Source organism: Juglans regia, chromosome 4 (genome assembly GCF_001411555.2).
Source record: "Juglans regia cultivar Chandler chromosome 4, Walnut 2.0, whole genome shotgun sequence".
NCBI classification, from domain to species: Eukaryota; Viridiplantae; Streptophyta; class Magnoliopsida; order Fagales; family Juglandaceae; genus Juglans; species Juglans regia.
The window spans coordinates 23,834,695-23,894,897 of NC_049904.1; the positions used below are offsets into that span (position 1 = coordinate 23,834,695).

The following is a 60,203-nucleotide window of genomic DNA, read 5'->3' on the forward strand; positions in this document are numbered from 1 at the left end:
CACAAGGACAGTAAGGAAAAATTAAAAAAACCGATCAAAGTGGTTCCCTTTAATACCGGTTCGGTCGTTTTTGGTTCTTGGGAGCTGAAATTCGAGAACCAAAATCGATTAAAAATTAGTTCGGTTTCGATTTTCATATTTTAAAAATCAAATTGGACGAAACCAAACTGAACTTACTTAAGGAAATTTTCCCTCTTGTAGGCCCAAGTAACAAGCCCACGAGGGGCCTTGGGAAAAAGGAAGGGGGAGCCCAACCCGGCCCAATGATCCTCATCTAAGAGAAGTCACTGAGTCTTTGTGGAGCACTTGACCTATAAGCAAAGCCAACCCGTGAAGTAACCCTCATGCGGGAAAGACGAACGATAGGAATAGATGGAACTCGCCGCCTTGACACACCCCAATAATGCCTAGCCCTCAAGAACCTGTACAAGCAGGTGGACGAGAGATGCGGAGAACCCTCGATCTCCTCACAACAAGTATGGAGAGACTCGACAATGATCACTCACAGACTAAAGTTTAGTCAGGGAGTCATGCCGCATTAATGATGTCACCCGAGGAGCCACGCTGCATTAAAGGATTCTGACCAAACAACAGTAGAAACGACATGAGCTCCATAAAGCAAGGTACGAGGTGTCCTAACCCAAAAACCTCGTATAAAAGTAGACCTCCAGGTACGGAGAACGCTCTCTCATCTCTCTAAACTCTTGCACAAACTACTAAAGAGATATATTGTTTTAAGCATCAGAGACTCCCCATCCTTTACCAAGGCCCCCCTTCTTTGTTTTCTTAAGTGTGCAGGACCCAAGACCTGAATTTTTAGAACTTAAACTAAAGGTGTACGAAACACGACGTTAACAGTGGCGCCGTCTATGAGATCTCTATAGACTTCACGTGCTTTTCGTATGCCTGCGACAATCCTTTCTCAGACAACTTGGAGACAAGAAGAAGCAATATCAACAAACATGGAAGCAAGGCTCGCTACGATGGAGCAACTGGTGGAAAAACTAACTACCGAAGTAGAGACCATTTGAAAAGAAAACGAGACACTCAAAGTAGCCACCAATAGGCCAGAAAATAATGCAGAACCAAGCAACAACTAACACTTGAAATCCAGAAATGCAGGAGGAGGAGGTGACGCCGAGGAAGAAAGGAGGAATATGTAGAGCAAGTTGTGTAATCTCAAAGGGAAGTACGAAGAGATGGCGAAGAGGAAGGGTACGTCATCGTCAATAGACCAGCTTCTCACCAACATTGGCCTGCCTTATAGCAAGGAAGTATTGGCCGTTCCCCTACCACCCAAGTTTCGAGTTCCTCTTATTGACATGTACGATGGGACCAGGGAACCCCTTGAACACCTGGAGACCTTTAAAGCCCATATGACTCTATATGGTTTTCCAGGGGAAGTAGCCTGTAGGGCCTTACCGCTAACTTTGAGAGGACCAACCAGAGAGGATGGTTTAGGTCTCTAAAGCCCAGATCCATAGACATCTTTGGGGAGCTTGCCCGCCTATTCCTCACACAATTGATGGCAAGTCGAAGGAGGAGACGCCCTGCGACGTATCTCCTCACCATCAAGCAGGGGGAAGATGAGGGCTTAAATGCGTATCTGTCTAGGCTCAACAAGGAGTGCATGACGACAGATGACCAAGATGAGAAAATAACTTTGGCGGCACTGCTAGGGGAGTATGGCCTTGGTCCCAGTTCATAGCAGAATTAGCAAGGAGAACTCCCGCCACTTTGCGAGAATTTATGGATCAAGCCGACAACTTTATCAATGCCGAGGATACACTCCGGGCCATGACTAAGCCTAGGAAGAAAGAACTAGAGAAGGCCGATAGAAAGGGAAAGGCATTGGGAAGGAGCAAGGTTGGCAAGAAGACGGAGAAGAAACATGACAATACGAGGGAAGAGGCCCCAACGAGAGGCCTGAGGTTTCGATTCTACCTGGCAACACTCGCAATCCAAAAAGAAGACCTGCTCGCCCCCTAAGAAGTACGATATAGGAGCAATAATCGCTGTTATTGCACCTACCATCAATTCATCACAAATAACACAAAAGATTGCATTTCCTTGAAAGAGGAAAGAGAACAAATTGAACGACCAAGACCATAGTATCCTTTTGACTGGAGACTAGAGCGGGAGAGGAGGAGGAGATCGTGAGAAAGGAGTGCAGAAATGGCCAACAGGCCAAGAAGGGAGGGAAGCTCAAGACAAAGGGTAGTCAAGTGGAGACCACCGCATGGTCACCCCCGCACGCTGCCTCAAAAAGGCCCCTCGTTGGGTGAAATCAGAACCATCGCGGGAGGTTTTGCCAGCGGGGGTGCAACTTCATCTGGCAGGAAGGCGCATGCCAGGCAAGCACGATATCAAGAGGTGAATTTAGCCAAGTATTGTCCTGCCAAACATAGAAAAGGAGAGCCGACCTCGTCATCTCCTTCGACGAGGACGACGAGAAGGGGGTCCTCTATCCTCATGATGACGCATTGGTGGTAACTATGCTAGTTGCCAATTTCACCACTAAGAGGATCCTCGTCGACAGTGGCAGCTCCACCGATATCCTCTTTTGGAAAGCCTTCACCCTGCTGGGGATTGATACAGTCCAACTTCTGCCAGCACCTATGCCATTGAAGGGCTTCTCAGGGACATGGTCCAGCTAGTAGGCACTATCACCCTTTTTGTCTTAGCAGCCAGAGCCCTTGTACAACCTCGACCATGGTTGACTTCTATTGGTCAAAGCCCCCTTATCATACAACGCCATACTTGGTAGACCTACCCTCAACAGCCTGACGGTGGTAACGTCGACCTATCACTTGAAGATGAAATTCTTGACCCCTTAAGGAGTAGGCAAAATTCGAGAAGAGCAAGTCCTGGCACGAGAGTGTTATGTGCAAGAATTGAAGCCAAGGGATGACAGGGTGCATGTAGTCCACCACCTGGACAATGACCACATCCTTTCGCCTCAAGCCGCGATAGACAGAGAAATCCGAGATGAACACCTCAGGAAGGTGGAACCGAATAAAACTTTGAAGTTAATCCCCCTAGACCCAAGCCGTCTAGAAGCTACAACCAGGATTGACAGTGGAATGATGCTCGAAATGATGCATGCCATGCAGCAGTTCCTCACAGAACACGAAGATGTGTTCACCTGGAATCATGGGGATATGCCTGGAATCGACTCAAAGATTATGAATCACCACCTCAACATGGACCCAGAAGCCAAAGGGGTCAGACAAAAATATTGAAACTTCAGTGTCGAGAAGAACACTGCCATTGCCACTGAAGTCAACCTTTTGTTCATGGCAAGCTTCATACGGGAAGCACATTACCTGGATTTTCTGTCCAACTTGGTGCTTATGAAAAAGCAAAACAAGAAATAGAGAATGTGTGTAATCTTCACCGACTTGAATAAAGCCTGCCCGAACGACAGCTTCCCACTACCTCTCATTGATATGATCTTCGACTCCATGACGGGCCATTGCATGATGAGCTTTATGGATGCCTACTCCAGGTACAACCAAATCCGCATGAACCCCGACGATGACGAGAAAACCTCATTCATCACTGATAGGGGATTGTACTACTACTCGGCCATGTCATTCGGGTTAAAAAATGCAGGGGCCACTTATTAGCGGCTAGTCAATATTAACGACTGATCAACCGCATGTTTAAGAATCAGATAGGAAGGAATATGAAGGTCTATGTGGATGATTTGGTAATCAAAAGTGGAGCTCCCGAACAACACCTCTTTGACCTACGTGAAGCCTTTGCAGTATTGCGGTAGTACTAGATGAAGCTCAACTCTACGAAGTTTTTGGGCTTCATGGTTTCAGAATGTGAATAGAAGCTAACTCGAAGAAAGTGGGGGCTATACTCCATATGGCCCCACCTCGAAATGTCAACGAAGTGCAAAACCTCATTGGTCGGGTGGCGGCCCTCACCAGATTCGTATCAAGGTCCACTGACAAGTGCCTACCATTTTTCAAAGTATTATGAAAGGCGTGAACATGGGATGATGAGTGAGACCAGGCATTCGAGGTTCTTAAAAAGTACCTCACTAGCCCTCCATTACTCAACCAACACATATGTGTAGAGACCTTAATCTTGTACTTGTCAATCTCCCTATAAGCAATTTCCTCGGCCCTGGTGCAAAATGAAGAAGGGATCCAAAAGCTCGTGTATTACACCAGATAGGCTTACAGTGGAGCAGGGGCCAGATATCCGCACATGGACCAACTCGCCTTCGCCTTGGTGTAACCACCCGACGATTTCGCCCTCATTTCCAAGCTCAAACAGTGAAGGTCCTCACTGAAACCCCCTTGAAGAAGATCCTACAAAGTTCAGATGCCATGGGTTGCCTGACGAACTGGGAAGTAGAGCTGAGCGAGTTCGATATCGAATACTCATCCCAAAATACTGTTAAAGGGCAGGTGTTAGCAGATTTTGTGGGAGAGTTCACTGGCTGCCCTAAAGAGGTCGAACATGCACCTTCCATGAAGCCTTGGCAGGTCTATGTTGACGGTTTGTCATGCCGGGCTGGAGGGGGAGTGGAGGTGCATATTGTTACAGATATGGATGAGGAGCATGATTGTGCTATTAAGTTAGCATTTAAAATCACTAACAATGAGGTAAAGTACGAGGCGTTGTTCTCTAGTTTAGTGATCGCCAGCTCTTTGGGCATCAAGGAGGTAGAGGTACATGCCAACTCTCAGGTAGTGGTCAACCAAATACGGGGAGAGTTCGCTATGAAGAGCGAAAAATTGAAGAAATATCTAGCACTGATAGAATATGTGCACACCCACTTTAAATACTTTCAAATCCAACAAGTGCCAATGGCTGAGAATCAGAAGGTGGACAAGTTGGCATGAGTGGAGTCCGGCCAAGAAGACTTTCCTATACCAAAACAAACAATGACCAGGATTGTTGAGGTACCTGTCATGGGAATTAAAGTTGTAGAAGTAAAGCTAGGAGCCCCGGAGTGGCCGTTGGATATTATCAAGTATATAGATGCCAGCAAGCTACTCGATGATAGATGGGAAGTTAGAAAGATTAGGAACAGAGCATCATGTTACACCCTATTTTAGAGAGTCCTATATAAGAGAGGTTACTCCATGCCTCTCCTATGGTGCGTCTCGTTTGAAGAAGCCCAACACGTGCTGGCAGAAGTACACGAGGGAATCTACAACAACTACTACAGGGGAAAGGCGTTGGCAGGCAAAGTGAACTACTAGCCTCACGCCCTCCAAGACATAGAAGAATACGTCTGAAAGTGTAGAAAATGTCAAGAGTACTCTAAAGTACCTCATTGCCCGTTAGAGGAATTGACATCAATCACCTCACCTTGGCCATTCACCCAGTGGGGAATTGACCTTCTCTCGGGCAATGGGGGAGTGAAGGTTGTAGTGGTGGAGGTAGACTACTTCACTAAGTGGGTGGAGGCGGAAGCATTGGTAACTATCACAGCAAGCAACATCACCCAGTTTTTGTGGAAAACTATCATCTGTAGATTCAGCGTCCCCCGCATTATCGTATCAGATAAAGGAAGACATTACCGAGACTGGTGCCTAGATTTGGGAATCAAATTTTGATACTTGTCTCCTAGACATCCGTAGTCCAACGGGTAAGTAGAAGCAACCAACAAGATATTGATGGGAATACTTAAAAAGAAACTCAGCGATAAAGAGGGCACTTGGGCAGAGAAACTCGTCGGCGTGTTATGGGCATACCGGATCATAGTGAGGACCCCACGGAAGAAACTCCCTTCCCTCTTGCTTACAGACACGAGGCGATATTGCAGGTCGAGGTTGAGATTCCTACTTACAGGGTACAACACTTGGAGCAAAGCTCCAACAATGAGCGATTAGAAGAGCATCTTGACTTGCTAGAGGAGGTCAAGCTTGAAGCAAAAGTGAGGACGACCATAAACAAGAGGAGAGCGGAACAATGTTTCAACAAACAAGTACGTCCAAGGGCGTTCAAGATAGGCAACCTAGTGGAGAAAGGGACCAGCCCTCCCAATGATCCAACCTCCGTCACAGTGGAGAAAGGGACCAGCCTATCGACTGCCCGATAACTTACTCCCACCCCATCACGGCGAAGAGTGGACCCATCTCCTTAGTTGTCCAATAACTCACCTCTCAGTGGGACCCAAAGGGATGAGTTACGCTCTAAAGTTGCCTTATCCCTCCCATGGTGGAGAGCGGGTCTAGTCTTTGGTTACTCGACACTTACCTTCCCCGTGAGTGTCACAAGTGGGAGCAAGTCCATTCTCAAACTGCCCAGAAACTTACCCCCTCGTAGGGCAGAAAGGGATGAGTTATGCCTTAAGGTTGCTCAATCCCTCCCATGATGGAGAACGGGTTCAGCCTCTCGGCTACTCAACAACATATCCTGACCTCCGCCACAGTGAAGAGTAGGATTAGCACCAGCCTACCCGACACTTACCTTTCCTGTGATGTTTTTTTTTTGGGAATATTGTTTTTTTTCGGGAGGTCTATCAGATTAGGTCCATTACATATAGGTTAGATGTTTTGTCACATAAATAACAAAGGGGGAGATTGTTAATGCAAAACTAGTGTGTTAGCATATACGTGTGAGAAACCTGGTTTCTGTGATTTGTTCTCTAGGGTTAAGGTCACATGATGGATTGTTGGAAGAAATCTAAAGAAAAGACAAGAAAGCGACATTCGCTCTTCAGTGAATTAAGTGAACACCAGACAAAACGTTCACTTGACACTCGCTCGACTAGTCATTCAAGCGAATCTCAGACAGAGACTTCACTCGACTAGTGGCTCGAGGGAACCTCAGATAGAGCTCGACACTTGCTAGAGCAAAAGTCAGATAGAGAGTTCGCTTGGTTAATAGTTCGAGTGAATTTCATATAGAGAGTTCACTCGATACTCACTTTATAGTTAGCTCAAGCAAATCATCAGACAAAGAGTTTGCTCGACACATCGTGAGATATTCGCTGGAGTGAAATACTCGAGAATTGACTTTGACTAGGGTTTGGACTCTTTGAATGATCTACACAACCCTTAAGTACATATAAAATAATGTGCAAGACTTCTTAGGTGTGGAGAGAGGCTAGAGCAAAAAATCATTTTCACTATGTTCTTAAGAGAAAAATCTAAGAAGATTCATTGCACATTCAAGATTGATTTTCTCTTGACAATTACATCTCATTGTACTTTGCTCATGGTTGAGTAGTACTGAGTCAATTGGTGTGGACGTGTTCTTTAGCCTAAAGGGTTTTAGTTACCTGGATGCAGAGATCGAGTTGGTGCTTGTGGTGAAACTATAGAAATGTCGTTGATCTAGAGCTGCTAGGGTGCAAAGATCGAGTGAGATACTTATTGTGTTGCAAGCCGGATTTAGTTACTTCAAGGATTTTGTAACTGTTTCTAAATTGGTTTTAATGAACTCAATTTCTGTATTAGATTTTAGGTGGTGAGTTACACCAGAGTAGTTTTAGATTTTGAAGACGTTTTTCAAATGAGTTTCCACTTCATTACCAAAATTGCTGAGTTGGGTTATTTCTTGTAGTTTGATTCATTGATTAGCTTATTGATTGATTATTAATTTAAATCGTTCAGTAAATTTGGAAAAACACCTATTTACCCTTTCTTGATGTATTTAAGATCTTAGCCATTTTTTAAAAGACTCAAGCTCTCTCAGAGGTCATATAATAGAAAGAACGATGAGATTCATCAATACTTAGAAATATTCTCCATATTATTTTATTATTCCGTTTCATATTTTTGTCTATTTCATATTATTTTATTGATCAGTTTCACTGTTTTGCTAGGTCTGCAAGTTTGTTTTTTTCACATAAATATTTTTCAAATCTTCCAATTGCATGATACATGACCCCTATTTTCCTTAAAAACATCTACTTTTGAATATGTGACTGATTGAAGAGCTCTCCTTACTAGTCTCTAGGGTTTGACAGAATTACTGCATCAATGGAGAAGATTACGCAACACCATGATCCTGGCTACATTAAAATGTAAGAGAATATATTTCATCATGAAAAGGATATCACGCATCAAGACTTGGGAAATTGATAAAATATTTACTGCATCATTATAGGAAAGTCTAGCTATAGTTTCCCATATTTAATATGTAAATACAACATTTTTTTATGAGCATCATCACAATCCTGTGTTCTTGAAGTGGTGCAGAATAGACAGGCTTGTCAAGGGATGGCTTACTGCCACTCTCTCCAAAGAGGCCCTTGGTATTGTCGCAGGCCTCAATACAGCAGCTAAAGTATGGAATGCTTTAGTCCATGCCTTTGCTCACACATCCTCTGGTAGGAGTTTAGCACTTAAACAACGGCTCACCTCCATAAATCGAGGAACTGACTCACTAAGTACGTACCTTCGCAAGTTCAAAACTATTTGTGGTGAACTTGTTGCAATCTATAAATCTGTACCTGACCATAAGAAACCATGGTGGCTTCTCAATGGTTTAGGCAAAGATTATGAGATCTTCACTACCACTATGCTTCGTCCTCCATTCCCCCCATATTCAGAGATTGTTACACTCCTCGAAAGCTATGCTAAGAGATACAAGATGGATACTGCACCATCTGCTATGGTCTTATATGGACAAAAACAAACCAAAAGCAAAAACAATCAATCATCATCTTTCAACTCCAAAGGATGTGGTTTTATTCAAAGTAACCAATCGGGCACTAAGCAAGAAAATATCTCCTCACGTACTCATTAGTCCAATAATGAATATCTTAGCACAAGAACAAGGATGAAGTTGTTTGTTAAATCTGTAACAAGCAAAACCATTCTACAATTAAGTGCTTTAATAGGTTGAATCACTCTTTTACCAAGGATAGTCTGCCCCAAGGCTTTGCTGCCATGAATGTTTCTAAAACTCCAGATCTTGCCTGGCATCTCGACACTGGTGCCATGGACCATATCACTTCAAGCCCATGTAATCTTGACAACTTGGTTTCTTATCATGGATTTGATAGTGTAATGGTAGGTAATGGTGATACTCTACCTATTATGCATATTGGTACAATAATCATTGAGACTAGTAATTCTCCACTTAAACTCAATGATGTTTTTGGTGGTTCCTGAGCTTAAAAAGGATCTTCTATTAGTTAGCAAACTGACCATAGATTATCCACTAATTTTTTAACTTGATGGTCCTGGTTTTGTTATAAAAGACATGATCACACTGCGGGAAATAGCATGGAGACGGAAGGAGAAGGGACTATATATTTTTTATGGCCTACCACCTAGAAGTGATCACCATAGAGAAGCATCCACTTTCATTTCAACTCGTTTTCGTAAAGTGAGGAAAGAGTGTTGGCATCAGCATTTAGGACACCCTCATACTCGCATTCTCGAGCATTTTCACTCTTCAAAGCTGATCAACATCACTCCTAATTCATCCTTTTCAAATATTTGTATAAGTTGCCAGATGGGAAAATCCTGTAGACTTCCTTTTTTGTAAACAAACAATAAAGCAACTTCTCATTTTCATAAGATTCATTATGATTTATGGGGACCAGCTCCTGTAATGTCTAGAGAGAAGTATCTCTACTATGCATTTTTTGTTGATGAATTAGGCCTCAACATTCTCTTTCATGCCAAACTCCCACCTCGATTCTGGTTGGATAGCTTATCTACTATTGTGTTCTTACTCAACATGCTACCTACCCCAACTCTTGCAATGGACTCTCGTTTTTTTCATCCCTATGGAAAGCAACCAGATTATGGTACTTTTCGAGTCTTTGGTGCAAGATGTTTTCCTTATCTTGGTGAGTATCGTCAGAACAAACTTGAACCCAAGTCTCTAGCTTGTGTTTTTCTTGGCTATAGTAGTAAACATAAGGGCTACAATTGTTATATCCACTTACAAATCATGTCTACCTATCACAACATGTAGTTTTTTATGAGTCCATCATGCCTTATATTGAACCTACTCGTCTTTATGAACCTCATCAATTTGAAGGGGAGATTTGCTCCTTCTCTAAATGGTAAGAAAATGATGAAGATGGAGCTATCCCACCCATTGCCAATACGCCTCCCTTTGCATTCGCTCCTCCAATTGCAAATCTCTCTAAGATCTAATATGAGAGCTCACACTTGGCTACACTCACAAGCTCTACTACCATCTGCACCTACACCTCTACTACCATCTGCTTCACAAGCTCCTCAACATCCCATTCTTACCAGGTTCAAAGCTGGAGTGTGAAAGCCCAACCCAAAATATGCACAGCTTCATGTTGCTAACCATATTCTATAAGTAGAGCCTAGATCATCACTGTAGCCAAACACCATCTGGATGGTCCACTGCTATGGTTGAGAATTGGTTGCCCTTGATGCCAACAAGACGTAGACCTTTGTCCCACGAAAACCCGATATGGACGTTGTTGGTTGTCAATGGTTTTACAAAGCCAAGCTGTAACCTAATGGCTCCCTTGAACGTCTCAAGGCAAGCCTCGTAGCCAAAGTATTTAATCAGGTAGATGGAGAAGACTTCACAGAGACATTCTCCCTTGTTATTCGAACTGTAACCAATCGAGTTATTTATCCATTGCCATTATTAAACACTGGGAGTTTAGATAATTGGTTGTAAAAATTGCTTTCTTGCATGGCTTCCTAAGTACTCATCTGTACACAGGCCAACCACCTAAGTACTCCTCTTTACGGTCTTAAACAAGCTCCTCGCGCTTGGTTTGATCGCCTAAGTGACTTTCTGCTTCAACTTGGTTTTTTTTGTAGCATCACTAATCCTAGCCTTTCATTCACAACTCTTCACATTGAATCCTTGTGCTCCTGCTTTATGTTGATGACATGATAGTCACTGGAAATAATCTTGGGCATATCAATTGGCTTATCTCACAGCTTGGCAGGCAATTTTCTATCAAAGATCTTGGTTTTTTTACATCATTTTCTTGGAATAGAAGTCCACAAGATCGGCCAAGACTTGTTCTTATCTCAACTTGGCTATGCTCTCGATCTTTTGACTCAGTTTGACATGTATGCATGTAAGCCTATCTCTACACCAATTCCCTCAAAAGGACGAGCTCTTCTTGCATTCAATGATCTCTTTCTTGGCCCTACGAAGTATCAAAGCATTGTAGGGGCCTTACAAACCCCAACTATTGCACACTTCCAGCTTGATAAAAGAATTTTGCGATATGGCACTGCCAAGCTCGGTTTGCAAATCCTCAGTAACAATACTCTTGACCTATATGGTTTCTCAAATGCTTGGGCCGGATGTCCAACCACACAAAGGTCTATGTGTGTGAGGCCCAGACCCAAACAAAGCCCAACCCCAAAAAAAACAAAAAAACAAACGACACCGTTTCGTAAGTTTTTTTTTTTATCCCTTTCATTAATTCTTGTTCCCCGATTCTTCCTCCCGCAGTTATCTCTCCCACACGATTCCACGAAGTCCCATTTTCCCAACTTCCCTTTTTCCGTTGCTTAATCACATTCACTTTCCCTCACACACAGCAAAAATTCTCTCTCTCTCCCTCATTTGTGCGCCGGTCAGAGAATATGGTGCTGCACGCCGCCGCTCTTTGCTTTTTGAGTCTTGGCCGCTGACGGTTCCCACCGCCTAAACAAAGCTGGTAAGGGCTTTGCCATTTCCACTCCCCGCTGTTTGTTTTCACTCACGTACACACACCCCAATCCACTCACTGTCTGTTTTTCACTCACGCACACACACTCCTATTCACTCACTCTCTGTTCTCACACACGCTGATCCTCACGCCCAAATCCTTCTTCACAGAGAGCTTCTCCCCGTTGTGTAGCACCACCTACGGTCAGTGTCATCGCCGACTCTCCCCTTCGTGCACATGGCCACAATGGTAACTGCCGCTCTCTCTGCCTAGCTCTTTTTCTCTTTATTTTATTTTTCCCTCTATTTTATGTTCCTCTTTATTTCCTCTCAGTCATGGACTCCCTCTCTTTCTCTAGGATTTAGACAAAAACAGAATTGGGCCGTGAAAAAATTAAACCACCGGAGATAACCCTTGCAAGGTGATTATTTAAACTTTTGTTTTGAGCTCTCTGATCCTCGGTTGTTTTTGGTTTCTCATTCATTCCCACATGTTTTAAATTCTAGATTCATCGCCTCGATTACTATCGTCATCGTATCCAATGGAAGGTGGCATTGCACAACCCTGTTCGAAGTGCTGCAAGGTAATGTTCTGCCTAATATCAGCCATGGCGATACTTTAACCTGTGATTTAATTAAATTTAACATCACTACCTTATATCACAGGACGTTTCCAACACCCTAGACAGTGTTGTTGCGCTCTCTAAATTCCATGGGGTCATCGCACGTGATTAGGTACAATATTCGGAATATTAGGTGCATTTTGTTTTCGACTTTAATTTTGTGACATGAATAACTGGAAATTGTTAGAATTTTAAGTGAGTTAGTTTCGGAAGGGCAAAATCTATAAATGGTATTATAGCTTGTTGGGTTCTGCTTAATATTTCAGAAGTTTTGAATTTGTGAGTTGTGAACGGAGGAGACTTGATATGTATTGTTGTTTTGGTGAGTTGTTGGTTGTCGGAGTTTTAGTGAAGGACTGTTTTGGGTCGATATGGGATTGGTTGGTTTGATGTTTTGGTGTCTAAGGTGGGCATGTGGCTGTCTAGATTGTTGTGCTTAGTTGATGGAGCTGTTATTCGTGCTGTATAGATTGGTATGAGTGGCTAGTTGGGTTGTGTTAGTTGCTGGAAAATGGGTTGTGTTGCTTGCTGCGAGGGTGATGCATTAATTACAAATTATGGGCTTGCTTTAATCTATCATTATAGTCAAGTAGTTATTGTATCGAGTAGTTTTTGGGTGTTTGTGTAGGTTTTTAATATGTCAGTGCTTATTCTTTGTTATAGGTGTTGAAATTGCTAGAGTTCAGACTCAAGTTTTAGACAATTCACTATGACAATTCACTATACTAGACTTTGCATGAAATGTATAGACTGACGTTGACTTATGAAAAATTATGCATGTTTTGTTATGAAATGAGAACTTGGAAAAAATAACCTTGGTCATTTATCTGCATTACTCATGAGGTTCATACAAGGAGAGAAAAACATTTTGTCATGACTAGTGTAGACATGAGTAAGTTTTTGGCATTTAGTTCTTGAATTTTGTAAAGGGAGCAATTATGAAAACCTGAAAATTTGTGCATAGTTTTATGAAGATGCTCTGACTATGTTTGTTTTTAAGTATGTGAGAATGATTTGAATATATTTTGTACTCGGTTTTGTTTTAATATGGCATCTGAAAACCTTTGGCATAACATTATGATTTTGTATCTGATTCTGAATCTGCTTTGCTCTGCTCTGTTTGGGTTGGTACCAACTTCTCTGTTTCTGAGTGCAACCACTTTGGAAACAAAGTGGTTTTTGTGTGATCTTTCCCGTGTGCGCACTCGAGGCTCCGAAAATAATAAGGGGAAGATTCACTTTTGTCTCTGTCCAGTTTGGCCATCGATGATAGCACAACCCTACGACGGGGGTTAAACATAGCCGCTGTTCTTATGTGATGCTTTGATATGATATGATGAAGGTCCTCAGTTTATGCTATGCCAAAGTACTTTGGATTATAAATATTTGAAAGTATTGCTCTATTAATTTTGAAAACATGTTTTGTTCTGCATGCTAACACTGAAAATATTTTATTCTGCATCTTGTACTTTGTAAATGTTTATGTTTATATATTGGTATATGTCATTTGCTTACTAAGTTGTTGATAACTCGTCCCCTTATCTTCATAATATTTTAGATGATTTTGATGACACTGCTAAGAACATGGGCGGGGTTAGCCGTGGATTAATTATTGAGTGCCTAAGAGTACTGTGGTTATGAGGAAATTTTCTTAGTATTGATAATGTTGTTATTATGTTGATCTGATTTGCTGGGAGATTTGTTATTATTATGGAGAATTTGAGGAGTTTTTAATTTATCTTGTTGGGTCATTTCATTGAAAATTTTGTGAGGATGGTAGTTATGTTTGATTGGAATAGGTGAATTCATGTTTATGAAATATTTGGAAATGTTATTTATTTTGTGAGGAGATGATTTTAGGTGTCAGATAGTAACCCTCCAACCATTTTCGGGTACGGGACGTTACAGTCTACTTCTGGTTTTTGTACATTCCTTGGAAGTAACCTCATCTCATGGAGTGCCAAGAAACAAGCAACCATGGCCTGCTCCAGTGCTGAACAGAGTACAGATTGATGGTTGCCACTGCCACTGAGCTCACCTGGGTATCTTTTCTTTTACGTGATCTTAGCATCCCCTTGCACCGTGCTCCTGTACTACATTGTGGCAACATGAGTAACTCTCTATATGAAGATTAATCCCATTCTTCATGCTTAGACAATACATATTGAGCTTGATTATCATTACATTTGTGAAGGTGCTCTTGGCTACTTGGAGAATCGTTTTGTCACCTCTGCAAATCAGCTAGCTGATATCTACACGAAGCCATTGCCCAAGGCTCTCTTTCATGTCTTCTGTAGAAAACTTGACCTTTGTCTTGATCCTCAGCCATGTTTGAAGGGCAGTGAAAGCACCACTACATCAGTGGAGAAGATTACACAGCACCGTGATCCTGACTACATTAAAATGCAAGAGAATATCTCTCATCATGAAGAGGATATCACGCATCAAGACTTGGAAAATTGATAGAATATTTTCTGCATCATTATTGGAAAGTCTAGCTGTAATTTCCCTTATTTAATACGTAAATACAACACTCTTGTATGTAATTACTCTGTAAATACAGTATATAATGAAATGCAAGTCTTCTCTCTATCGCATCCCGTGAGATAGAATTTCTCAAACTTTAAAATTCTTTAAGAATTATTTGATGTCCTTCAGTTCATAGCCATAATAAGTAAAAGAATCAAACAAGCAAAAACTCGGAAGACGAATTATTTGATGATAATTGTAATCAGTGCTAAACTAGTATTTCGATCTCGCTGATGTTTCTCAAGCTTCCCACTGATATTTCGATCCCACTCAGCTCTTTTGGTTTTCTACTGCTGTAAAGCCCCAAATCATAGTACAGAACATGAAGTTATCATAGAATGGAGCTTCCATAACAACAATAAAAGTAATGATTTGTAATATCTTGACTATTTGTGTGTAATCCATAGCCATTTTATCAATAGAAGTTCTTTTTTACCAACTTGATTCCTGCACATGCCAATAAAGGTGCAGTGAACAAACCAATTAAGCAACAACCATAAGCTTTAATTTTCCTTGCGGTTCATTTGGTCACTGGGAATCCAAAAGAAAATAAACTTGGAGAGAAAACTTAGCACCATACCCATTTCAAACCCAGTCTTTATTTGAGAGAAAATTCTATGTTCTTTTACAAGGAGTTCATAGTATCAAACGGATGCATAGGAAAGTCTCAAATAAACAGTACAAGAATCTCTAAAATGAGTAAACATTGAAATTTCTTCCAACATAAACTCACACCTCATTCACATGAGACCTTATTTTAGATGTTTTTTTTTTTTTTTTTTTTTTTTTTTTTTTTTTTTTTTTTTTTTTTCTGGATATGGCTGTTTTATCTTTATAGAATGGCTAGCATAAAAACCCAGAATGGTAAAGAGTTCAGTTCTTGTTCTTCTGACCATCAGCCTTGTCTTCTTCGAGGTCAAAAGCTGAAGCTGGATACGTCCGAGTCAAGCCACTGGGGATCCCAAACACAAGCTTGTCTGAAGAAGGATTTTCAAGATAGATATCGGAAAGTGCAACCCAAATCAGAATCTCCTTGCTCTTCACACCAGTAAGTTTCCTCAGCCTGCCTTTCTCTGCAAAGACGGTGACCTCTGCATCATAAGAGACGACCTTGTTGATTCGCTTGAACTTATGCTCTTTCTTGCTCTTCTGCTTCATCCAAACAAAGCCAGATGAAGGGTCATGCCCCATCTCTTCGATGTCCAGTGGAAGGAGGCCTTTAGGGAGAGAGATCCCCTCTAACAGTTCACGAGTTTTCTGCTTGCAGAGAGCTACCCCATGGTATATCTCTGCCCTGTCTCTGTAAGACTGAATCCCTTGAGATTCTGTAACTTGAGTTGCCATTGCTTTGAGTTTTCTAGTGAGACTGCTGATGAGCGATAAAAGGAATCGATGAGCTTTATATACATGCGTGCATGTTGTAGGTGGCTGTTAGGCATTTATATTAGTTAACTCACTCATCTGCTTTGATACGAAAAGTTATTAGATATATTTTAGAAAAGAGTTGCGGCCAGATATGAAATATTACATCTATCTAGAGAAGTATTATAGTCGTAAAGAGGTCTCATAAAAATAAACTCACAAATTGATATAGTTTCATAAGATATATTAGATTTATATTATAATAAAAATAATTTTAGAACCTAGCGTATCACATGAAGTCACATTTAATTTATTTTTATAAAATTTTGTTGTGGCTAAAACATTTCTCATTTTAGAATAAAATTAGAGCACTACAATCTGATGTTCATTTGTAAGTTCTCTTTTGTAACTCTATGTTGATCAAGCATTTATTGGGTTATAAATAAACAAGAATAAAAAGGGTTAAGAATCAGCTCAATTCAATTATTAAATATGTTATTTGTAAACAGAAAATTATGAACAATTTTCTCAAAAAAAAAAAAAAAAAAATTATGAACGATTATCAAACAATAAAACTCACATAAAATTTATTTCATATAATTTCAATTTTTTATTTATTTAAAATGAGAATATCTCAAGGGAAATGCTATATCTCCCGTTGGGGGCTCTCGTCGGAGATTAGTAGTGTATTTTTTATGTATTTTTTTAAGATTTTTTTATATAGATTTTTTTAATAATTTTAAATATTTTTAAAAAATAAAAAAAATCAGAATATTATTAAAAAATATTTTTTTAATCACAAAGTAAAATAAAAAATCATAAATATGATTTTTTATTTTACTTTGTGATTAAGAAATTATTTTTTAATGATTTTTATTTTTATTTTCTAATTAAGGAAGTGTTTTTAATGATGTTCTAAATTTATTTTATTTTTTTAAAAATATTTTAAAATAATAAAAGATCTATATAAAAAATTACTTAAACAAAACACATAAAATAACACTACACCCCCAACAGAAGCTCCCAACGAGAGTCCAACGGGAGCTGTAGCATTACCCATATCTCAAATATTTAAAAGATGAAAAGAGATACTCGAGTTCTACACATATTTTTCAAATCTTTATAAAATATAACCAAGGTGGACTAGCTTTATTAGTTAGGAAGACTTCTTAATTAGCTAGGCAGCTCTACAACTCATTACTGCTACTAATTCTGAGTAATTTCATTACTTTCAGCATAGGCGAGTGACATGAAAAGTGGCGAATGTTGATTAAAATCTGAAAGGGATCCATCGCGTAGCTACTGTTTGTTTGCTTGTTTTTGGTTTATTAATTAGAATTCTTAGTAGGATCACCCTAGCTAGCTTTGAGGCTAATTAATTGCGATGAGAACCCAAAATTAAATGTTTAACGTCCTTTCTACGGTAGTGTAGGGTTGGTTGAATTGGTTGCGAAACCAATTGTCTTTTAAAATGCTGCAAACCTCTAATTATTTTTTATTAAAATTAATATTTGTAGTCATACAATACTCGAGCGTCATGTATTATTTTTGAAAAAAATAAATAAATATGATATTCACGTAAAAAAAAATTATTTTTTTAATAATAAATTATGCACTCTTTTCAAAAAAAAGTATGTGATACTTACACAATATATAATTATACGTAGCATTACACTTTTTACATACCTCTCCTCATGAATAATGAATCTTCTTGCAATTACAACACAAGGCATGCGTAGCTGCAATTCCATCCATGCAATCGCTTCATTTGATGATCTGGTTTTACATGGTATGAGATTTGAAAAAACTCCAAAACCCACTTAAGATAGTCCACAACATAACTTCATCAGCCACATGTGCTGCTCCATCGAGACGAAAACAATTCGAGCCCGGAGACTTGGTATTTTTTTATTAACTACATAGTAAAATATATATATCTCTAGATTTGATCTTATCAACTTGTTCCTTGAGGTTGTGTAACTTTTTCTTTCAATTAAAATCCTTTATAAGATGCATATTGTTAGGTTGATATATAACTTATAAATGGTGCAATTTGAAAGAAGGGGTAATAGTTTGGTGGGTAGAATGAAAATTTCCTTAATCAAATTGGATGAATTTAGACTCTTAATAGCTTGAGTTTTCGAGGAGTTTTAGGAGAGGTTTGGATAGTAACTGTATCCAAACCTAGCCGTATAAAGGAAAAAATCCAACCCAAAATAGGAGCCATAGCTTGGCAAGAAGAAGTGTAGGATGGGGTAATTTTAGCTTCTTTGTAGGATGGGTTATGTAAAAAGAATGCCGTTTGCATGAACTAAAAGAGCTTTTAAACTAGGGGTGGGCTCCGACACCTATGGAGTTGGAATGCCCACCTCCGACTAGGGTCGGAGGTCAAAATCTGCTCCGACTCCAAGTCGGAGTTCAGAGCTCAGAGCTCCGATCGGAGTTGAAGTGGGCTTGCCCAATTGCCGTACTCATATTGGGCTTGGGCCCATGGCCCAATATCCAAGGCCCAATTTAAAACTCATATTGGCCCACCCCTGTTAAAAAATAAAAAAATAATTAAAAAAATCTAAAATATTGTAAAAAAATAAGTTAAAAAGCTAAAATTTAAATACAATGACTAAATCATGTACAATATAAAAATAGGTGATTTAATGTGTGCAAACGATAAATTTAAATTTACAATACCAAAATATTAATAATGTCATAGATTTAATTCAAATATGAAATAGCCACAATCCTCCGCATCAATCTTGACAGTCCATGCATTTGAGTCGATGACTTAATAGTAATTTCCAATTTTTCTGCATGAAGTTTTATTGATCAGATACACTATCTTTTCATTAGTCATTTAACTATAAACTTCTAAACCATCAAGTTAATATCTGGAATGTATCACTAGGTGTCTTGACATCTTCTATAAAGTAATGCTCAACCTCGAGCCACACTCGAGCAAATGCTTGATCGAACAATCTGTGTGAAGTTTGCACGAACGACACTTGAGCGAATGTTGTCTAGAACAAAAAGACCCAATTTTTCCAAAACCTAAATATTTCAATTCTTAAATTTAGAAGTCTAAAAATAGAAATCGTTGAAATGCAAACAACAAATCATTGAAATGAACAACAAATCATACACATTTCCCAAATTTCAAACCATAACGTGACAATTAAATGATTTTGAAACTGTAAATTCTACAAAAAAACTGAGTGAGTGAATGAGTAAGTACTGAGTGGCTTACAATTTGTAATGAACTCCGGAATGTGGCTCATGGCAGCCTCAAGTGATGGCAGACGGCGGGCGTTGGACCCCCTTCTGAGCGAAACGACGATGTTCCTCTTGAAGTGGAACAATATTGTTTTGATTATGAGATTTTAAAAAAATATATTTCGGAGTCGGAGTTGGAGTCTGGAGCTCGTTACTCTGACTCCGACTTCAATTTCTGAAAACTCCGACTCCGTCAGAGTCGGAGCCTTGTCAGAATTCAATCGAAGTCAAAATTTCAGAATTTTTGCCCACCCCTATTTTAAACATCCAAAATATGGAGACTAGGAAATGTACCACAGGACTTCATGTGCAATAAACGTTGGTAGCCGTAATGACATTTGATTGCTCTTTGAATTCGAAGCTCCATATTCCCAGTCTCAGGAGTCGGATGAATAGAACCTTAACTATTTTATAATATATCTCACAACAAATTAATTTAAGAGTAGTGGATAATAACTACAAAAAGATTAAGTAAATAAATTAGCAAATTGATGTGGTAATTTGATGTACAATGCTTCTACATACAGTCGCTTGAAACAAGCGGTGGGGAGTCGCTAACACCACATCAGCCCAAAAAAAAAAAGAAACTAAAGATGCGAAAGAAGAAAGGAAAAACAACTTTCAGATTTCGTCTAGCTTTCTTCTAAGTGTTCGATCGTCTATATCCCATCGACTCATGCAACCCTACTTTCCTCCTTTACATCCCAGCCAAATCTACTTGATTTGCATCAAACTTTTTGAGGTTCTAGATTCCATGGCTCTCCATTGCCGTTACAGTTCCTCGTAATGGCCATGGGAAGAAGCAAAGACAAAGAAAGCATGTACATATCCGATCTTAAAGCTTTTAACTTTACTTTCATTGATTAGCCAAACAAATAGTGAAGCTTAAAAGCAAGCTAGTGACCAGAGATCCTCCTAAAAGCAAAAGTTGTAGAGACTAAACAAGGGAGGTAGAAAAATGGGGTTCACCATGAGTCTGAATCTGCAACTTCACATAGACATGGTGGCCACCAACATCCTCTCCCTCTACCATCTCTCCTCCACAATTCAAACCTCTGGGAAACCCCCAGCTCCACCTCCTGTCCCTAACCGACTTCTTCACCAGCTCAACACCATACGCTCCACCATCAACCGCCTCACCCACCTCCAACCCACTCCCAATCCAGCCACCAAAGCCGCTGTCGTCACTGCCACCATACCATCAGATCTCCTCCTCTACTCCCTCCTCTCTCCCATCGCCACCTCCTACCACTACCACCCAGACCTCCTCCACCGATTTATGAATTATACCCCATTCTCTCTCTTCCCTTAAGACTCCGACAGGGTGGCCGAGTCCCTCATCCTGCGTGGCTTCCATCCACTCCCTCGTCGCCGATGCTTCTCCAAAACCCACGTAGGTCTCTTTCCCACAAAACCCCACCAAACCGCCTCACCGTGCTGTCGAGGTTTCTTCGTCACTTCGAGGGGATAAACTCGCCGTCTTCGACGGGATGTGCTTTGTTGAAGGATCGAGAGAAGGAGTTCTTGAGGAGGGGGAATGAGGAAGAGAGGAAACACAGAGAGGGAGGGGACTGAAGGAAATGTAGAGAGGGAGGACGACTGAGGAAGAGAGGGAGGGGGACTGAAGGAAACATAGAGAGGGGGACTGAGGAAGAGAGGAAACGGTGCGTTTTGTTTTTTCCACATAAGCATCGTTTATGACTGTATGGGTTGACTGTATTCAACATTTTTCTTTGATATAATATGTTAGATCTATTTTACAATAAAAGTAAATTTACAATCTAATGTATCACATCAAGCCATGTTAATTTGTGGTTTATTTTTATGTGATCTCTTTATGGCTAAAACATTTATTTAAATGATTATGTTTCTTTTCTTAAAAAAAATCAATTTAAATAGAGACCAGCTGTAAATTTATTATTTTCCTTTTCAAACAATCCTTAGGTGTTTTCACATTCAAGTTTCACTAAAAAATGGAGAATTTTATTTATTTTTGAAGTGCTTGCCTCCCCACCTTAAATATAATGAAGTCCGCGTGTTATTATTTATTTATGTTCAAATTGTATAAAGTGTGAGTAAAAAGTTATACGAAAGTTATAGAAAATCGAGTAATGCTAAGTATAATTGTAGAGTACGCAAGTGCTGTACAGTGATTTTGAAAAAGTAGAATTCGTTATTAAAAAATTAAATTTTTTTATATGGATATGACATTTATTTATTTTTTTCAAAGTACTTACACGATTTTTACACACTCACCATTAAAACTATCATTTTTTAAAATAATCTCGACCCATTACTGGTAGAAAGGGAAAACAACTCCTCCACTCATATAGGAGATCAAGCTTTGCCATAATGACCATTATAGATATAATTCACATTGGGGCTATTTTGGAATGGCCAATGCCAAAAGAAGAAGGGGATGCCCGGAGTTACGTGGCGACTCTATAGCTGCACAGAGGAGTCAAATCTGACCAACCTATTCGATAGATAGTTAGAATAATTGAATTTGACTTTGTTAAAATCAGACTCGGATTTGATTTGATTATTAAATGAGTTCATTCGTGAAGATGAAATTATGATCGATTATTAAACCATACAATTTGTATAAAATTCAACTCGACAGTCTCGACTCGTAAGCTCCCTCGTATGTATTGTAATACACGTATATATAATTAACAAAAATATGTTACATACATGTAGCTATTATATGTATATAGTATATTAGATATGAAGCAACAATATATATTGGAAGTATATACATTAACAGATGTAATTTGTGCGCATATATATATATTAGTTATAAATATAATTATATTTGACTAATAAATTAATAAGAATTACAATTTTAATTTATTTCATTACTATCTCAATTATTTATTTGATTTTTTTTTTTTTATAAACATGAAACATTCATTGAACTCAAATAGGATCCTTACAAATAGAACTCTTATCAAGCCAAATAGCTTGACTTACAACTGAAGGACAATATTCCCACCACATAACTACATCATCTACTTCTCATGCATGTCTTGCCAACCTATGAGTTGCCATATCACCCAAACAGTTAACCTGCACCACTTTTGCTTCATGAAAACCCATCAGGAGTCTTCGGATATCTTGTAGAATAAAATCAAAATCAGTTAGAAACTCAAATACATTATTCAAAGCATGAACAAGTATTAGGCAATCTGTTTCCAACAACACGTTTGGAACTCCTTATTGAGCACATAATTGTAATCCCCTTAACAAAGTTGTAGCTTCAATAAACTCTGCAGATGATACTTCCTTTTCAGACTTACTACAAGCCACTATGACATCCCCATTATGGTATCTTAGAATGACCTCAACCCCAGCAGAATTTCTGCACAAAAAATAGCCCCATCAACATTCAATTTCAAAAAACCAAGAGGAGGAGGATTCCAACAGATTCCAACAGCAACACTGTTTATCTTTTTTTTAGAGACATCAAATGCTTGCAACTGCCTGAACTTGTGCTGTAAAGAGAGAGCATTATTGACTACTACATTAAACTGCAAAGAGACATATTCATAAATAAAAATATTTCATCTATACCAAATCCCCCAAGCAATTGCTATAAACCTAGACAACAACTCCTCTGCACCTCTTTCTCGAGCTAAATTTGCCAAATCCCAAAAAGAAATTTCAGAGTCCACATTACCCAGAAGAGGACAATATTCCTCCCAAACCTTCCTCACAACTGGACAGTAAAACAGTGCATGAGCCACATCTTCATTTACTCGAGCACAAACCCCACACTTGTCATCCTCCAACACATGTCTCCTCTTCAAATTCTGACAAGTGGGTAGCAATTCTTTTTTTTTTTTGGTAGCTTCTCATGAACCCAAAATAAAATATCATCTGAACTTACAGAAAAATTCATTTTCAGGATCTGTTGCACCACATTTGGATGGAATAGAGCTCTCAGTTCTTGGACCTTCCACCACCCTGTTTTTTCATCAATGAGAATTTGAACTCTCAAGTTCTCATCCAGCCCATAATCAACTTGTTGAATTTCCAGCAAAGTAGAATTAGGAACCCATTAATCTTTAAAGACTCTTACTGATTTTCCATTACCCACTCTCCACCTACAGCCCCTTGCCAACCCTTGAACAACTTCCCAAATCCCCTTCCAAATATAGGATGAATTAAGGCCAACTTTGACTTCAAATAAGCAGGTATGAGGAAAATACCTGGCTTTATAAATTTTGTAAAGGAGAGAACCCTCATTCTTCAGAATTCTCCAACCTTGTTTGGCTAGAAGAGCCAAATTAAATAATCTTAAGTCTTTAAAACCCATGCCTCCTCTAAACCTTGAAGTGCAAAGTTTCTTCCAACTCACTCAATGAATTTTATTTCCTTGAGCTTGATTTCCCCACCAAAATTTAGCCATCATCATCTCTAACTCAAAAAATAGCTCATAGCATATGTCAGAATAGACATTGCGACGGCCTTTATAAGTACCTCCCGACCCCCTTGTGACAACAAATTTCCTTTCCACACCTGTAATTTTTCCACAACCTCTTCTTAATACCTGAGAATGCTTGTTTTTTGGATTTTCTAACCATAGCTGGTAAACCCAAATACTTTTCATATTGTTGGATATAGCTGCCCCCCAAAGCTGCATAATCTCATTTTTAAGCTCATCATTCACATTCCTACTAAACACCATCGAAGTTTTGTCTTTATTAATACATTGACCCGAAGCCCTCTCATACTTGTGCAATAAAGAATGAATCTTGATATTGGTAGTGACATTAGCTTTACAAAAAATCACACTATCATTCGCAAACAACAAGTGATTAATCCTAGGGGCTCCTCTACAAATTCTAACACCCTCCACTACATCTCTTCCAACTAGTTCCTTTAACAACGAAATCAGGCCTTCAGTACACAAAAGAAACAAATAAGGAGATAAGGGGTCTCCTTGCCTGAGTCCTCTGCTTGGAATTATAGGTCCTTTTGGGCATCCATTAACAAGCACTGAAAAGGAGACTGTCCTAACACACTGCATTACCAAATTTACTAAGCCTCTAGAGGTTGGCTTAAATACAATCCTATAAGGAATTAATCTTTCCATGAGGGCATATGGATATTGGCCTTCCACGTTGATGTAATCGAAAGAGAGGGGCACATGCGATCATGCGTATTGTTGCGGCATTCATTGGAAGTAGCAGTCGATGTGTGAAAAGCCTCTATCTCACTTTATAACATATAGGTTGGCACTGCTACGCACTTTTATGGGCATTTTTTGTGCAGGCTTGATGCTGTGGTAGCTTCCAGTACTTCAGGGCATCTCTAAAGATGGTGGTGTAGGAGGGAGGGGCTACGGCCATGATGATCTTGGGCGTGCCCATAGGCTTGGCCCACCCTTTAGTGAGGAAAATTAGCTTTTACCTAAAAAAATGGGGCATTATACTTCAAAACCATTTACAAATTACTAACATTGTGTTCTCCAAAACTCAATCGACCATATGAGTCTTATTTAAACTATATATCTCACACACTCATATCTTGACAGGTTTAGAATAACTCAACACTTATTACTTAATTGATGAGTCATAATGTGATAAGATTAATTCTAATGAGATAAAATTAACTCTATAGCTATTCACACTGGGACACAAAGTCTCTAAATTTCTTGAGGTTCAAAAGTCTATAAATAGTATTGAGGGATTAAGAGGACTCACCTTCAACATCATTGTGCCTCTAGCCATCGGAAGACACTTGGAGGTTAAGTTGTTAGGGCGGTCATTCTCTCATAGTCAATAAAATTTTTCATCGAATTAGAGATGGAGAAATGTACGTCTTTCAATTATTATTATTATTATTATTTTATTATTGTGGATCATAGAAAATCAAAAATCTGATTATTAACATTCATGTTAAAATATTTAACATGTTAAAATCGATAAAATATAGATTTGATATTATCGTATATTAATTTAACATCATAATACCATGTATTTCTCCCATTTTATGTTGATATATTTATGTAAAAGAAAAATTTTCACGTGACTGTTCCCGATTCCATGAAGTATTGATGCATCTGCTTCAATCTTTGGTTGGGTTTTATTTTATTTTCTCCCTCATTGTTTGCATTGTGTTGGTAGTTGAAGAGCCGTTGTATGCGTTAAAAGTATACGGTGTAAGGTGGCCGAAGTCCCTTACCGGTGACTTGGGACATATGGCGGCTTTAAAAGGGGACAAAAAGGGGCTAAGAAGTCTCGATTGGCTAATAAGAATTTTATGTGGGTTTTTGTTGATACAAAAGAAGAATCGGAGAGATGGAGCCACTGAGTGGGGACTAGAAGGGGTGGCGCAAGGTGGTCAGAGTGCCATGTTGGCACCCCAGGATGGGAAACCCCGGTATGGTGGCTCGATCTATCTCTAAGATGGGTTTTTTAGAAAACAATAATATGAAGTACAATGTTTAGTGCTGAGAGGAGGCTGAGAACCTCCTCGTCAGCGCCTCTATGACGGCGGCATAGGGCTTTAAAGCCTACTGGCCGCAACGGTATTCTTATAAAAACAAAAAAGAAAGGGGGGTAGTGAGTTTGACGTCAGCGGTGGAAGGAGGCTGGGGACACCATGCCGTCCTCTCCTCGCCGGCGACGCCCTCAACTACGGCAATCCAAAGTTGGAAGAACTCTGGTGCGGCGGCTGCTGAAGGAAGAAGATAGAGCCTAGGGTTTTTTCTTTCAAAACAGAAGGGTTGGGCTGTAGGGTCGAGTAGTGAGCTCTGGCCCAGTCCAAGATAAAGAAAAGAAAATCCAACGGGCCACTGTTGTGGCCCAGCCCAATAAAAGAAAGAACAAAAAATTATTTTCTTTTATGTGCATATTATTATTGTTAAATACATGTATTATTTTTTTTATGTGCATGTTATTATTATTAAATACATGTATGAATTCTTTAATATTCATTTTGACTCTTATTTAAATTATTATTCCATATATAATTGTTTATCCAATATGAGGCAAATGATTTACACCAAAATTAAATAAAATATTGGTTGTCCAAAGGTACAAGATTTTCTTAAATTTTGGTGAAAAATCATTAAACTCCATAGTAAAGTGGATATGGTAGAGTGAACAATTTTATGTGTCAAGATCTACTCTCAAATGAAGATTTTGATAATATTACTAGTTCATCCATTAAAGTAAAGTTGGAGTGAACAATTTGTGCGTCTAGATCTACTCCCAAATGAGAATTTTGATGACACTACTAGTTCATTCATTAAAAGAAAGTTGGAATGAATAATTTTTGTGTCAAGATCTACTCCCAAATGAAGATTTAGATGATACTACTAGTTCATTCATCAAAGTAAAGTTGGAATGAATAATTTGTGTATCAAGATCTACTCCTAAAGGAGGATTTTGATGAGATTACTAGTTCATCCATCAAAGTAAAGTTGGGGTGAACAAGTTGTATGCCAGAGTTTACTCCCAAATGAGAATTCTGGTAATACAGCTAGTTCATCCACAGAATTTAAAATTGGAGGGAACATTTTGTGCGTTAGGGTTCACTCCCGAATGAGGGATCTTGATGACACTATTAGTTTATCCATAATTGATTAAATTCTGTTATTGTTTGTGAGTGTCGAACTCAAAGCATTAATGTGATTAAAATTTTTTTCTTGCACTAAGTATATGAATATCTTTACAAGAGCTTTTGAACAGAATGAACTCTAGTTTAAAGAAACATGAGCATGACAAATTTACACAAAGAATCTTAGACCCTAATTTATCTATTCTAAGTCTAATATAAATTATTATTGAGAATAGTGATAAGGTTCAGAAAAGTACAATGTTTAAGAATATTGAATTAATTACTACATATCAAACTATATGAATTTCTTAGTTTTGTACATATAGTTTTCTTCAGATGCATTATTATTTCATTAAAATAATGAGATATGAACAAGTTGGTAGCATGGTTGTTCGCTAGATATAAATTTAGTTTGTTAATTTGTATAAAAAATCATTTGTATCTTTTGAGAAATGAAGGAAATGATGGTGATGAAAATATGGCAATTGTGTCAATTGAAGTTTGAAATAAACAAAGACACATTGTTTATACATGTATTATCTTATAAATGTTTATACATTCTTATTAGATTAAACTCGAGTGCAAATGTTCATATTCATTTTGTCTGTATAAGTTTAAAATCAAACTATATAAATATTTATACTTATTTTAGTGGCTGACCTCAAGCACAAATGTTTAAAATTTTAAATTATTTCAAAATGCCATTTATGTTTGTTCTATTTTTCTTTCCAATAAAATTTTTATTTGCCATGCTTTCATAATAGTGTTTTTGTTAAAAATTTTCTTTTCCACTCATGAGGCATGTATTGGAACCAAATGAAAAATAATTTATGAAAATTTTTTATAATTTGTGGCATAGAATTTGAAACATAATTTATGACATAAAAGTTTAGAGAATATCTCCAAGAAAAGTTATAGAGATTAGTAAATAAAATATTTTTTGCTTTTATATTTTCTAATATTAGGGAGTGTGCTGATTTATATAAAAGGAAAACAAATCAAACATATCAAGAAATGATGGTACAAGGAATAGAGAGTTTCTTGAGATAATGTATATAGACGCATGTAAACCTTTTTCTCTATCATATTTGATAGATAGAAGAATTTCATTACTTTTGTAGATGATCTTCATGGTATGAATGTATCTATCTCTTACATGAGAAGCCTTAAGTCATTAGTAATGCTTGAGGTACTTCTCATGGGAAGGAATTGTAGTTAGATACAAATGTGAAAATCATTGAATTAGATTGAAGTAGCAAGTGCCAAGAAAAGTATTATGAGTTAAGCCATAACCGTGACCTATTTTGTTAACTTCTTGAAAAGATGTGCAATAAAAGTATTAAAGGTAATTACATATATCTTAAATTGAGTTCTTAGTTACACAATTCCCAACCAACATAACACTTCATACAATCCACCCAATTACATAATTTATCCCTGCACTTCACTCGATGTACATGACGTACAACCACATCATGGTTATGCCACATCATGACGTACAACTCAAAGTAGTCTGAAAGAATTATTTTGAGTTGTGGATACTTGATTTAAAGCATATACATATATGAATAATCAATCTAAAGTAAGACTTTGCAATTCAAATGAAAGAAAATTGGATCGTATAATAGTTAATGATTACATTATTGATTACTCAGGGAGATCCAAATGATTTAGGTTGTATTATCTCTATTATAGTTTGAATTTTGAGCAAATTAAAATGTCAAATTCTTTATGGTTGGCAAAATCAGTGGGAGTATAAAAATTAGAGATACGATTGTTGTGAAGTGCATTCTTATACTTCGAAAATGCTTATTGTTCATTCTATGATTATCTTAATGATAACATGGAACAATAAGCAAATGATTATCTACCTCATCAAAGAAGCACCGCTGAAGAATTGACCATGGAGACATCAGAATAAGTAACATCATGTGAGCTTCTTGATTTGATTTTTGGTTAGGTTACATGGTTTATTTTTAAATTTTGAATTTGACATAGAAATAAATGAAGATTTGCATATGTTTTCACAAGTTATAGAAATAAGTGATTTTATAAAAGACCAATGCATAAAAAAGTGATTGAAATCCACGAATCAATGTAAAGTATGTAATTTCCTCTAAATTGTCTGAAATGTGTAAAAAGTCGAATATAAATGGGTGCTGGAGACAAAACTCTGACATTAAAGGCAATGCTGAATGATAGAAAGTCAGATTTGTAATTAAGAATTTCATTCAAAATGAGCATTGATTAGAAAGAGATTTCTAATAAACCCAAAAGAACTCATTAAGGATTACTATGGCATTAGTAGCTCATTATGGTATAGAGTTACATCAAATAGATGTGAAAACAATTATAGAGTGAAAGTCTGAAGTATACAAGAAACAAATAAAATGATTACTTTAAAAATGTAACAGATTTTTTAAAAATTGGTAACGGAAATTTGACAATACCAATATTGTTTTTGGATTTAAGAAAAATATTTATTATTAATGTATATACCCTAAGATCAGTGAGAGTATATTTGTATTTACGGTCATGCATGTATATGACTTTTTGGCCAGTATGAACCGTGGTTTGTAGTATGATATTAAACTTATGTCTCTAAATAACTTTAAAAATAAAATTTATGAATGAGACATTATTAGTAATTGAGATTTAATTTTAATACCAAAACGATGACTGTTAGGATTGTCTCAGTATAGTTGCATAAAGTTTTGAAAGATTTTACATGAAGAATTGTTGTTCAATTGATGTTTTAAAAATAAAATGTGACATACTCAGTATTTTACAGTATTCTCGAATTGATTAGGTTTTTAAGGAAATTTTGTACATGATTGTTATAATAAATTTGATGATTGCACAAACTTGTATAAGGTTGAATATCAATTTTTCTATTGTCATTCTTGGATTGTCTCAATAGGCCATATTTAACTGGAAGTTATATATAGATTTTAATGTCTTTACTTTTCCAAAGCAAACTGGAATTTGGAGTACTCAGACTACGCGAATTGACATGTCTTGAGTGAACTCGACCCTTTTCTCTCATATACCTCTTTATCCACATCTCTTGATCAATTTTGGCTTGTGGCTTGGAAAGCCCTCACCTCCGACTATCAATGCTTCGATGTTACACATCGGCACTAAAAGGTTACGACACAAAAGAAGTAAGAACTAAGAAAAGTGGTGACTTGTGTTCAAGATCTGAAGTGCTTATATTGTCAGTTTAGTGTCTTCTTGTAATAGTTTGCTAAGATATTGGGTTGTAGCCCATGAACTTTAAATGTTGGATTGAAGTACATTAATTTCGTTCGGCCTTAGGTCCAGGCCTTTTACGATTGTAAGCGTACACTGCCAGCTACATGTACTGTGCGGGAGTGATATGCAACTTTTATCCGAAAAGTAATCGAATATTGTCTTTTTTTTTCTTCTTGTCTTCTTTTTGGAAGTCTCTCACCCTTGAAGTGAGGAAATTTTACATTTAAATATTTTCAAATTTACATAAGAGTATTACATTTAGTATTGGAGAGATACCGATCTCTGTGAACAAAAGAGAAATTTTCATTTCCAATTCCATGGTTGATGGAACTCACTTGAACCAGCTACAAGATGGCTTAAATGCCTGGAAGAAAAATATTGATGCTTAGGATCACAAACTAGAGACTGAAATTTTGGCCCTTAAAAGGCAAAATGGGCAATGATGCAGCATCTGTCAGCTTTAATCTTAGAGTTGCAAAAGAAAAACCAGATTCATGACCATGAGGAGTCATTTTCAAATGTTCACCACCGAGAAGAAGGAAGCACTTCCCAATGGAAGGTTCACACCAAATCTATCAGATTGCATTTAACTGTGTTCCAATGGGAGGATCCTACAAGCTGGTTATATAAGGTACACACAATTTCTTCACTTTTCATAACACGCTACCACAACACCATATTAGACTGGCATCCTTCCACATGGAAGGACAAGCCCTTGTTTGGTTTCAAGATCTGGAGGAGTCATTGCAGCTTACTTACTAGGATGCTTTTCTCAAGGCTCTCTTGGTCAGGTTTGGACCAAATACCTATGACGACAACATGGAGGCCTTAACTAGGTTAAAACTTAAGATAGATTGGGTAAGTAGAAGATTACAAGGCTAAGTTTGAAGCCTTGTCCAATAGACTGGGGGTCTCTCAAATCCTTATAAACTAGCATGTTTCCTAAGTGGGCTAAAAGATGAAATAAGACTGCTTGTAAGGAAGTTCAATCCATCCAACCTTATCACTACATACAACCTTGCCAAGCTTCAGGAAGAAAATCTCAACATAACCCAAAAACACTACAAGCTGAGCCTAGCCTACCCACTAGAACCTAGACTACTCAAAAATCCCAACCCCGAGAAGGCACCACTCACAGTCCACAAAATAAGCCAAAATCAAATTAAAGAAATAAGAGATAAGGGATTATGTTACCATAGTATTGCCAAATGGAACCCAAGCCATAAATGCCAAAACCCAAAGTTATACATGCTAGAAGAAGTTTTGTCTAAGTTAGAAATCGAGCCCAGATTGGAAACTCTCTTACCTGAAAATGAGGGAGAGGTGGAGTCACCTGAGTTGAATGTTACCAAACAACCAAAATTTCTTTACATGCCCTTATTGGTTCTCATAATCCTAAAACTATGATGGTGAAGGGAGTTATTCAGTCCACATTGGTGATAATTTTGATTGATGTAGGGTTCACTCACAATTTTCTAGACCCAACAATGGTAAAGAAAAATGGGTTGTCAGTAAAAGAGGAGGAAATGGTGAAAGTAAGCATAGCTAGTGGTTAATTGCTGCCAACTAAAGGGAAGAGAGATGGTGTGAGGGTAAAAATACAAAACAATTATTTTGTAGTGGATGTTCATGTCCTACTATTGGCGGGGTGTGACATGCTCTCGGGAATACAATGGCCTAGGGACTTGGGTTCTGTGCTATGGATTTTTAAAAAGTTAACGATGAAGTTTTTCCATCTTGGGAAAAATGTGGAGTTGAAGGGATTGGCAACAACCTAGTTAATTGAAGAAGGGTCATTAACCTAGTACAATAAATTTGAGAAAAAAAAATAGTGATGCTACAGGCTTTAGAGGGAGAAGTAAGTTCTCAATTAATGGCCTAGTGTGGTCAATCAACTACAGTACAACTCTTGTTGGAATCCTACAAGGTTGTTTTTCAGGAACCTAAGGGTTTGCCCCTCTCTAGGTCTAAGGATCATGCCATCAATTTAATTCCTAGAACTAAACCTGTGTGCATCAGGCCATATCGCCACCCCTACTTCCAAAAGGATGAAATAGAAAAAAATAGTAAATGAGCTTTTAACTACCGAGGTCATTTAGCAGAGCCACAACCCTTTTTCCTCCCCAGTGCTCTTAGTGACGAAGGCAGATGGGACATGAAGGCGCTATGTAGATGATAGGGGTTTCAACCAAGTGACGATCAAGGATAAACTTCCTATACAGATTGTGGAGAAATTGATGGATGAATTGAATGGTGCAATGAATTTTTCTAAGTTGGATTTATAGTCTGGTTACCACCAGATCCATGTGAAACCAGAAGAGGTGCCCAAGATAGCTTTTCAGACACACGAAGGGTACTATGAATTTCTAGTATTCCCTTTGGGCTAACCAATGCCCCTTCTACCTTCCAAAGCCTCATGAATAAAGTGTTTATAGGTTTTTGAAAAGGTTTATTCTTTTAGATTTTGACGATATTTTAGTTTACAACAAGAGTGAGAAGAAATACATGGAACACTTAAGGGTGACCCCGGAGACATTAAGGCAACATCATTTGTATGCAGGGCAAACTAGGTGCAGATTTGGTTACAATGAGGTGTCATACTTGGGCCACCTACTTTCTACCCAAGGAGTGAGGGCTGACCCTGACAAGTTGCTAGCTATGAAGAATGGCTCTTACCCACTACCTCAAAACCTTTTAGAGGGTTTCTAGGGTTAACGGGCTACTATAGGAAGTTTATAAAGGGGTATGGCGGTATTGAAACTCTCTTAAAATAAATGCTCAAGAAAAACATTTTATATGGACAGAAAGTTCGACGAAGGCATTCCAGCAGTTGAAAGAAGCATTAACACGAGCCCCAATGTTGGCATTACTTGGCTTTTCCTTACCTTCTATTATAAAATGCGATGTTTCAGGCTCAACAGTAGGGGCAGTATTGATGCAAAGGGGTAAGCCATTGGCTTTTTACAGCCAAGCCCTAAAGGGTAGGACTAGGGAGATGTCTACCTATGAAAATGAGTTGTCTACGTTGGTTTCAGTTGTGGCTAAGTGGAGACCATACGTACTAGGACAAAGATTTGTGATAACAACCGACCAACAAAGCTTAAAATACTTGTCGGATCAAAAAATACGCACTCCACTTCAACAAAAATAGATAACAAAGCTCATTGGGTATGATTTTGTAGTGGAGTACAAGAAGGGTTCAAAAAATAAGGTAGTGGATGCCTTGTTAAGGAAGGATAGTGAGGATGAAGTTTCTCTTTCCTTGATCTCATTTCCTACTATGAGCTGGGTAGAAGACTTAAAGGCTGCATACTTTAAGGATGATCAAGTCAAGGAGCTTATAAACCACTACAACAATAACCAATTATCTCCTACTCTACATTCCTTCACAAAAGGAACTCAAGAAAAAAATGCTAGAACTGATGCATAGTAGTCCTTGGGGGGGACATTTAAGGTACGACAAGACAATACACAAAGTAAGAAGAGAACTAGCCAGGCCTCAAAAAAGATGTGAAGGGGTTTATCAGAAATTGTGACTTTGTGTCAAAGGGTGAAGGTGGATAATATCTTACCCAATGGGTTCTTGTAACCTTTTCCAATACCTCAACAGCCTTGGACCCACATCTCCATGGGTTTGATAAAGGGGCTCCCAAATTCCCAAGGCTCAAATTGTCTATGGTTGGTTGTGGACTGTTTGACCAAGTACAATCATTTCAATCCTTCGAGGCACCCTTATACAGCCAAGATAGTGGCTGAGATGTTATTGAAAAACATCTTCAAACACCATGGACTCCCCCAATCCATCGTGACAGACCAAGATCCTGCTTTTACTATTAAGTTTTGGCAAGAAGTTTTTACAATTCAAGGGCTGTAGATGGACATGAGCACTACCTACCACCCCTAGTCTGAGGGGAAAATCGAGGCAGTCAACAAAGCTATTGAAAATTATCTAAGGTGTTTCAGTGGTGAACGACCAAGGGACTAGTATATTCGGGTATCCCTAGTTCAATGGTGATATAACACTACTCTACATCATTCCACAAAGCATATCCCCTTTAAAGCCCTTTACAGGTATCCCCTACCTCATATCACCAGCTATGTTTCCAGGAATCACCCATCTGGAAGATGTGGAAGTCACCCTCAGAACCAAAGATCAGATCTTGTAGATCCTTCGACATAACCTACAGAAAGCACAAGATTGGATGAGAAGATATGCGGATTTGAGAAGAAAAGAACGAGAATATCAGGTAGGGGATTAGGTATACATCCGGTTGCAACCCTATCGCCGATCTCTATGTTCCACCACCGTGATCACAAGCTGGCCCCCATATCTATGTAGTGCTTAAGTTAATTTCTTCTTGTGTGAAAAAAGTTCTTTTGAATAAAAGATACATAAAGAATAAGGGCATGCTTGGATAATGAGATAAGATAAGAAATTGTAATAATTTTGTGAATAATAATAAAATGGTTTGTAAATAGTAGTGAAATAGTTTGAGTTATGTTTTATTGGATTTTGGGAAATGAGATAGAAAAAGTTGAATAAAGATATTATAAAGTTAAAAACTTATTTTAATATATTTTTTTAATTTGAAAAAATTGTATTATTTTTTGTGTTTTGTTTGAAAGTTTGGAAGTTATATAGAATTTTGTATTTTGATAATGATTAAGTAATGATTAAATGAAAATGTTAAAGATTTAAATTGAAAAGCATTTTGTATTTAAGTGATTTTTGGAAGGAAATTATGAGAAGTTTTGGGATGAGATGAGAAGGCCTAAACCTTTTTGCAAGCATGTTTATTGGCACACCTAATACATTGCTAATATAAACAACTTTCACATCATTTTACATAAATAAATAAACAGTATTGATATTATGACTTAGTAATGAATATAATGAGGCTAAAAAAAGGAGATGCGTTACACACCATACTTGTAAATAGCATTACATATGTATAAAAGGTTGTCGGACCTTGCTAGGCTCTGACAGGCTTAAATGGGCCTTATAAAAACTAGTCCCAGAACGACCCTGATCTAGACCTATTTTCCAAGTTTCAACAAGCCTAACAGTCATAGTAAGTACACGGCTTCTACGTTTTTTTTTTTACGGGCGGGAGGGGGATGGCGGGCGGCATGGTTGAACATTAGTGTTTGTTAAGAAATACAGTTACAAATACATCATGCACACGCCTATGACACCCATGCAATAAGTGCATATATAAGTTCATAGCGTTGTATGCCTTACAGACCCTACGAATGCCTATTGCTCTTTCTTCTTGCTTTGTGTTTTTTTTTTTTTTTCGGTTTTCCTAGGTGTAGAGCAAAACTTAATGGTTTCTCTATTTATTTTGTTTATAATGGCAAGGTTAAAAAAGAGTATTACAGTTCTAGGATGTGCAAGCTCCACACTTCATTCAAAAAAAAGGGATTTATTATTAAAAAAATATTTTTTCATATTATTTCACATTTTTCAAAGATAGTGGAAAGTTTGCACAGTCTAAAACTGCAAATACAATTTCTCGTTAAAAAAAAAAAATAGCCAACTTGTATAAAGAGTAGTACTACAGATTAATTTCATATTTCTAGTAAACTATGAGATTTGACAACAAAAAAGATATGAGAAATTGCTTCGGATTAAGTGAATTATTAATGAACTGGGCAATAGCAATATCTTCATCATAACTGAAACGTACCGAAAGAAATTCGGTATATGAATTTCTTTAGACCTTAGAAAGGTAGTGAAATCCCAAAAGGATTTCACATATCTAGTGATCGATTAGGTTTTATTTCATTAGCATCGTCGAAACTCTATCCACTATAGAGACAAAATTACCTTTCTATTTACTTAAGGCACTTAGGAGTATGATTTTATGAAATAAATTGAACCATTATACCTGTATGAATATTTAGCATTTTATGGTGCAACAAAAGGTTTCAGGTTTTTTGGGTGAATAGTAACTCTTCGGGAGAGTGTCATATGGCATCTGGTTCAAATAATTGTCAAATCGCCATGTAAGATATCCAAATTTACTTAGGATCACTAGAAAAAAGTTGTATTTAGATATATGGCAAAATCCTAGCCATCCACTTGGAAACCCTAGGACACTTGTCAAGAGGAAGACAAATTTGTAAGAGATGCAATGTGAATCAAGCTTGTCATCATGCTCTCTTACACCAATCACTATTCCATCCAATAAAACACTACTTGGCCAATGAAAATAGGGTTTTAACCCTAATGAAATCCCAAATCCTTGAAGGCAAACTGAAACCCCAAACCCTTTAGGGTAATCGAGACCATAGATGGTTCTCAAACCCTAAACATACTTGGTTTATAACTAACTACTTACTCACTTGGTTTAATCACTTCCATAAGCAACCAACAACTCAAGTACATAATCTTACTCTCATCCACTCTCTTACATCTTAGTAATTTCATTTGACCAATAAAAGTTTCTTTTGGAGCAAACCCTAACTATACTCCAAATGAAACACCATTCGGTTAGCCCCTTTTTGGTCCAACCAACCACCATTTGTCCCAAACTTCTTAAAAACAATTTCTCCCCCTAACAAGATCATACCATGACTTTCATGCCACCTCATTTTCTTCTACAAATAGTGCTCTTGATGGCATTCAAACAAGACAACATTCAGGCCTCACCCATTCAGCCAGCAGCAGGAGGATTTGAGCCACTCCCTTCAGCTTTTCTCCCTCTTTTCACAAGTCAAACTCTCCTTAAATGTCATTCACTCACCAACCAAGTCAACCCCTTCACCTATACCCCACGCCTCAACTATTTACTTCCCCACACTTGCACATTTTTCATCCTTCTTCCAAGAGAAAATCAAAAGCACATGTCTTAGATATATCTAATTCATTAATTTGTTATCTGACTCTACAACTTGACTTATAGTGATCCATTTTTTCACATTTATAACAAACAATTTGTTTTTTCTTTTTCTTATAATTTTTTGTACTTTTAATGGTTTATTCTAAATTTGTTTATCGTTTGTCTTTTTGTAAGATGTTTTGTATTTTTGTTTTCTATTAGAATAATTCTTATAATTTCTTTTTTCCTTTTCATGTCTTCTAAAAGGAGGGAATAATTGAGCATAACCAAACTACTCACAAAAGGTACACAATTCTTTCTTAGCAAATTTCTTTTCCTTATCCATTTGATGTTTTAATCTTATATCATTATACATGGTTAACCAGTTCTATTAATAGTAGTTACAATATCACCGTATGTAAGATTAATAAAATCAATTGTACCATTTGATTTTACTAATGATTCTCGTACCCTTTGGGCGAAGTAATAAAGAAGTCCGACTATAAATTTTTCTTTTCAATATGGTTGTTGGCAGTCAATTTTTATCATAACTTTAGTTAAAAATACATTTTTATACCAAGAAATCAGATAATTGAGTAATTAATTAATAAATCACTGGTTCTTTCTTTAAATGGAATAGAGTCTCCAACAAAATGCTTAGTTAATATAAATATTAAAGTATTAACATCAACTTCTAATAGTTGGTCATCTTCTGTTTTGATGATTTGCATTCTTTCATCATGTTTGTATTGATTTAATATTCTATTTCTTTGCTCACTTGAAAGATAATGATCCCACAAGCTTTTTAATTGGCTAGTAAAACATAAAACAATAATGTGAGTCACTTCCTGATCTATTTTTCCATTTCCTTTATAAACATTAGCAACCATAATTATTTCTTGAAAATGATTTAATATTTTGTATTTAGATAATACATCTATTTCTCATTCATATAACACATCTGGTGAAACAACAAATCTTACTATATGTTCTCTTTCCTCAAATTGCATATCCAGTAGGGTTGGCCGCGGATACCAATTACGAGTAATGAAAATATGACGTTTAGAATCTCTAGTAGAATATTCATTAACATGATCTTCTCTGGTCTTGTTTATTTGGAGATCTATATTTTGAAATTGGTTTTCGATATTATTAATTTTGGAATCAAATAATAAGGTAGGTGAGTCTATTTTGCTTAATACATTAATATGATATTATTTTAGTGAAGTAGAAGTAGTATTAGTAATATTTAGTTTTTCTAACTTAATAGAGATTTGTTCTAACAAATCATTTTTGCTTTTAGAAAAAACAGTTTTTAAATCGGATGAAGTTTCATGAGGAACAAATAAAGAGGTTTCTTTTGCTTCTTGTTTACTCATATTTTGTAAATATAAATTAGTATAATTATTTTGTTGAATTATATTATCTGTGTTTTTAGTATCTAACATAGAATTATGTTTCTTTAATGGTGACACTAAATCTTGAGTGCCTCTTTGACTATACTTAATGGTTTCAAAGGGGGATATTCTTCATAAACAATTTGATCACTTTCTTCTTTAATCCATGATTAGTAGTTCTATTTATGGTCAATAATTGGCTTGATTTGTAAATTTCCAACTATGTGAAGAAGGGTATATTTGCCTGTATTTCTTCTAAATACTCATAATATTTCTTTTAAATATAATCTCGTTCTAATTTTGAAAAGGTTGAGAAGAATAATAATCTCTTTTGATTATTTTATTCTTTCATATATTTGAGCATCATCTCCAATTACTTGTGAATATGTCAAAGAATATGGCTCTTTTAATTATTCAGGATTACGAGAGGTAGAGGGTATACTAGGATTTATTGTATAGATAGGTGTGTCAATAATATTTCCAGGAATGACTCCTCAAATCTAGGTGTCCAAGTTCTGGGATCTATTCTGTGAAATTGAAGTAAAAACATATCTAGGTGTCTAATAATGTAACGCCCCAATGGAAGGCCCAAACCACATGGTCTATACTCCAAAAGGACTAGTCAATGATACAATTAGAGCCTCATTGGAACCTTATAAAGAGCAATAACTTCTCATTCCCAAGCAATGTGGGATCCTATACACCACCTACCCTTATTCATATCATATGGGGTATCACAATCTATCTCCCTTAAATTCCTGACGTCCTCGTCGGGCCTGTCCATTGTAGGTAGCACGGCTCAAGTCCCACATTTCTGGTTAGGATAGGCTCTAATACCATTTGTAACGCCCTAATGGAAGGCCCAAACCACATGGCCTATACTCCAAAAGGACTAGTCAATCATACAATTGGAGCTCCATTGGAACCTTATAAAGAGCAAGAACTTTTCCTTCCCAAGCAATGTGGGATCCTATACACCACCTACCCTTATCCATATCATATGGGGTATCACAAATAACTAGAGGGTGCTGGTGAGGAATAATGAGAAAACTATTTTCTAAAAGGTTGAAAAGCTATTTGGACTTATCTTTTTATATATATATATATATATATATGTAGTCTAGATCATTTATAGCTATTTTTGATAATGAAGTTATATTATTTAACTTCCATTCATTAGAAAGAGTAATTTGATTCCAATGAATTTGTTTTGGAATCTGTATACTAGAATTTGGTGTGCTAGATTGTAATAACAATGTGTAGTGTTTTGGACTAGTAATAAGGGCTTGTGGCTCTAGTGTTATTTTCATGAATTTATAATGGATCCTATAAACTACATGTAATAACTACTTGTTTTAATATTTAATAATAAAGCATGTTAGATATTACTATCAAATAATGAAAGGGAATAATTGGGATAGCAATTGAAATAAACAGGACCTTGAAATAGGCTAGATTCTACCATACCAAGCAATGAGTCATGAAACTTATAATGTCTTCCATCTCTTAGGCAGAATAGTACTGAAGTATTGAATCCACATCTATGAGTGATTTTACAACAACTTGTACTAATCCAATAGGTATGAAATAATAATTTTGTTCCATAGCATATTTTGTAAATAATTTAGCGATTCATAACCATTGTTTAAACTAATAGTTTTTCTACAGTTTTAATAGAAAATTAGTAAGAAATGATAATTTTGAAGAAAAAATAAATTATTTATAAATTTTATTTTTAGAATATTAGGAATTGTCCAATCTTCAAATTTCTTTCTATCTTTAATATACTATAATCTTCTTGATTGATATTACCAGGTTTTATAAGTATACTTACAGAGGATCTGGATGAATCAAATCTGACTAAGGAATTCATTGAGAAAATTTTTAAACAAGGATTAAAGAGAATAAGTAGATCAAGATTATGAGGGAACACCAGTGGGACTACCCTTAGAACTTCCTAGTATAAATAGGCTGACCAATGAATTTAGCTTGGCTTACCAACAAAAGATTCTAAATATACTCAATTTTATTTTCTATAGTCTATCATTGTTAAAAGCTTGTTTCAGCAAATTCTTATTCTTTTTTTTTTATATAAAGCAAGAATATTCAAATGATTATGTGCACTTTTAAGCTCATCTTTTAAATGATCACAATAATCATCTATTTCAATTATTACTGCTTGTCTACTTAGATAAATATGATATTTATAACTCATTAGTTTCTCATCTAGCTTCATTAATAGTTGTTTTTTAATTAGTTCCTTAATTCTTTCAACTATTACTTCTAATTCAAGCCTTATGTTATAAGCCAAACATTTTAAATCATAAAGATCATGATAGCTAATACCATGAGCAAAATAATATTCCATGACTGTATAAAATAATACAACAATATACAGTATTAATAGCCAATTACTCTGATACCAAAAATGTGTCTGAGGTAATAATTATAATAAATTATAATATAATAAGAGGCAGTATAACCAAACTACATATAAGTTATATATACTACATCACTACGTCATATAAGTATATTGTATAGTGTGTGTATATATATATACACAATATATATTTATAGTATCATATGATATATAGTATATATATATATATATATATCATATAGTATATATAGCATATATGATATAGTGATATTGGGTAATATAGTATTATGCATTATCATATAGTGATACTACATAAAATTAGCATGATATAACATATGTTATATTTAAACTAACTAATTACAATTAAACATTTGTGGTTTATTGGTATGCTTATAGTGAAAAATTCGAAATTAATTCTAGTATTTGTTTTTTATTGCATAGAAAGTATTTGTCTCCCTTGTGCATGATGAAAGAGTTGGTTATTGTGCAAATAAAAGCTTAAATTGGTGAATGCATTGTATGTTGGTAATCTATTTTGAAGTTTGGAAACTACGTGTAAACAGTTTGAACGATATCTATAACCATTTGAAAGTGAGACAGAGACCGTTCGAACCAAACTTATGTATGTCCGAACATTAACCCGCATTATAGACAGAGACGTAAACATAGCTTGGCTTCATTATAACACCCAATTAGATTTTAAAACAAAAATATAACATAATTATATTTATATATGAACATAATTATATTTATATTAAAAGGGAAAAAAAATTTATAATTAATTTTAACACCCAATTAGTTTATAAAACAAAAATATAACATACTTAACAACATAATTAATTATAAATATTTTATAACAAAAAATACATTCATAATAAAAGGGGAAAAAAAGAAGTTCAAAACTTAGTAACACCCAATTAGATTTTAAAATAAAATTATAATATACTTAAAAACATAATTAATTAAAATTAATACTTTTAAACAAAAAAAAAATACATTTATATTAATAGGGGAAAAAGACGTTTATAAGTAATTGTAACACCTAATTAGGTTCTAAAACAAAAATATAACATACTTAACAACATAATTAGAACAGAAAAAGTATTTCTTTAGTTGTTACCCCTATTTAATTGTTTGTATTATTTTTGTATCTTGTATGTTACCTTCAATAAAAATTTTGACCCATTTAAGACTCTTCAATCCACGTTAGTTGATAACTCTTGAATTGTCCAAAGTGGACTGTTTGAGATTGTAAGATTATTTTCGCAAACTTATCAACTATCTATTCCCGTTTTACATTATGATTTTGGTAAAGTCACCCCATGCTGTTCACTGGATATGTAGTTGAGTTGTTGGTGTAAATGTGTTACTCGTCAATACATACCATTAAATGAGTGTATTTGGAGAACGTTTGGGAGATGCTGTCGAAATTTAATTAGATGTGGTAGATGGTAGTTGGTACATTAGTGACTATGATCTTACAATCCCAAATGGGATATGACCAACTACTTGGTGAAATGTAGAGATTACACAACGAATAACTATACGCTTGCTTGTTGATGCACATGCGACTTTTGTAACATGGTTTTAGACATGGATAAGAGTTTAATGCGAGTTAGAGATCGATTGGGTACGAATTACAACATATATGCAAAATGTGTTAAAAAATTCTTAGATTTTGCATGCAGCACATTTGATAGTCACGGGCAAATCAGATGCCCGTGTCAAAAATGTAAGAATTTGCATTATCATAAGAAAGACTTGGTGGGAGAGCATCTTTTCGTCAATGGTATTAACCAAGGTTACACAGATTGAGTTTTACATATTGAACCATATCCAACATTGAAGCCTCAGCATGAGAGAACTGACATCGATGAAGACGCACAGACAGAGGTTGGTGGTGAAGACTACGACAAGGATATGGAAGAAATGCGGGGTGACATTGTTGAAGGAGTATTTATGGATGAAGGTGCTATAGACACATTAACTGCAAATGATGTGGGGCATAACACTTTTGCACGCTTGTGGGAGGATTCACAGTGTGAACTATAACTAGGATGCAAAAGGCATAGTATGTTGTCCTTTACAATCAAACTGCTTCATATAAATCCATATGCCGCATATCTGTTAAGACTGTCAATATATTATTTGAATTATTTAAAAAGGCATTTCCATCGAATAATGTTTTACCTCACAACTTGTATAAAATTAAGTGTGAAGCCAAGCCAATGTGAAGCCCAAGACTGATTTGGAAGTGGATTTCTTCTGCCTTTTAGTGTGTGTGGTGTGTGTGTGTGTGTGTGTGTGTAGGCAGTGGGCCCAGCCCATGTGGAAGCCCATCTGAAGAGGACGCCTAGCCCCTCAACCCATGGTAACAACGATGTTTTTGTGTAAGGGTGAGAAAACCCTAAAACCCTGCATCTTCCTCCCTATTTCTCCCCTACGCCGCACCCCCTACAAACCCGTGATTCCGTCGTCCATCCCTTGCAGCTACTCTCCACATCTTGCCACTTCATCTCACTGGAAAGCCCTCTCCTCTCCGTCTGTGTCTCTCTCTCTTACTCCTATTCACTCCCATCGAATTTGGCGTTGCAACCACCAGTTGTCGCCATTCAACCTTAAGAAAGAGCAGATCTGCCATGGATCACAGCTAGCCACTCAAATCAATCATCACTCAGCACCCTTGCTAGCGTCGATCACCATCAATTTTGTTTCTCTAATCCATAGACCTATGTCGCTCTTAGCTCCTCTCAATCTCGACTTCAATACCCCAGATTTGTCTTTTCTCTCTTAGATTCTCTCTCACTCTCTGTTTCTTTTTCCTAGGGTCCCGCCGTCGCCTTCATTCCACTGTGCCTTCACAGTTCCTCAGCCATGGCAACACTCACAGAACCTCCCTCTATAGATCCCTCCTCTCTCTCTCTCTCTCTCTCTCTCCCCCCCTCAGATTTCCCCTGAAATAGAGCCTAGATTTCCCTCTCTTAGGGTTGCGCCATCGCTAACCACCACAAGTTCCCCTTCCCCATCTTCTATGTTCATCAGATCTGCCATCCACAAATTCTCACACATGGAGTCTCATTTTGCCCAAAAAACAATCGCCACTGTTCACTGCGCCCCGTCACTGCCGCCGCCATGTTCCGCCCTTCTTGGCGCTACCATAATAAGTTGTGTGCCACTTTGTTTTTGTATTAATTTTTATGCATCGTCAGTTTTAACTAACTGTTTTCCATCTCGTAGCAACGCACACACACACACGAGATACCTTAGCCAGCACGCTCGATCATCCAAGACTGTCTACCGCTTTGTAAGTAAAACCTTAGACTGACCCTTGAAATACTAATGCAGAATAATTGTTAAACTATGTTTGTTGCAGTATGGTTGTGAATGAGAAGTGGTCAGGGGCCCTGTGAAGCATTGATAATCGCATGTAGTTGTGACTTGTGAATCTGTGTGTTGTTCAGATATTGGTTGATGTATTATTGTCATTTCATCCAATATATGTATGTTCACGCATCTGCATTATTAATCATTGCTATTTACCTTTATTGTATTGACTGTGCTATGATCCATGTATGTGCTGTGATTAATTTATTAATTGTGCTATGTTCTCTGGTTATGCTGTGAAACTGGAAATGTGTTCTTAGTGTTATTTATTAAAAACATGTTTTATGGGTGGGTGCGGATCACAACCCCAAGCCGAGATAGGGCATTATCTCGATAGAGCTCCTCTGGTCACTCGGGAGGGTGTAAAACTGAGTGACATCCATAGGGTTGTCGCTGAGCGACAATGTTCGGACTTGGACAAGACTGTAACACTATCGTGCCAACTCTGTGGCCCCTCTTCTGGCGGAGGCTAGAGGATGCCTGGTCACGTATACGCCTGATGCGGAGCTAGGCATTGTTCGTTATAAAGTCACATGCATAGTCATTACTCGTGGTGTGATGAAATGAGCTAAGGTGTGCATATGGTCCCTAGGGGAGACCATGGTGCATACATAAATTAAATGATTGTATGGACTTTATGTGGATCACGACCCCAAGTCTAGATGGGGCATTATCTTGGTGGAGCTCCTCTAGTTACTCGAGAAGGCGTAAAACTGAGTGACGTCCCCTAGGTTGTCACCTGGTGACAACGGGTTTGAACGAGACGGTAACGCTGTCATGCCGACTCTTTGGCCTCTCTATTGGCAGAGGTTAGAGAATGTCTAGTCATGTACGGGCCAAGCGCAAAATTGGGCATTGCTCGTTATGAATTCACAAGCATGGTCGTTACCCATGATGTGGCAAAGGTAGCCAGGGTATGCAGATAGTACCTAGGAGAGACCATGGTGCATGTTGTTATTAAATAGTTGCTTTAAAAATGGATATGTGGATTTCTGAGTGTGTGGTTTTCTAGGATCATTGAGAAGGAAATTGATTTGGTACAAATTTGGTAATGCTAAAAGAGCTCGATTTTTCTTTTTATTGTGAAATGTGCATATTTTTCCGTGTTATTATTTTTAGATGTTATTCTATTGGCTTTAAATGCTAAGATTGTGAAATCTCACTGTGGTGTCCCCACTTGCAGCTCCATTCTACAAAACTGTAGACTTTGATGCAGAGGAAGATTATGAGCTTGAAGGATTGGCTCTACCTGAGGAGTGAAGAACTAGGGACTTCACCCTTATGTTGTTGCTGTGATGTTACTTTTATTTTATCTTTGTTGGATGACTGTAATAAAGTTGTGGACTATATTGCTAGGGTTGTAATTTGAATTAATGGTACTTTTAGCAGTTCAAACTGCCCCTTTTATTTTTTTCCCACTGCGAATTAACTGTACACATTTATCGAGCATGCAAGCACACACTATTTTCACGTTGTGCGAGGGGTGTTTGACCCAAGTGCCCAACATCCCAGCGTCGTGACTCTTGTCAGAACCCAAGTGGGAGTCGAGGGCACCACACTAAGCAATTGAAGCGAGGACTCAAATTTGACTACAATATAATCCATGTATGTAAGAATAATTGTGTCCTATTTTGGCTATAGAATGAGCATGTGAGCGAGTGTCCAATGTGCTATGAATTAAGATGGACATCTGACAAGCAGAATGTGTCCCAAAAGGTGGTATGCCACTTTACATTAATACCGATATTACAACGGTTATATTATGTCACGTGTAATGATTGTAGACATGACATGGCATTCATCAGCCTAAGTTAGGAATGAGAATGTATTGTCACATTCTGCTAATTCTCAAGTCTAGAAGGAGTTTGATTGAGATCACCCATGATTTGCAACTTGGGTTTGCAATAAATGAGTTTAATTTGTTCGAAAACATGAGTACTAGTCATAGTACTTGGCCGGTAGTACTTAAGCCATATAATTTACCATCATGGAAGTGCATGAGGGATCCTTATTGCTCATTCCTGGTCCGACATCACCGAGAATTGAGATAGATGTACATTTATAGCTATTGATTGCTAAGTTGAAAAATTTATGGGAAAATGGTGTCCAGACATTTGACACATCAACAGGTGAGTCGTTCAAGATGCATGCTTATAGTGTTATGGACAATAAATGATTTTCTTGCATATGGAAACTTATCAAGTTAGAGTACTAAGGGAAAAATGACATGTCCAACTTGTAACAAACACACTCAATCCAAGTGGCTTACGCATGAGAGGAAATTATATTTCATGGGTCATCGTTGATATTTACCTATTGACCATAGATGGTGTGAAAATACTAGAATGTTTGATGTCACTATTCAATAGGGTACCCTCCACCTTATTTATCTGGGTAAGATGTACTTGTACAATTGGTGGATATTTCTAATAATGACTTTGGAAAAAAAATGACGGAAGCAGAAGCAAACTGCAAATGAGTTGAATTAGATAAAGAAGAGCATATTTTTTGAACTGTTGTACTAGTCAATGTTGAAATTGCGGTATAGTATCGATATTATGCATATTGAGAAAAATACATGCGATTCATTGTTTGTCACATTGATGTCAGTTGAAGGCAAAACAAAAATACAATAAACTCAAGTAAGGATTAAAACAGCTAGGAATAAGATCTAAAATGCACTTGCAATAAAGTGGCTCATCTCTCTATATGCCAAAGTCTTGTTATACAATGTTAAGGAACAAAAGGGTTAGATTTTGCAAGTAGCTAATGAATATTAAATTACTAGACGAGTATGTCTCATATCTAACAAGGTGTGTGCATACACATGATTGAAAGATCATTAATTAGGTTAAAAATTTATGATTGTCATATTTTTTACAACGTATCTTGCTAGTTGGTATCCGTGGTTATTTGACGAGGGATGTGTGTGTGGCTTTGATCGTGTTAGGTGCATTTTTCAAAGATCAATGTTCTAGAATATTGAATGTACGAGCTTTGGAACAAATGGACCAAAAAATTGGTATAATATTGTATAAATTAGAGAGTATTTACCCATTGTCATTCTTCAACATAATGTTCCACTTAGCCGTTCATTTGTCACATAAGGCTTGACTTGTAGGACTAATCCAGTATAAATGAATGTATCCCATTGAAAGATTCCTTGGAAAGCTGAAATGCATAGTGGCTAACAAGGCCCGCCTAAAAGGTTCAATTGCAAAAACATATATTGACGATGAGTAGTATACATTTTGTTCCAAGTACTTTCGTGGAGACACGAGATTTGATTGGGCAAAAAAAAAAAAAAAAAAAAAAAAAAAAACTTAGATGTTGACCAAGCTAGACAAACAAATGGATTTTTTGTATTTTCCCAACATGTATGTCCACTTGGTGTAGAGCATGGTTATGATTTATATGGAAAAGAGTTTAGAAAAGTTCAATGGTACGTGCTAAACAATTACCTTGAGATAGAGAGTCACTTAAATGTGTCATTATTTTTCAATTAATATTATAGTTTCCTTAAAGAAAATTATAAGTCATTTAGTAATTTTCATTTTCAGTGGTCATATCAACGTGCTCAAAGAGTAAGAAGTAACTGATATAAACCCGAAACATGAAAAAGGGCTCTCGATATGGTTTGAACAACGGGTAATGACATTACAGATGCCATTTTAAATTATTACCTTGTGAATATGATTGTTTACATATTATATATATTTGTTATATTCACGATGTAGGTTGTACAAATACATGCAAGTAATCCAAATGATATCATCGAATAACTATATGCATTGGTGTGTGGCCCATTGAGATGCGCAGTTCGATATTCTGCATGTATTTATAGGACAAGTAGATATTAGACAATATATCCAGAACGTTATTGAAAAGCACGAAACAGTGGTATCCTAGTTGAAGCAAGTCATGAGAGAGAAAACGTTGATTTCTATTAGATTATTGTCGATATAATTGGCTAGAAATATTTGGGGGAGCTTGTAGTATAAATGTTTAAATGAGATTCGTGGGATTTGAGCAATCCTAGAAGGGTCATGCACAATGATGGATATTTGTTTTAGTATTAATACATCACGAAATGGGTACGATGATGATCCTTTTTGTTTTGGCTTCTCATGTATCTCAAGTTTTCTATTTAGATGATTCTGATTTAGGAAATCACTTGCGGGTGATACAAAGATTTTTTTCAAGAAATATATACAACTTTATCTTCGAGGTAGAGGGAGAAGACGAAGATCAAGAAGAGGATCCCTATACACAAGAAGCATACAAAGAGAGTCGACCCGTCTTTAACTTTTTTGTGGATTTGAACCAGTATGACATGATTTTGTAATTGACTAAGCTAAGAAAAATGGGATCTAAGGAATGAAACAGACGAATCAGTGGCAAATTTCATTTAGTAAAACGATAGCAAAGTCACTCTTTGAAGGGAGCTCCTCCAAACAATCACACACTAAAAGTTATTCAAGGTTCCAATGCTTCTCTAGGTTGTTACTAGGCTAGATATACTATAAATGAGAAAAGACTAAAGTGTCCTTTTGAGCAACTATTACAAAAAAAACTAGTAAAACGTAATAATATCCTTGGACCAGGCCCTGGGCCCATTTTGATGTCCGTTGCTTCCATCTTCCTTTTTAAGGCCCAACGATCTGCATTAGGCCAAGCCCACATGCATTGACCCATAACTCTTTCTCCTTAAGCATTCTGTCTTCACCATTTAACTAAGTCTTCAAAGAACCGAATGCCCTAGAGTTATCGTGTTCCTTCCTTCTCTCACGCCGCCGTCTGAATCTTCTCCTCTAGAAATGGCATGTCACAGATTCCTTTACATATGCATGATATTGAGGGTAAAGTTGTTGATGCAACAATAGAAGAAAATGTTCAATCATCTAAAGTATCTACAGATGAGGAGGACGAATGGTTAACTGAAACTGATACGAATAAGTGATGAGTTTTGTGTTCACATGACACTTGAAAAGGTCCATAAAATCATGGTGAGAGCTTCATATTCTGGTGGTGTAGGAGTGAAGACTGTCTGTAAGGTTGGAGTTTTAGGTAAGCCCAGTTATCCACTTGAAATTGTTGCTCCTTTCTCCCTTTGTCAACATAACATTTCATTTGTTCCTGAGATCTGACTAAGTTGTGTTTCAACAGGGCCCGAAGATGATCTCTATCGCGCAAGGTATTTTCTACTTCCTCAATTCTAGTTGTGCCTACTGTGTAGCTAGATAGTTTAGGGGGCATGTAGCCGTATAGGGCTTGAAAGGGTGTAATTTTACTGGAGGCATGTTAACTTGAGTTGTAGCACCACTCAGCTAGGGCCACCCACTTAGACCATTCCTTCGGCCTATCACTGACATAGGATCTCAAATAGTTCTCCACCCACTTGTTAAAAGTCTCGGTTTGGCCATCTGTCTAGGGATGGCAGGTTGAGACAGATGGTAGGTCGTACTGAAGGCTAGCTTGACCCCTTGTAAGGTTAAGAGTTCTTGCCAAAATCTGCTGGTGAATGTGGGGTCTCTGTCAGATATGATTTGGGGTGTAACCGATCCGGTTTTGAATAAAATCTAAAACCGAACCGGTATGTATTGGTTTTGTATTTTCCAAAACTGATTACGCATCGGTTATCCTCCTAAACCGGTACTTCCTGTTTTACCGGTTTCCGGTCCGGTCCGGTTCGGTTTTCCAGTTTTTTTAAAATTTAAATTTCACAATTTGTCATTAAAAATTTGTTTATAAAAAAAAAAACTTTTAGTATTAGTATTAGTTATAATCTTTTAGTAAAAACTTTTAGTATTAATTATAAGTATAACTATAATCTATAGTCTATATTAAACTATTAGTATTATTTATAAACTTATATATTAGTATTAACATTTAATGTAATAATTTATATATATATGAAATTATAAATTAACATTTAATGTATAAATTTATAATTGCACATTATATATAAAACTTATTTATATTAATATTTAATATATATTTAAAATATTTTGTATAAAACTTATATATAAAAATATTATTTTTTATTTTTTTTTAATCAACGGGTCCGGTCTGGTCCAGTCCGATCCAAAAAATCTCAAAACCGAAACCGGACCAGAACCGGCCAGTTTTTACATTTTAAAAAACGGTTCCGGTCCGATCCGGTTCAGTCCGGACTGATTTTCCAGTTTTCCGATTTAAGTTTACACCCCTAGATATGATGGAGTTTGGCATGCCATGGAGTTTAAATATGTGTTTGAGGAAGAGTTGGGCCATGGTTTTAGCAGTGTATGGATGAGTTATAGGGATGAAGTGGGAGTATTTGGTAAACCTGTCCACAACTACCCACAAGGCATTAAAGCCACCAGAGTTAGGTAAACCCTCAACAAAGTCCATAGTTATGTCAATCCATGGTGTTGAGGTTACTGGAAATGGTTGGAGCAGCCCACTAGGAAGGGTGTTGTCCACCTTAACAGTCTGACAAATGTCACGACCTTTAAGAAAATGTATCACATCAGACTTCTGGCCAGGCCAATAGAAGTCCCTTTTAATTCGATATAAGGTCTTATCAAAACCCAAGTGGCCCCCTAGGGTACTGCCATGAAGTAATTCCAATAGTTTCTAAATGAAGGGAGGATTGGCATGAATGTAAACTCTCCCTTTGTAAAAGAGTATCCCACTCTTGACAGCATAGAGGGACTATAACTATCATTGTTTGTGCTTTTCCCAAAGTTTCTTGATCCTTTCATCTATGTCATACAATGCCTTGACTTCTGTCTTCCAATCCCAATTAGGAACATAAATTAAAGACACCATCACTTCAGAGTTAACTCCCTGTCTAGATAGGGCATCAACCACTAGGTTCTCTATACCCTTTTTATACTTGACTATGAAGTCATAGCCCATGAGTTTGGAGATCCATTTTTGTTGCATAGCAGTTCCTACCCTCTGGTCTAGTAAGAACTTGAGGCTCTGGTGATCTGTTTTGATAACAAAAAGTTGGCTCAAGAGGTAATGGCGCCACTTTTGGACTACAGACACAAGGGCTAGACATTCCTTTTCATAAGTAGAAAGCCTTAAGGTCCTCCCCTTCAAGGCTTGACTGAAAAATGCTTGGAGCCTCTCTACCTACATAAGTACTGCCCAATAGCTTCCCTAGAAGCGTCACACTCAATAACAAAGGGTTTTTGGAAGTTTGGTAGGGATAGGACTGGGGTATCAGTCATTGTTGTTTTAAGCTTATCAAAGGCCTCTTGAGCTTCCTCATCCCAAGCAAAACTATCTTTTTTGAGTAAACTGGTTAGTTTGGCAGCTATAGCTTCATACCCTCTCACAAACCTTCTGTAGTAGCCTGTGAGGTCTAAAAAACCTTTTAAGGTTTTAAGAGATTTTGGTGGTGGCTAGCTCAACATTGCTTTGATCTTCTCAGGATCAGCCTTAACTCCATGGCCAGAAATCAAATGGCATAAATAGACAATCTCAGTGCAACCAAAACTGCATTTACTCAGCTTAGCAAATAGCTGATTTTCCCGTAGGATCTCAAAAGTCAGCTGTAGGTAGTGTACATGTGTCTCCAAATCCATGCTATAGATTAAAATATCATTAAAAAAAAAAAAACCAAAATAAATTTCCTTAGGTGAAGGGGCATTGGTGAGGCCAAAAGGCATAACGAGAAATTCATAGTGCCCCTCGTGTGTTCTGAACGCAGTCTTGGGAATATCTTCAGGTTTGACTCGAATTTGATGATATCCTGACCTTGTGTCGAGTTTAGAAAACACATTGGCTCCATGAAGCTCATCCATTAACTCCTCTACCACGGGGATAGGATATTTTTCATTCACTGTGACATTGTTTAAGGCACGGTAGTCAACACATAAACGCCATGTACCATCAGTATTTCTCACCAACAAAATAGGTGAGGAATAAGGGCTTTGACTGGGCATAGTGAGATCAGATTCCAGCAACTCCTTTATGAATTTTTTCTATTTCATCTTTTCAAAAATAGGGGTAACGATAAGGTCTAACAAAAACTAGTTGAGTACCAGGGTGTAGGGGAATATGGCGGTCATGGAATCTGGTTGGAGGAAGGCCAGAAGGAAGGGCAAAAATGTCAGGGTATTTGTCAAGGAGGTTTTGTATGAGTTTAAAGTTAATGGCTTGTGGACTGTGTGTAGGGTTATGTTCTATAAGTTGAAGTAGGACCCCTTTATTTTCCAATTGGTTGGCTCTGTTGATTGCCCCATCACCCATTAATGTGCTGCCTCTCAGCCCCTTAGAATGACAACATTCTGGTTGTAAGTAAAATGCATAGTGAGTTTGTGAAAACTCCATAAAATAGACCCTAGCCCTTGTAACCATTGCACCCCGAGCACTACATCACAACTAGCCAGAACCAACAAATACATATCCACAGTGAATTTAGTTTACTAGACTGTCACTTGTAAGTCCTTAATTTTCCCTTCACTTTGCACCTGGTCCCCATTAGCCACCTTCTCATTAGTCAACACTTGAAGGGGAACCTTAGCTAGGAGTGCAGGATCCAGGAAGTTATGAATACTCCTAGAATCAATAAGGATAGTTATTGTTTGGCTGCCTATCTTCCCCACTACTCTCATAGTTTTAGGGTTCAAGGACCCTATAATAGCATGCAAGGAAATCTTTGGATCCTCCCCAGATTTAAATTTCTGTTTAAGGTAGGTCTGCTCTTCATCCTAACCCGTGTCAACTCCCAATATTTCCAACTCATCCTCTACCTTTTCAATCAAATACAGTTTTAGGCTTGGGCATATGTGGCTAGGGGCCAATTTGAAGTCACGGTAATAGCAAAGACCTTTATCTCTGCGTTCTTTCATTTGGCTTTGGGAAATTTTTTAGACTGGTACTATAGCTTTGGGATGGTTTTTCTGGTTTTCTGGGTTAAAGATGGTTGAAAATAATTTAGATATGCAGGTTCAGGGTGAGGAGAAGATGGATGTCTGTATGATAGTTCTTGGAACCACATTAATGCCTTCCCTTCCATGTGAAATGATACTAAACGGAGTCTGTGTTGTGGTAGAGTATTATGAAATGTGAAAAACTGATTTACCTTATAAAGCCACCCATGAGGGTCATCCCCTCGAAAAACAGGAAACTCTAATCCAATGGATCTTGGTTGGATCTCTCCATTGTGAGGTATGACTTGCTACCTATTATTGTCACCTTGATGCGAGGATCCTCCTAAAAAAACTTTGTTGACATTGTGCAGATCTATTGCCATGGTGGAAAACTGCTGCATCATCAGCTCCATTTGGCATCGCATGGTCAACATCTCCATCCCGATGGTGCTGAACTAACTTTCAGTGTTTTTTATATGATTTTCTATATTTTTTTTGAAGAGATGTAAGTCCTTCATGTAAATCCTTCAAACGAGTACCTTCAGCCATATTTAGGGCAGGAAATGGGCTCTGGATACCACTTCTAATAGACTAAGCTAAGAAAGATGGAATCTAAGGAATGAAACAGATGAATCCGTGGCAAATTTCATTCAGTAGAATAATAGGAAAGGCTTTCTTTGAGGGGAGTTTCTCCAAGCAATCAAACAGTAAAAATTATTCAAGGTCTAGATGCTTCTCTAGGTTGTTACCAGGCTAGATATACTAGAAATGAGAAAAGACTAAAGTTTCTTTTAGAGCAACTATTACAAAGAAACTAGTAAAACATAATAATATCCTTGGAACATGCCCTGGGCCCGTTTTGCTATATGTTGCTTCCATCTTCCTTCTTAAGGCCCAACTATCTGCATTAGGCCAAGCCCACATGCATTGACTCGTAACTCTTTCTCTTTAGGCCTTTTGTCTTCCCTATTTGACTAAGTCTTCAAAGAACTGAATGCCCTAGAGTTGTCGTGTTCCTTGCTTCTCTCACGCCGCCTTCTAAATCTTCTCCTCTCGAAACGATGTGTCACAGATTCCTTTACATATGGATGATATTGAGGGTGAAGTTGTTGATGCAACAATAGAAGAAAATGTTCAATTATCTAAAGTATCTACAGATGATGAGGGCGAATGGTCAACTGAAACTAATACGGATAAGTGATGAGTTTCTGTTCACATGACACTTTATGAAAAAAATAATTATGTGATGTATGTCTTAGTGATTTTAAATCATGCCATCCAAGAGAAAGAAAGTTCGTATCCCATCTCCACTCATTTCTTGCTCTTCCAATTGACTCACCAGTCGAGATTAACTCTCTAAAATGAGGTAAAATATTGACAACAAGTTTGTCTCAATCAAGGTAAATCATGAATATTAAATATTTTCTAATTTATCATTTCCTTCGTTTCTACCAAAAATATGATTTTCTTTAGAGCAAACTGTACAATCTCCTCGAGGTCGAGACACTACTAGATACGTCATATTGGAAAAAATATCGTAAAGTGTGTAAAATTAAGGTTAGCATTCATGATGATCATACTGGAGGTAAAGAGAACCAGCGGCTTAGCTTGCTTGATTTGCATATAGGTGCTCTTACACGAACTTATACACCTTTGACTACTAGTTCATGGCATAAAGTCTCCCAAGATATAAAGATCTTATCAAGAAGCATTGTTTGGTAATGTTTAATTTATTTATCAAATTATTTAATGTGTAGTAGGCAAAATATAGAATACACAAATGATTTGTTCGTAGAATAATTTTTTAAATATGACTTCGAATTAATTCTGGCCAGATAGATGAGCGTAAGATTGTTGACGAACTTATATATAATTCATATGTAAATATAAGGCAAGATGTCATGAATATTACAATAAGTTCGATAACAAAGATGAGACAGTCCAACATCCAGCCAACATCCTTTTCTGGATGTTCGACCTTGCGATTGGGAAAAACTTTTTGATATGTTTGACCATCCAACATATAAGGTAAATGACTTATTTTACTTGTCATATTTTATAATTTTATCTTGCTAATATTTACGAATTATATGTAGGAGCGAAGTTCTATAAACAAAGCAAATAAATCGAACTTGAAGATTTATCATCATGCAAGCCCAAGTTCTTTCTATTGTTTATCGAAGAAACTAGTAATTCTATTTAATATAATGGGTTGCTCAAGTTTGTTGTTTGTCTTATTCTATTGAGTTTATATCTATAAAATGTGTCTTTTAGCAAGAATCAGATACCAATTTCGAACTTAGAAAATTATACACTATATATACTGATCGTAATGGAGAGTATACTCATTCTGACGCACTTGAAAATTATATAAGTATTATTATCTATTTTAACTAAAGATATTTGTATATTTGTGACAATATTAATTCTTTCTCTTATGTGTAGGGAAAATGGTTGTCCTGCGTGTTGAATCTGAGAATTTCTCAACAAATAATGTTGATATTTTTACAAAAATTTTGGGTCTATGTACAGGATATTTAAGGGGTTTAGGTCATTGTGTCAAACCTTCTAACTTATCCTCATCAACCAATAATACCCCTAATACTTCAAAAGCATTAGAGGAAGTTAGGTTTGAAATCAAAGAAATGAGGATAAAGCAACATGAGCTAGAAGCTCAACTGACACAACAAGCAAACATGGAGATGCGATTGAAGCAACAAGAACAACAACAAAAGGAGTTTAGAAGAAAGATATAACTCCAAGTGCAAACGATTATGCAATAATTCAGACCTCCTAACAATTGATTTAATAATTTTACTACTATTTTCGTATGATGAACAATATTTTCTTCATTTAGTTTGTACTTATGAGATTACTTTTTATGTTTTTTGAACAAATTCTAATATATTTTTTAAGATACTATGTATGAGTACTTGAGGTTTTTCATTATTAGATTAAAAAAATCCCTACTGTTCAAACGCCCAAAAATCATTTGAACATATAGTCAATTTAACCATTCGAATGGGTGCAAAGAACATTCAAATGTAATTTGTAATTCGCGTTCTAACATGAACTCTGCATTCAAACGTAATAAGCGTTCGAATGATTTCTTACAACATCAAACATTACATCAACATTCGAAGACTATATTGAATATTCAAACGTTTTTCCCTAAAAATAAGTCTGAACGTACTAGAATTCAATCGACCACTCAACGCAATGCGTTCGAACATAGTTGTATGGTCAAACACTAAACTTACAAGTTGAATGTTTGTCCATAACAATACGTTCAAACATATTCAAATTCGATTGACCACTCAACCCATTGCATCTGAACATAGAGTTATGACTGAATATAATGAATCAACTGTTGGAATGTCCATTTGGGACGAATTTTAATCATCCAAAAAAAATTTTATGTTCAAATGCCATCAAGTGGTTTCGTCCCAATTTTTTAGGACAAAATTCTACTTTTTGGGACAAAGTTTCAATTTTCGTCCCAAAAAACCTTTTGGGACAGAGGTTTTGAGATGATTTTTTTGTTCTAAAAAATATTGGGACAAAATTGCTATTTTTTGTTGTCACATATCAACCCCCCCCCCCCCTTTTTTTAATAAAAAGAACATAATATTAATAAAAAAACATTACAGACAACTATCAAGCCAAATTGCTTGAGAGATAAGGTTTGGAAAACCATCACACCACATCTCAATAGACTCAACAAACCAAGCATGTCGAGCGAGTCCATGAGTAGCCTTATTTCCCAGCCTACTAACATGCTGAATTTGATATTCCTCAAACACAGCCAATAACTTCTTTGTTTCTTGCAATAAGATCCCCAGTATTGAAGAAGAATCTGTTGTAGCTTGTAGCTCTCTTACCATCAATAGAAAATCACTCTCAATGATTAGCTTTTTAATACCCATACGAGCACATAATTGCAGACCTCAGAAGACAACAAGCAGCTCTATATCCTCAGAAGAGCAACCTCAAGTTCAACTTTGCTAGCAACCATAACAGTTTCACCTTTAGCTCCAATCCCAACTTTGTGTTGATCTCTAAATATAGCTCCATCCACATTAAGCTTCAGAAAATTAGCAAGAGGTGGTTTCCAATCACAGTACTTCTTAACCTCTTTAAGAGACTTCGGCCTTGTATCTATGTACATCCTCTGAAGAGATAAAGCATGCTCAACATCCTGCCTTGGTTCAAGTATCACCTATTCATGCATCTTTTTATTTCGCCTATACCAAAATCCCCAAGCTAGTTAGAAAAAACTAGTCGAAGCCTCTGTTTTACCAAGAGCTTTAACTCGCATAACAACCTCCAAAATTGTGTTATTTCTTTCCACATCTTACATAACAGGCAAAAAAATACCCCACTAATCTTTTATGATGGACATTTGAGCAAAAAATGAGCTAAGTCTTCACTTCCAGCATTACAGAAACAACACACCTCCTCACTAATAATTTTTCTTTTTCTTAAGATTGTTTTGTGTTGGTAAATCATCTTTACAAGCTCTCCATGCAAAGACCTTAATTTTATTTGGAACTTGCATCTGGCAAATAGTCTTCCACAGAGTCTATTGTGTACTGGCATTCAAACATTCACCTAAGATTTTCTGTGATCCCTACCTTATCAACCTATAAGCACTTCGCACACTGAATAGGCCATTCTTCTCTTGAATCCAAGTCCACCTATCTGGCTGAGTACCTGGGCAGATTAGTATTTTCAAAATCTCAGAGGCAACATTTGGGTTGAATAGAACTATTACTTTCGCTACATTCCCCCAATTAATATTACTGTCCAATTAACTATCCATTGTTTCCTCCACATTTATTGCAACTCTATCAGGATTGGCCAAAGCAACATTACTAAAACATGGAATCCAAGCCTCAGTCCAAAGCTTAGCAGTTTTCCCATCACCAATTCTCCATCTACAACCTTTGAGCAGCCAAGATTTTGCTTAGCCTCCAATTTTGAGTCAAAGAAATTTTCCTTAGGAAAGTATCTAGCCTTACAGATTTTGTGAAGCAATGAGTTTTCAGCATTAAGAATTCTTCATCCCTATTTAGCAAGTAAGGCTAGATTAAAAGATCTCAAATATTTTAAACCAAGTCCACCTTTAGTTTTAGACTTGCACATTTTTTCCCATCTAACCCAATATATCTTCCTCTCCTCCTTTTTCTTACCCCACCAAAATCTAGCTATCATGGATTTCAAATCTGAACATAGTGTACCATGTAATAAGAAGCAACTCATTGAGTAAGTTGAAATAGACAAAGTTACATCTTTAATGAGAACCTTCTTACCACCTTGAGAAAGTAATTTTTCCTGCCAACTTTGTAGCTTATGCCAGACTTTGTGTTCAATATCAGAAAAAGCCTTGGTTTTTGATCTTCCAACAACTGGTGGTAGACCCAAATATTTTTCATACTGTTGTTCACAACTTGTTCCCCACATACTCAGAATCTCTTCACGCACACCATCAATGACATTTTTACTAAAGACCATATAGGTTTTCTCCCTATTAATCTTCTATCCAAAGGCCTCTCATAAATAGCCAGTAGCCCTTGCACATATGTATTCTCCTCCACATTTGCTCGACAGAAAATCACACTATCATCTGCAAACAATAAGTGGTTTACCTAAGGAACACCCCTACAAACACTTACACCAGATACTCTATTCTCATCCCCAGCATTGTTCAACAATGAGATTAAACCTTCTGTGCACAGTAGAAATAGATAAGGGGATAGTGGATCCCCTTGTCTCAAATCCCTAGTAGGAACAATTGGCCCTTTAGGATCACCATTAATCAACACAGAGTAAGTAATAGTGGAAATACATTTCATGATCATAGCCACTAGCTATCTCTCAAACCTCATGGTAATCATAATAGCCTCTAAAAAATTTGACTCAACACGATCATACGCTTTACTCATATCTAACTTAAGAGACATAAATAATTTTTTTCCAACCTTCTTGTGAATAAGTTCATAAGCAATAAGCACATTATCAGTAATCAAACGGCCAGGAACAAAAGCACTCTGAGACTCTAAGATAATATAAGGTAGCACACTTTTCAGTCTATTTGCAATTATCTTAGACATCAACTTATACACAACATTGCATGGACTAATAGGTCGAAAGTCAGCTACTTTAGAAGGGGATTTCTTCTTAGGAATCAATGTGATATAAGTGTGATTCAAAGAAGTTGGAAACTCACCAGTGTTTAGAGCTTGCAAAACAACTGCAGTTACTGATCCACCCACGACAGGCCAAAACTTTTGATAAAAAATTAGTGTCATTCCATCTAGACCTGGAGCTTTCAGATGATGCATCTGCCTCAAAGCTTTTATCACCTCCTGCTTAGTATACCTTGTTGCTAACCCTTCATTCATTTGATTTGTCACTCTTCGTGTCAAGTTGTCCAGAAAATTCATAGATCCTCTCTGATTAGAAGTGGAAAACAGATTCGTAAAAAAATCCAGAATAGCTTGATATCTACCATCCCCATTCTTCCATTCCCCATTTTCATCTTAAATCTTCAGGATGTTATTCATTTTTCTCCTATGTGTAGCTTTAGCATGAAAAAACTTTGAGTTCTAATTACCTTCCTTCAGCTACAGTACTTTAGATCTTTGTAGCCACACATGTGATCCCCCGTTAATTTCTATTAATAGAAGATTGACAAATGTATCCAATTGTAAATCTTTTTAAATTCTTATATTAATTTTGCAAAAGTCGAAATTGTAGTTTCTAATTGTAAAAAGTGAAAATTTAATTACTAATTTGACGATTAATCACATTGAAAAGAATTAAAGAAAAACTACATAATTATGAGCCTACTTAGAGATCTAGGTTAAAATTGAAGAAATAATAACACAGACGCGACCATATACAAACTTTAGTACATATTAAGATATTTCTATATATGAAACAAGTTTTAAAATAATAATATCAAGAATTTTTCTTCATAAAAACATCTTCCGAAAAAAAATATGTGAAAACACAGTTCCATGCCTAGCTAGTTAGCTTGCTACCTCATCGATAGACCATACTGACACGTACGGAACTCAGTTAAGCCATAGCTTTTAATATTGTGTGTTCATGAACTGAGATGCATGCGATCTACCGAATAGACC

The 60,203-nt window shown here is 36.8% G+C and overlaps 1 protein-coding gene and 1 long non-coding RNA gene across 3 annotated transcripts; one reads left to right on the top strand and one right to left on the bottom strand.

Annotated features, from left to right (window-relative positions):
• Positions 1 to 11,390: 11,390 nt before the first annotated feature.
• On the top strand, positions 11,391 to 14,808 carry LOC108990188. 2 transcript variants are annotated; one of them, XR_001995947.2, is made up of 7 exons: positions 11,391 to 11,605; positions 11,767 to 11,845; positions 11,930 to 12,017; positions 12,103 to 12,179; positions 12,262 to 12,330; positions 14,079 to 14,260; positions 14,413 to 14,808. It is a non-coding gene; the product is annotated as an uncharacterized LOC108990188 (long non-coding RNA). The 2 variants fall into 2 exon arrangements; XR_001995946.2 differs by having other exon boundaries at positions 11,399 to 11,605; positions 11,955 to 12,017.
• Positions 14,809 to 15,620: 812 nt separating this feature from the next.
• Positions 15,621 to 16,091, bottom strand: LOC108990219. Its single transcript, XM_035689249.1, has one exon. It carries the CDS (start codon positions 16,089 to 16,091, stop codon positions 15,621 to 15,623), a length of 471 nt encoding a protein of 156 aa, XP_035545142.1.
• Between the last annotated feature and the right edge of the window lie 44,112 nt (positions 16,092 to 60,203).

Coding starts and splice junctions, on each gene's coding strand:
- LOC108990219 (XM_035689249.1), bottom strand. CDS start 16,091: ATGGCAACTCAAGTTACAGAATCTCAAGGGATTCAGTCTTACAGAGAC.